At 48.6% G+C, this 70,074-nt stretch overlaps 2 protein-coding genes and 1 pseudogene across 4 annotated transcripts; 2 read left to right on the top strand and 1 right to left on the bottom strand.

Annotated features, from left to right (window-relative positions):
* The window catches only part of LOC102121758 (probable ATP-dependent RNA helicase DDX23 pseudogene), a 3,504-nt pseudogene extending 845 nt beyond the window's left edge, over positions 1 to 2,659 (bottom strand).
* Positions 2,660 to 17,594: 14,935 nt separating this feature from the next.
* LOC102121355 (keratin, type II cytoskeletal 2 oral-like) lies at positions 17,595 to 26,712 on the top strand. Its single transcript, XM_074007697.1, is given in 11 exon segments — positions 17,595 to 17,623; positions 19,009 to 19,069; positions 19,777 to 19,871; positions 20,209 to 20,361; positions 21,061 to 21,112; positions 21,625 to 21,748; positions 22,409 to 22,631; positions 23,315 to 23,349; positions 23,634 to 24,038; positions 25,031 to 25,123; positions 26,705 to 26,712. Coding segments are annotated over 11 exon segments (1,278 nt in total).
* Positions 26,713 to 33,799: 7,087 nt separating this feature from the next.
* KRT1 (keratin 1) lies at positions 33,800 to 62,794 on the top strand. Of its 3 annotated transcripts, XM_065524236.2 has the most exons (17): positions 33,800 to 34,447; positions 39,320 to 39,534; positions 40,776 to 40,836; positions 41,361 to 41,456; positions 42,708 to 42,872; positions 44,633 to 44,758; positions 44,872 to 45,092; positions 45,527 to 45,561; positions 46,074 to 46,090; positions 58,799 to 59,013; positions 59,332 to 59,392; positions 59,812 to 59,907; positions 60,077 to 60,241; positions 60,373 to 60,498; positions 61,051 to 61,271; positions 61,803 to 61,837; positions 61,930 to 62,794. In XM_065524236.2, exons 1-17 carry the CDS (start codon positions 33,890 to 33,892, stop codon positions 62,334 to 62,336), a joined length of 2,820 nt encoding a protein of 939 aa, XP_065380308.1. In that variant the 5' UTR covers positions 33,800 to 33,889; the 3' UTR covers positions 62,337 to 62,794. The 3 variants fall into 3 exon arrangements, with proteins under 3 accessions (XP_065380308.1, XP_073863034.1, XP_005570993.3); XM_074006933.1 differs by lacking the exons at positions 33,800 to 34,447; positions 39,320 to 39,534; positions 40,776 to 40,836; ... (2 more) ...; positions 44,633 to 44,758; positions 45,527 to 45,561 and having other exon boundaries at positions 44,889 to 45,092; XM_005570936.5 differs by lacking the exons at positions 33,800 to 34,447; positions 39,320 to 39,534; positions 40,776 to 40,836; ... (4 more) ...; positions 45,527 to 45,561; positions 46,074 to 46,090 and adding an exon at positions 57,132 to 57,799.
* The last annotated feature ends 7,280 nt before the right edge of the window (positions 62,795 to 70,074 follow it).

Here is a 70,074-nt window from a genome sequence, read left to right as displayed (position 1 = left end):
TTTGGCCAACGCGTCGCAGTCCTTCTGGCTGACGAAAATAATGATGGGTGGATCAAAGCCTTGCTCCAAGATTGCCAGCAGCTTTTTCTTCTTTTCTGACACTGACATGAGGAAGACCTTCTGTTCCACACACTCATGGGGCTTGCCTGAGGAGCCAATGTACACCACAGCAAGTCGCCGAAGATAGCTCCTGTCCAGACGCTCCACCGCTGGGGGCACGGTAGCTGTGAACACGACTGTTTGGTGGTACTTACGTTTTCCCGACTCAAAGTTGGCCAGCATCTTCTCAGGGTTGTCAGCCTCATCTGTGTCTGGCTTCTGGTTGCTGACAGGCATGTGCTCCAGGATCTTCTGGACATCTGGCTCAAAGCCCATGTCAATCATCCTATCTGCCTCATCCAGAATCACATAGGTACAGCGGCTCAGCACCAGGGAGCAGTTCTCCAGAACATCAATCAAACGCCCAGGGGTAGCGATCACAATCTCACAACCCATGCGCAGCCTGAAGCCCTGGTCTCTGAAGATGCCACCAGTGACAGCCACAGTGCGGATATCTAGGGGCTTTCAAAACTTGACAGTCTCTTCCTCAATCTGTTGAGCCAACTCATGGGTGGGAGCCAGGATGATGGCATAAGGGCCTTGGTCTGACTCTTCCATCCTGTCATTTTTGAGAAGTGTGGTGATCCAGATCAGCAGTGGGATGGGGAAGGCTGCTGTTTGCCACTGCCAGTCTCAGCCACACCAATGATGTCATGATTCTGTAGCCCAGTGGGAATTGCCTGACGCTGGATAGGTGTTGGTTCCTTGTAGCCACACTTATCAAAGACCTCCAAGATGTGTGGGGGCAGAGAAGAGTCTTTCCAGGATGGGATGGGATTGGGGATCATGCCACCTTTGGTGGTTATGCTGTAGTCCTCACAGAAGATCCGCCAGTCCCTGTCCGTCATCTCATCTAACTTTTTCTGAGACCAATGACGATCATCCCAGAGCTGCTTGGCTTCCTTCTTACGAAGTTTGCAGAGTCTTGCCTCCTCCTGCTCCTTTTCTTGCAGGGTTCGCCTCTTCTCCATTAGGTCTCCATAGAAATGTGACTGCTCTCATTTCTGCTGCTTGAGGTCAGTGTCTGCAATGAAGCCTCGCCCTAACAACTGCACCCGGCGCCGTTCTTTGTACAGGGGGTTGTAGTCAATGGATATGTCCTCAGATGCATCCCACTCAAAAACAAACTTTCGGTCATTGAAATGTCTCATTCGGTGCCGCTTTTTGATGCCACCCCAAGTAATGCTCTTTAATGGCATGCGGTTCCTTGCTCTTATCCTTCTCTTCCCAGATCTTCTGCCGCCCTTGCTCATCCTCATTTCCACTGGTCTCTTGCTCCATCTTCCCCCTGCATTCCTGACATTCCCATTCCTGAGGATCTTCCAACATCTTCCTGCCCAAGTCTTGGAATTGTTTTCTTTTCTTTCTCTCTTCTTCAAACATCCTCTGCTGCTCTTCCACTGCCTGCTGCCGTCACTTTAGAGCTTCAGCCTCTCGTTCTGCTTTGGAGAGGAACGTGGGCTTAGCCTCAGCTGCTTCTTCAGCCTTTTTCTTGGCCAGAAGTTCCTCCAGGGATAATGGCTGGGCCTTAGGCTTCTTATCACCATGTTCATCCTCTTCATCCTTCTTAGAGTCTCTGTCCTTCCGAAATTTAAAGTCTTTTCCTTGGCCAGGAGATAAACTGAATCATTTCTGGTCCTTGTCCTGTCTGTGCCAGTCCTTGTCTCGATCTTGGTCCTTCTTATTATATTCTCGCTCCTTATCTAGTTCTCATTCTTTGTGCCATCGTTCTCTTTCTGCAGATTTGGAACGGGAATGAGAGTGAGAATGGCTGCCTCCTTGATGTCTATCCCTTGAACGATGCTGTTTCCTATCTTTAGATGGGGAAGACTTCCGGTCCCGGTCTCTATCCCACTCTCCGTCAGGAGTCCGTGATCGCTTCCTTTCCACTTTGGAAGGTGATGCATCATGGTCCTTTTTGTCAGCCAGCTCTCCTGCTATCACCCTGAGTCTGAACTGCCCAACGTGGCCTCAATGTCACGGAGCTGTCACCATCTTCAAGTCACTCTTAACCTAAGTTTAATGACCAGGGTAAAAGTGGTTTCCATTTCGCTTCATAACAATTATGGACAAGTACAGGCTTTAAGCAAATGAAAATATGCCAGTCACTGGTCTGGTGATCTCCTTCCCCACATGGCCAAAGTGGACCTGGAGGTGAAAGTGGAGAGCCTGATGGATGAGATCAACTTCCTGCAGCCCCTCTCTGAGGCTATAAGGCCCCCTTCCTTCCCAATATATGTTTAAGACATGATTGATTCTCTTAAGCCTTAATTTTTTCATTCAGTGCTTTTTACCTTCACATCTATTACCACAACATCTACTCAGATTCTGAGACCTTTGAAACTATTTATCTATCAAATATTTTAACTCCCTTTCTTTTTTCTTTCTCCTTTTCTGTGTCCCCCACATCTATGATTGCCAGTGCCTATGGATAACATTCTTAGAGTCTCCTCCCCCATCCAAGGTACCTGGACAAATAGACCCATGCACCTCTGCAGCAGGATTGGAGGACAGACACCTTTTCATTCTTTAGCCTGCTGGCTGAGATTTTGGCCTGCATCTTGGTCTTCGTGTTTTTTAGTGGCATCACTATAAAGCTAACTTTAGGGGTTTGTGGTAGGGGCCTGTCCATTAGACGTGAGCAGAATTGGCTTTGTGTCTGCAGGAGTATAGCCAGCTACTGTCGCAATCAAATGACATGTCCATCATCCTCTCCCTCGACAACAACCGGCACCTGGACCTGGAGAGCATCATCACTGAGGTCCACTCCCAGTACGAGGAGATCGCCTTGGAGAGTAAGGCTGAGGCTGAGGCCCTGTACCAGACCAAGGTGGGTGAATCAGGAACTTAGAGGAATCAGCTTCCTCTTGGGCCCTTCATTCCTGCCCAACTTTGTCACCTAGGCACGAAACCCCTATATTGTCCTCCAGCAGAGCTGCGACCCTCTGAAAACTGGCTCACAGAGACACAGGCTTCCCATAGCCTCCAGGACCCTGGGAGGGTTGATGTGCCAGATAATGTGATTAAGCATTTGGGTGATCAGTAAGAGCCTGACATTGGGGTGTTGCATAAGCTGATTACCCTGATTTGATCATTGCATGATCTATACATGTATTAAAACATCACACTGTACCTCATAAACATGTATTACTATATGTGTCAATTAAAAAAGAGCTAAACAAAGGGTTTGACAAATCATAGCTGTTGTTACCGTCATCATGGTCAATACCATAGGGGCCAGAGTGAGCCCATAGAATGCTTTTGTGCGAGTTAGAAAAAGTGCCACTCTGGGCAGATGCAGCAATGTGGGCCATGGTGTGGCAAGCACAGTGTGGGTTGGGCTTTAGCTGCCACCTGCTTCCTTGGTCAAAAGTGGAAGCCCTGCTCACCGCCACCATTACTATCTGATGATGGTACTACCATCATCAGCACCACCACCACTGCCCTCCTCACCTTCATCATCATCATCAGCTGAACAAGTTGATCAACGAAGCAAACCCAGCAGGACAGGCAGCAGTCTTTCCCATCCCTTTGGTTAGGAGAAACTTCTCAAACTGAGCCCAGGTGTCCCCCTTCCATGGTATGTTCTGGAGGTGCTCCAGCCTTTGAACATACACCAAAGCTTGTCCCCTGGGGTCAGACCTCATATTTCCCCCTCTTCATGGTTGACAATTTCCTCTTCCTCCCTCCTCTCAGCTTGGGGAGCTGGAGACCATGGCCAGCAGGCACAGCAATGACTTGAGGAACACTAAGAGTGAGATTGCTGAGCTTGCCAGGATGATCCAGAGGCTGCGGGCAGGGATAGAGAGCGCCAAGAAGCAGGAACCCTGTAACAAAGGAACAGGGCAGCCCAGGGGTCCCCGGGACGGGCCATACTCTGAAGAATGCTCCCTTCAACTCAGGCTTGCTACCTGAGATTCTGGTGGGAATGCACGAGGCGCCGTCAGGAGGTCAGGCCAGAACCCTATCATTTCCTGACCCTCCACCCACACAGGTGCACGAGGGCCTTACATCACACCCTTCCTCCAACTCAGACGGGCCCCAGGTCTCTGGGTGACAACCTGGAAGGCCCAGGTGAGCCTGTCATTCTTAGGCTCGGTTGCACTGCACTGCCCACTAGCTTTTAACCCCCATTTCAATACTCCCAATGCAACTGGAATGTCCTTTCTCATCCTCTTTAGCAGTCTCCCAAACTTCCTTTTTCTTCGAGAATGGGCCAAACATCTTTTCCTCTTTGAACCCCCTCCTCCTGTGAAGCCATCATCCTTCCCTCCTCAGCATCTCTCCTCTGAGTTCCATGGTGCCCTGTGCTTTTCCACATCATAGCCCGGCCTCCTGCTACCTTAAATGCCTACTCTTCTGTTTTTCCTCCTTAACGGTGAGAGCATTGGGTGCAGGGGCTGTGTCTTGTTCATTGCTGTCTCCTGGCACCCAGCTGTGAAGGACAGAGGGCAGGGATTAGGGAGAAAGTGAGTGAGTGGTTCAGACACTGAGGGTGACTCCTCTGATCTCACCACTCATTGCTGCTTGCCTCAGACAGAGACTCTGAGTTCTTTTCCCCCAAACTGAGACTACTTGAAACCTCCCTCAAAGTTACTTTCCAAAGAGATGCTCCTCTCCAGCCTCAGTGGGGTTGGGGAGTCCTGGGGAGGGACAGACAGATGGGGACCTGTGCTCACCCAGCATATGGCCAGGTGAGTCCAGAGGTCCAGCACACTTCCCTTCCCTCCTCCTGCCCCAGAGCAATAAATAACCTGCAGATGGCCATCACCGATGCTGAGCAGAGGGGTGAGTTGGTTCTCAGGGATGCCCAGGCAAAGCTGGCAGAGCTCAGGGAGGTCTCGCAGCAGACCAAGGACAACCTGGCCCGGTGCTCTGTGAGTACCAGCAACTCATAAGCCTGAAGCTGGCCCTGGACATGGAGATTGCTGCCTCCCATAAGATGCTGGGCGAGGAGTGCATGTGGGTAGGGGACCATGGCTGTGGCAGAGAACCTGCCTTGAGAAGCAGGCTCATCAGAACTTTATGTCCCTGGTTAGATCCATAGTGATTTTGAGCCTAACTGAACTGGCCCATGTCTTCCCTCTCATATTCCCAGTGGCCCCCACAGCATAGGAGGGGACAAAGGAGGGCCTCAACAAATGTTTGTTAAACTGCTGTCACTGCTCAGCACACTCCCCTTCTCCTAGCTCCTTTAAGGCTCGGGGTTGCAAACTTGTTTTAAATTTCCAGCAGTAGATAAATGTTTTACTTGAAATGGGCATGCAGTGGATCCCAGGGGTAAATGCCAATCAAGTTTGCATGTTCAGTCGCTGAGGTCATGGGATCACGGGGAGCATCTCACTGATTCCCTGTCACCTCCCACCGAGATATCATGAAGTCCACCCCACCCTGTCTCACCACTCTCCTCTGATGCCCTATCTTAGTTTTTCATTATTGCTTAGGAAGTTCCTCCTGAGATCTGACTTCAGCTCAGCTGCTGCAATTCACATTTGTGTTTTCTGGATAGTCTCTGAAGGAGCCAGGGAAACAGCACTGGCTTGAGAGACCTTCCCACTACTGGGTGATCATTTGGGGTTTACCTGTATTCACTGTGCGACCTCAGACAGATTCCATCCCCACTTTGAGCCTCATGTTTCTCATCCTTAAAAAGAGAGCATTGGACTAATCTTTGAAGTGTTCCCTAACGCTCACATTTAGAGTGGCAAGTGGCTCTATGTTTCTAAAATTTATTTTTTTCTTTTTCTTTCTACAACAGGATGGCTGGGGGGTGTCAAAGCTGGGTGTGCATTTGTAAGTGTGCATACTATTTCCCTTGAGGTTGGGTCATACCATTGCTAGTGGGATACATAACTACTCCCCTCAGGATGGAGTGGCAGGAAAATAGACAGGAAAATGGGTCTTTATAAACAAAGAGATTTCTAAGTTTTCCACATTCCCATCCCTTGGAGCTGGAGAAAAAGAAAAGTGCATTCACTGTTGTTCCTTATGTCTGACTGCCACAGCTGAGCTCACCTGCTTACCACGTACTGTGGCCACCTTGCCTTCTAATATTCCTGTGCCTCTCACTCCCTGTCTCTTAGCCCTGGGCACCTCCACCTTCTCTGCATCCTTGTCTAATTCCTTACCACCTTCCAGCACCTCATGGGGCAGAGGGGTGACTGGCCATCTCCTTGCAGCTGTGGTTCACAACACCAGCACCACTGGTTTGAGGGTGGCCAGCTGCAAAGGCAGAGGCAGTGGCTCCAGCATCTCCAGCCATGGAAGCCAGAGTGTGGCCAGGGTCAGAGTGTAGGTGGGGGCCTGAGCATCCAGTCCACCAGCAGATAAGTCCCTGGGGCCAGCACTGGGGAGCCAGCGGTACCTCCTTTTCCTCAGCCAGGATCATCCAGAATAACACCAGTAGCAGCCAGCATGCCTACACCAAATTCTGAGCTGATGCCTCCCCACTTCAGCAGATGGCCCAGCCATCCCAGCTCCCACCTGCTTAGTACTCTGTCTGCATCACTGGGTTCCTCAGTTCCTAGGCCCCAGACACCTCAGGCTCAGGACAGATCTTCTTTCCCCTCCTGTGTGTGTGGAGCCTCTATCAGAAGGTACCTCACTGGTTACAGCCTCTCTGCTCCCACTTCTGCCCTCAGCTTGCTTTGCAATTTGCCCTCACTTTCTCCCTCTGCAAGGTCTCCATTCATTCCTCTCTAATAAATTGCTGTGTGTTTCTCTGCATTTTCTTTGACAGTTAGTGGGTTTTATTGATTGTCACTTTGCAGGGTTGGTGGGGTAGAGAGGCAGGGGAAGGAAAAGAGTGGGGAAGAGAAAGAAACTGTGTCCTCAGAGAGCAACCTGTTGGGAGCAGAGGGCATCATAAGGCACAGACAAAGAGGGGTGAGGGAGGAGGAGCCTGTGGCACCTGTCAGGGTGGAGGAGGAGCCAGCTCACCTACCACTCCTGGAGCCCTGCTCTCTGCCCTGGTTTCTGATATCTCATCTGGCCTCTTCATTTTGGTGATCTGCTCCGACATTCCTGCCCTGGCTAATGGGCTGAGCATTCCCAGGCCCCTTTGGCTCCCCGCTCTGCGGCCTGTCTCATTCCTGCACACCCTACAGCCACCTGAGCATCGCTTTGCTACTGCAGGCTTTGTGCCACAAACCTGCACTGGCCCAGTGGTGTCCTGGCCTTCAGTCTCTTCTAACTCACTGCCGAACCCTCAAACCCATAATCCCTCCAGCTGAGCCAGTCCTTGCACCCCCATCGGAAGAGGGGGTCCAGGGCCTCTGGGTTTCCACACCCTCTTGGCCCATAGCATGCTCCCATGTCCCCCTACCCCCAGTCACTTTGCTTCTCAAGTCTGGCTCAGATGTGCAGAGAAGGGACTCGGGGATCCATGGGCTGTGGCCTGGCCCTCTCTCCTGGACACTCTGCAGCCTCCAGGGTCTGTGTCTGCCGGCCCCTGAGGGCAGCAGACATCTCTAGGAGTTGTTGGTCTGTTTGACTCAGGGCAGGGGGCACCAGGGCTCCCGGTGCTTCTGTGATTCTTCTCACTTCTCCTAGGGAGGAGCCAGAAGGCTCAAGTTGGACCAGCATGCCCCACTCGCCCTGCCCTCTGCCACTGGGATCCTGCTCACTCCCTCCACCGATGGCTGAACTAAAGTCTCCAGGGGCTTCCTCGGTGTCCATGTGGTGGCCTGGTTTTGGTCATTTTCTTAGTTCTTTGAGGCCTCTGATGCTGTCACCCACCCCCTTTCTCCTGTTTTCTCTCTCCTCTCTTGCCCTGTCTTCCCAGGTCTTTCTGTTGCCTCCCTTCTTCTGTCCACAAATTGAATGATGGAGTTCTGCAACGTTTTAAAAATTTTTTATTGAACTACAATATATAGACCCAAAGAGCACAGAGCTCACGTGTTCAGCTTGATGAATTTTCTCAAACTGAACCCACCCACATAACCAACACCCAGATCAAGGATCAGGCATTCCCGTCACCCCAGAAGCCCCTGCCCTGAGTTCCCTTCCAGTCCCTCCCCCGACACATTCCCTGGAAACCCTTATTCTGACTTCTAACAGCTTAAGTGAGTTTTGTATGTTTTTGTACTTCATATAGATGGAATCATACAGCTTGTGGCTGGCTTCTTTGCTCAACATAAAGTTAGTGAGATTTATCCATATTGTTGCAAGAAGTTGTAGGTCATTCATTCTTACTAGTATTTCACTGCGTGACTAAACCCTGATTTATTTATTTATCTGCTCTACTACTGATGGACGTTGGAATCTAAATTCCAGCTTTAGTCTATTAGGAACAAAGCTGCTCTGAGCATTCGCGTACATGGCCCTTGGGGAATCACATATGCACTCTGTGTCTTTGTGTGTACCTAGCAGTGGTGTTGCCGTTCATAGGGTATGCATGTGGTCAGCTTTAGTAATACTCCAGACAGTTCCCAAAGTAGCTCCAGGAAGGCAGGAAAGTTCTTACCAACACTAGCTATTTTCTTTCTTTTGTATTTTAACTTTTCTGCGTGGGGACTGTTAAGTATCTTTGTGGTTTTAATCTGCATGTCCCATAGTGGCTAATGACGTAGAGCTCATTTTCACATGTGTATTGGCCGTTTGGATACCTCTTTGGTCCCGTCTTTTGAACATTTTTCTATCGGTGGGGTTGCCTGTCTTTTTCTTATTAATTTATAGCGATTCTTTATATGTTCTGGATATGAGTCGTTTGTCAGATATGTAAATTATGAATATCTTCTCCCACACTGGGGGTGGTTTTTGCACTCTCTTAATTAAACTACTTGACAAGCAGAATGACTTATTCAAAATTTACTTCTTCTAATTCATCATATTTTTCTTTTGTGTGGTGTTTTTGTGTCCTGTTTAAGAACCCTGCTCTATACTCTCAAGGCCATGGAGACATTCTCTGATTTCTTCTAAATGCTCTACTGTTTGGCCTTTCACACTGGGGGTTTCATAACGTTTCATTTAAGATAGGAAAAGACATATCAATCTACTTAATCTTGTTGGTGAACATACAGGTGTTTGCTCTATTGTTTTCAGTATGATTGAAATATTCTATAGTTAAAATGAAAAATATTAAAAAATATATGTTTCCCTGGGTTCTTTCTTTCTTGTTCTGTTCTTTTCATGTTGCATATTGTTTCCGGGTGAGTCTGCACACTCTAGTTTCACTCATACATTTATTCAAATTTCTTTTTTTCTTTTAATTTTTTATTATACTTTAAGTCCTAGGGTACATGTGCACAATGTGCAGGTTTGTTACATATGTATATGTGTGCCATGTTGGTGTGCTGCACCCATTAACTCATCATTTACATTAGGTATATCTCCTAATGCTATCCTTCCACCCTCCCCCCACCCCAGACATGCCCTGGTGTGTGATGTTCCCCACCCTATGTCTAAGTGTTCTCATTGTTCAATTCTCACCTATGAGTGAGAACATGCGGTGTTTGGTTTTCTGTTCTTGCGATAGTTTGCTGAGAATGATGGTTTCCAGCTGCATCCATGTCCCTACAAAGGACATGAACTCATCCTTTTTTATGGCTGCACATGAAAATCAAAACCACAATGAGATGCCATCTCACACCAGTTAGAATGGTGATCATTAAAAAGTCAGGGAACAACAGGTGCTGGAGAGGATGTGGAGAAACATTTATTCAAATTTCATCTAGCACCAATCTGGTCCATGTACCATGGGGGCGGTGGCCACAGAAATGACTATAACATGGATGCCCCCTTAAGGGACTTACAGTCTAGTGTATATTGGGACACACAAATGCAGGACATATAAATCCTATTCCCAGGAACAGCTATTCCCAAGAACAGCTCAGAGCTCATGCTGTCTTGAACATGAGTATCCTGTCCTTCCTGTCTCCTCTTCCTGCTCCCTTTTAAAAAACTTCATTGAGGCACAATTTGTATACAGTAACAATGCACCCATTTTCAGAGTACAGTTCCATGAGTTTTGACAAATGTAAATCCCTGTGTGACCCAGCCACAACCAAAATACAGAATATCTTCCAAAACGCTCTTCATGCCCCTTTGCAGTCAATCCCCTGCCAATCCCCAGCACTAGGCTGAGGCTTGCTTTATGTCACTATAGGTTAGTTTTGCTGTGTTTAGGGCTTCATAGAAATGCAATCATGTAGAATGTATTCCTTTGTGTCTGGTTTCCCTGGCTCATCGTAATCTTTCTGAGACCCTTCAGGCATATGTGTTGCAAATATAAGTGTTGTCCCAGTCTGCGGTTTGCCTTTTCATGTTCTTAATGGGCTCCAAAGCTCCCTGCGCTTCCCAATCAGCAGCATTTGTACTCATATCTAGAGCTGAGTGCTTGGCTCAGCCCTTGGATTAGATCCAACTCTGTGTCTCATGTGAAGACAAGTGACTCTCTCTTACCTTTCCCCTAGCCTTTTATAAAAATGGGGACATTTTCTCCTTTAGCAAAGTTGCTTACATTCTGGGAATCAGTCTATCAGAATTAAAGCAAACTGGAGCTTTAAAAACATCCAGGTGCCCGGGCCATGCTCCCGATTCTGATTCAGGAGACGAGAAGTAGGGCTTGAGGATCTGGATTTTTAAAAGCTGCCCAGTGGTCCTGATGTGTAGCTGCCCATAGAGCAAAGTCCCAAATCTGCAGCATAGCACAGAGAGACCTTTGCAATCAGTTTCAACCTACACCTTCAGCTCCTTCCCCATAATCTCTCCGCCTCCGTTATGACGCCTATCCTGAACATGTGGGATCCCTTACCAACACTTCCCCCACCACATCACATTAGATTCCCCTCTCTACCAGTGGTGTCTTTTTTGAATTGTCCACCCACTGGGCCCACTCTGACTTGTCCCTCAGTACTGCACTCAAAACTACCTCCTCTGTGATGCCTTCAATAGCCTTTCTTCCTCTCACATCTTAGTACTTTGATCTACTGTCAATAACGCTGACTCCAATGTGCTCTAAGGTGTTATTTACATGCCTGGTACTTCCTTCAAGAAAACTGTAGGCTTCTCCAGACCATGAACTGTATTTTGTGTGTCGTTGTCTTCTATTGGAAAACCTGCTGCCTGACACAAACAAGTGATCCACGAATCATTGCTGAGTGATTGCATAAATGTTTTGAGAGATGACTAAATGGATGCTGGTCAATGCTGCATCTCTTGGAGGGAATGAAGTTCAAGGGGAAACCCTTATGGACACTCCTTGCTGGATTCTCTGAACAGAGGGCAGGAGCACCCATTATGCCTGACTCTAGATCCCTGCTCCAATTTTCATGCTTCTTGGCAGAAACCAGAGCCAGTGATTAGGTTGAGATGGCTTCTACTTTCTGACTGCATCAGTTTTAAACTGATTTCATGCTTAATGCTTTTGTCATTTTCATTTGGGGCTACACGTTGTATGAAAGTATTTTGTCTGTGAGTCACAGCGGGTGTGTGTCTGTGTGTGGCATGTTTGCCCATTGGTCTGTCAGGGCAGATAAATGAAAGGACTTTAACAAGTTCAAGACACTCCACAAATGCCAGAGACAATTAAGTGTCATGTACGCTTATGAGGCCATGGCTTGGCTTTTTTAGGAGCCAAGAGCTTTCCGAATTGTTTAAGGTTGACTGGGAGCTGAGTGGGTGTATGCCCTGGGTATGGGGCCTGCCCTCCCAGGGCTTCTACACTGGTTAAGGAGAAGTAAGATATTTTTGTTTGACTTATAGACACCGTAGGGACAATGAGTGTCCCAGGAGCTTGAGGCCAGGAGAGCTCAGGGGCCAGGCTGGTCATATAAGGCATCATGGTGGGGCTGGGACTTTGGCTGGTTCCTAAATGAGTTGGTTTAGGGTGGAAGGGAAAGGGTTTTAGGTATAGACTGTGGTCCTTTCCTGGCCTGTCAGCTTGCAAAATCACGCCCTTGATCCTGCTGAGGAAGGAGCAAGCTGGGGCAACATCCCCTTTGCTGGGAAAACCATGCAAAGTGCCCTTCTAAGGACTATGCTTAGAGAAGCATGGAGTCCTATTTGTGCCTTTTCTATCAATTCCACACCACTTTGCAAACATGATCAAATACAAGTCATTTGCTTAGAGTCAGGGCTTGTTCTGTAACCTGAGAACTTACAGACACAGAAGGAAGGAATAGACACAGAACATCCTGCCAGTGCCTGCACAAGGAGCCTTTCCAGAGCTCTGAGTGGTATATGTCTCAGTCCATAGCATGTGCTCCAGGCTGGGACAGAAACTGAACTGCAGGCCTGGCTCTGCCACTTATTGGCTATAGGCCCCTGGAAAAGTTGTTTAACTCCTGAGCCCCAGTTTCCCTCATCAGTAAAAAAAAAGAGCTAGAGGGTTGCCATGAAGGTTGAAAAAGTCTGTAAGTGTCAATTTAGAGCCTGCTTCCTGGCCAGCATTCTATGGCCTGACTCCCTGCTGCCGTCGTGATCCCTCAGTTCCCACGGCGCTCTGGCTTTCTAGTTCATAAGGCCCTTGTTGTACTTCACTCCTCTGGCCCTCGATGGGCTCAGGAGTAGAGGCTCAACAGGCAGAGCAGAGGTTTATCAGCTCTACTTTACGATGGTCTAAAAGGAGGCCCAGAGGAGCCTGGAGACTGGAACTTGGGGCTCTTGCCTCTGTCCAGCGTGCTTTCCTTGGCACTGCTCTGCTGGCCTCCTAGGGTGGGTAGGTCTGGGCATGTTGAAGAGGCTGCCTCACTCCCTGGGCCCTCTCCTTCTGGGCTGGGCCAAGTTTCGAGCTGCAGCTGCCTGGCCCAAGACCTTCTTTCCTAAATTTCAGATGCCATGAGGCTGGCCCTCTTCCGTGAGACTCAGCTCAGAGCTCACCTGGTATTGAAGAACAGTTTCTGGGCAGGCCCAGTGGCTCACACCTCTAATCCCAGCACTTTGGGAGGCCAAGGCAGGTGGATCACCTGAGGTCGGGAGTTTGAGACTAGCCTGGCCAACATGGCAAAATCCCATCTCTACAAAATTACAAAAATTAGTCAGGCATGGTGGCGGCTGCCTGTAGTCCCAGTTACTCGGGAGGCTGAGGCAAGAGAATCACTTGAACCCAGGAGGCGGAGGTTGTAGTGAGTGGAGATCACACCACTGCCCTCTAGCCTGGATGATAGAGCGAGACTCCATTTAAACAAAACAAAACAAAAACGATTTCTTATGGAACAGATTCCCCTTTGACTGCAGGGCACAGAGCAGGACAGTCTGCCCAGGGAACCAGAGCTGAGCTCCTCCTAGCTCATGCCCAACCTGCCCCAGGGCCCCATCCATGTGCTCCCCTTGAAGCCTCCCATACACAGTTCTGCCCCAACTCTGCTCTCCCCACCTTCCCTTCCCAGCCCAGCATCATCTGCCAGCTTCCATGCCATGTACTGTTAAGCTCTGGCCTCAGCCCTGGGTGCTGCATTTGAGGCCCCCATTTCCCTGAGAAGCTGGGACTGCCTCAGGCAGGTGCGATTGTTCCTCTGCCCTTGGACTCCACCGGTGAGGGCACTGCTGCCCCAGAGCAGACGGGCCTCGGTCGGGTGCCAGCCTGGGAGGCACAGCCATGGCCATGGAGAGGAGAGAGTGTAGGGCGCAGTGTCTTTCCTGGGGCCTCTGTGTCCTTAACCCCAGGAAAGGCCCATCTGGGCTGATTCTAGGGTTGGTGGCTCCCTGGCTAGCAGTGCACTCTAATTTTTTTTGAAGAGGCAAAAGAAGACAATAGCTGGACTTTTCTAGTTTGCAGGTGTGGGAAATTGGTGGGATTTACCACTGCTAATAAAGAGATTTGGGATGGGTCCTCATTAGAGCCCCAACTTCCACCCTAATCTCTTTGGGATTTGTTCTTGATGTTAAAATGCAAACCGATGTCTTTGTGTATTCAGACTGGGCCAGGTCATTGGCAGCGTTCAAGGGGTGGAAACCAGTGAACTGTTCTGCAGAGTTCTCCTTCAATAGCAAGGATTTAAAAATGGCAAGTAGGGGACAGAAGGATGGTGGGAGACCTTTCCTCATTTGCTCCTGGGGCCTCTCTTGACAAAAGCATAGACCACACTTGGAAACCAAAACACGACTTGGATTTTGGAGTCAAGATCAGCCCCACAGGTGAGCAAAGACAAGGTTTTATGTTATGTTGCTGACCCCCACCATCAGCACGGGCAGTGAACCAGATGGCAATGGGCCCAGGAGTTTCCAAATTGTTTTTAAACAGTAGAGTCTTTTGCTTAAGAGATCAGCGTGGAGGTGTCAGGATGGCAGTGGTGATGTGACCAGAACACTGCCCACTGCACCCCTTTCTCCCACTCATACCTCCCTTGAACCCTGGGGCTTCACTAGGTCCAATGTGAATCCTCCACTCAAGTCTGAAGCCCTCATTGTGCAGAGGAGGAAACTGAGGCCTGGCAAAGGGAAGAATCAGTGGCTGAGTTGAGTTGGGACCTGAGTCTCCTCTCAGTCTGTGCTCCTATTTGGATCTAGCTGCCGTATCTTGGTTTCTTAGGTCAGCAAGGAGTTTTGGGCAAGAATCAGGGCCCTGGGGGATGGAGTAGGCACCAACGTTTTGAAGGTGGTGAGGAGGACGATGCCTACCTGTGGCACAACAGGCTGCATGGGGAAGAGTGCCCTGGGCAGGGAATTGTGATGAGCATGTGCATCCTTGCGGGTGTGCCTGTGGTTCTGTGATAAGTCTGTTTTGTGTGTGTGTGTTGGTGTGAATTTATGGTGTGTTTTGCTTCTCTCTTTCTCCACTCAGTTCATTCTCTTCCATTTTACTTGAGGGTCTCTGTGACTTGGTGGAGAGGAACAGGAGCTGCCCTGATGTTTGGCAGGTCACTGGTTTGAACTTGCCCTTCCTTCAGTGAGCTGGCAAGGGAAGAAGGAGGTGCTGAGCGGTTAGGAAGTCAGACCTGAGCAAAGGGGAGAAGGTGAGATCAATGAGGGAAGGGTTCTTCTATGAGAATGGATCAGAGGGAATTGGAGGCCAGATTAGAAAAGGAAAAGGCAAGGGTCGTTTTAAAAGGGGCTGGCATCTGCAGAGGCTCATTTTCCAGCCTTGGTTTGTGCTGTCAGGATTGGTGTCATCAAAGGTAGTCTTTGCTGCCAAAGATAAGTAGAGGTAAATGTTACAAAAGTGAGTAACATTTCATGTCACACAGAACTTCTTCCAAATATTATGCCCCTAACAGCCTTAAGAAGAAGCCCTTGTTGTTCTTAAATTTTACTGGTGAAGATCTGAGCTTCCTAGGTGGCGGGGTTGGTGCCTCACGTGAGCTGAGGGAAGGGGGCCTTGGGAATCCTGGATTCATTTTGTTGTACAAGCTTGGAAGAGGAAAAACTGATGGTCTTTCTGGCCTGGACCAAGTGGTCCATCCCCTCCACCCTGCCCAGGCTGGCCTCAGCCCCTCTCTCTCTCTGCTCACCCTCTCCTAGGACACTTGGTAGTGACCTTGACTTCTCCAGCCATGCTCATTCCTGTCCTCGTCAGACTGACTCCTCTCTCCTACCTTGCAGCTCTCCCTCCAAGGCCCCTTAGACCCCAGTTCTGGGTGCCCCTGTGGCTGAGAACTTGCTCTTTTTGCATTCGTATGTGCACCTCCTCCCTGAAGGGTGAGGTCCCAGAGGCAGCTGCTGTGCATTCTCGAACTTCTGTTGCACCTTCCTCCTTGTCAGCCATGACACCACCTTCATAGCCCTCCCCCTTCCTCTCCCTTCTTCCTTGGAGTCCTTGCCTGGGTCCCTGACCCCACTGGGGCTCTGCACCCACCCTGGGAACCTCCTGAGGCTGGCTGGTCTGGCTGAGTGGCTGAGAGGCAGGGAAGTGCTGACCTGTCACTCTCAGCATGGGGTCACAGGTCTCTTGGGGATTAGGGGTTGTGTCCAGCCCTGCAGGATGGTCCCTCTCCCAATTTAAGGTTATTTCGGGTGAGTAACCTGGGAAAACAAAGCCATTTCGAAATTTGGAGGGATTATCAAGGTGTATTGTGTGTTTTGAACGTGACATCTTGCTGCCAGGCAAACCAAAGCTGCTAATACTTCAGTTAGGTGGCTGGCAACATCAGCCAGCCAAGCTCCCAGGCTGTACATAAGGGCCATCCCCATCCAGAACTTCAAAAGGCTTCTGAGTTTCCTCCAGCCTTCGGAGCCCACCCTTCCTTTGGAAGACCTTGCTGTCTGCCATGAGTCACCAGATAGGCTACAGCCAGCAGCCCTGCATGTCTTCTGGTGGGGCCTACTGCCAGGGCTTCAACGGCCGCACAGCCGTGGTGTCGGGTCACAGCTGGATCAGCTCCATCATGTCCTCCTTTGCCTCCAGCTCAGGAAGGGCTGGTGGTAGGTGGGTCTGCTGCCTGTGCCATGATGGCCTTGGGGGGAAGAAGATGATCCCTATCAGTGAGGCTGGAGGTGGCACCTGGGCTGGTGGGTTCAGGGGAGCTGGTGGGTTTGGGGGGTCTGGTGGGGGATGATTTGGAAGCAGTGGTTTTGGAGGTGGTGGAAGAGGGATGGGTGGAAGCTTTGGTGGAAGAGCTGGGGGCTTTGGTGGAGGAACTGGAGGATTCAGAGGAGCAGCCAGGGGTTTCTGCAGAGAAGCGGGTGGCTTTGGTGGCCCTAGTGGCTTTGGTGGCTCTGGAAGCTTTGGTGATCCTGGCAGCTTTGGTGACCTCAGTGACCTCAATGATCTAGGTGGCTTTCTGGGTGGAATCCAGGAAGTGACTGTCAACCGGAGCCTTCTGCAGCCCCTCCACGTGGAGTCTTACTTAAGTTTGGGCAAGTAAAGGCCCAGATGTGGGAGCAGATCAAGACTCTCAACCACGTTTGCCTTCTTCGTCGACAGGTGAGCCCATCTCAAGCCAGCTAGACAGTGAGGAAATCTGGCTCAACTGTATTGGTCTTTTTCTCCCCTCTTCTCCTTATGAGTCTGAGGAAGTTGTGGGTTCACCCAATATGTCAAGCCCTCTGTGGTATCTCAGCAGTGGTGGGCCTGCTTAGTACAGCAGCAGGTGAGGAAAACACTGCAGCCCTCCCTGGATGGAGGCGCTGTCCCTCTGTGTGCCCCGTCCCGCGGCTCCTCAGAGGGGCTGCTGAGGCTGCTGCTCCAGGGACTGCTGGCTGCCATCATTGAGGTCTCCTAACCATCGCCTTCTGAAACTCAAACACAGAACTCCCCCTCCATCTCGGAAGACTTGCAAGCTGCTCGTCTTTGAAAGAGAGGCCTACTCTGCCGAAGCTGAATTTGTGTTTGAGGGATGAGTCGACCTGCCATCAGCTTTGCGATGTGAGATGAGGGTGAAGGGGCACCTCCTCCTAGGTGCTTCTCATAGGAAGATTTTAGTGTGAGGAGCTGCAAATGTTGAAGGCATGTGAGGCTTGTTTGCATGTATACATGCAAGGGCCTGGCTGAATGAATGGTCTATGTGTCTGCGTTCTGGATATTCCACGCAAGGGAAAACATGGCAATGACAGTGGTGACTGTGTGGTGTCTGGGCTTGGTTAGCTGCTGAGAGTGTCATCAGTACTCTTGGGGTACGATGTGTGGAGATCTCTTTGTGACCCTGGGGTAATAGGAGGCCTCACAGAAAGGGCTTGTAGTGATTCTTTGCGGGGTCCCATTTCCCTATGTGTCCTGGGGGAAGCTGAAGAAGTTAGTCTTACCATTGGAACATCACACCTTTTTAGAGGTGAAGCTCTTGAAAATTAAGTGACCTTCTAGAGGTACCTAGCTGGTTCCCAGCAGACATCTCAGTGTCTGGATAAATTTATTTACGGAGGCTGGGTGCGGTGGTTCACGCCCGTAATCCTAGCACTTTGGGAGTCTGAGGCAGGTGGATTGCTTGAGTCCAGGGGTTTGAGACCAGCCTGGGCAACATAGTGAGACCCTGTTTCTACAAAAACTACAAAAATTAGCCAGGCATGGTGGTGCACACCTGTAGTCTTAGCTACTTGGGGGGCTGAGGAGGGAGAAACACCTGAGCCCAAGAGGCAGAGGTTGCAGTGAGCCAAGATCACGCCACTGCACTCCAGCCTGGGCAACAGAGTGAGACCCTGTCTCAAAAAAAATTATTTACAGAAAAACAGAAAGTGATGCTGAAAATGCAGCTCCTCCACAGCAAGTGGGTTTGGCTGCCCAAGGTCTCAGTAGTAACCCTTATCATCCTTAAAGGGGGCTTCTGAGATTTTGGAATCCCAAGTGTCTAGCATAAGGCCTGACATGTGCTTGGTGCTCTGCAAATGTTTGTTGAATGACCAGTTGATTGATATTTACTCCCCTGCTTATATGGTTAGCTTTGAACTTTTGTGCAGAAATGTCTCATAGCAGATAAAAGTTTGAGACATCTTTAGCTAGTGGTTAAGTTTAAATGCAGGACTCAGGTGCATCTAGGATCTTTCTTGGGCAAAGGTCTGCTTGAGAGACATTTCTCTGTGGTTTTCTCTAATTCCCACCTGAGTGCAGTGTACCCAGGATTGTAAACATCTTCCTGGAGACTGCGTCTGCTGTAGAATGCTCACTAAGTACCTATGGAGAGCCCATGGTGCTACTGTACTTGCTGTACACAGAGCTGGCACCAGAAAATTCCCTTGAAAGCTCTTGGCAGCTCAGCCATCTCCCTCTGGTACCATAAATAGTTGAAAAAAATAAAAATTTCTCCAGAAAGCCTTCTAGGATCAATCACAATAGAATCCCACAAGGAAGGGATATCTACTTCACTGTCCAATCATTATCATTATTATTAAGTGGTGCCTGGCACATACAAAGTGCTAGTAAATGCCTGTAGAATGAACTGGGTCTTACCTGAACCCAGAAGGCAATGCATTGGAAAGATGCAGGCCTTGGGCTAAACTGGTAGGACAACAAGCCCTGAGTCCATGTGATTCATGGGATGTGCTCTGGGGCCATGGGGATGACTGAGAGAAGGCAGACCACAGGTGACCTTTTTCTCACAGGTATGAAGATGAGATTAACAAGTACACAGCTGCAGAGAATGACTTTGTGGTCCTGAAGAAGGTGAGGGGCCCCTTCCCAGCTTCCAACCCCAAAGCCCTGCTAACCTGAGTGGTTTGAGGGTGGAGGAGAGGCAGAAGCTTAGTGCTGTTGATCTGAGGACTTCTTGTAGGCCCTGCAAGTGAGGGCCAGAAAGAGGGAGGAGGCCAGACAGGGTTCAGGCCCCGGTGGCTCCCTGCCCACCCCTGCTGAAGGGTGTGAAGGTCCCAGCAGACTTTTGCCAAGTCCTTTCCTGATGGGTATGTAGGGTTTATGGATCTGATTAGGCCTTGAGTTGTGATTACAAAATGGACCAAGGGAAGAAATAATTTCTTTCTTTTTTCTATTAGGAGTGCATTCCCAGGAGTTACTTAAAGAAAGAGACATTGAGTGTGGCAAATTTAAATTGTCCCTCAGACCCCCTTCCTCACATATTCTTCTCCCCTTGTCTCAGGGTAAGGGCCCCAGCCCCAGACGTCATTCTTCCTCTCGCCTTACAGTCTCTTTGTGCCCTTCCCTGGTGTGCGTTCACCAGCCCAGCCTGCAGAGTACTTGGTTTAGCAATGTTAGGGGTGCAGCTGCCTGTGCCTGGATGGGGTCTCCTTTCCTCTGAGTGGGAGCTCCCAGGGGCAGGGCCCTGTGGCCCCTTCTTCCTGCCCCTTTCCATAATATGCAGGACTAGACAGAGCCACAGGTTGTCTAGTCTTGACAGTGACTGAATTATCTCCCAGGACGTCGATGCTGCCCACATGACCAAAGTGGAGCTGGAGGCCAAGGTGGAGAGGATGACAGGTTAGATCAACTTCCTGACAGCCCTCTATGATGCTGGAAGTCTCCCTCATTGCCGTTCCTCAGGACTCACCTGCCCTGCCTCCTAGAGGAGGGCATTTAGAAGTCCAGCAGGACTGTGGGTCTGTCTGTCCTGACCAGAGAGACACCGGCCCACCCTTGTGGGTAGTTCTGCTCTCTGCCTGGACCATTCAAACCTCTGCCTCCTCACCTTCTTTCCTCTGTTGTAGAAGTGGCCATTGCCTTCCAGAAAAGCCTCTAGTGGTGGTTCCTCAGTCCTGAGCACCCCTTTCCTGAGCTGGTGGCTTCCCGTGCTCTGCTGGGCAGCCCGGTGTGGGTCTGCTCAGGAGATGGCACGTTTGCTTGGCCCTGTGGGAGCTGTCCCAGATGCAGTCAGACACCAGCAACATGTCTGTGGTTCTTTCCATGGACAACCACCACTGCCTGGACCTGGGCAACATCATTGCCAAGGTCCGCACCCAGTACGATGAGATTGCCCAGAGGAGCAAGGCTGAGGCCAAGGCATTGTGCTAGACCAAGACGGGTGACAGCATCATGTAGCTTTGGAGAATATTGCTCCCCCATCAATCTACCTAGACAGTCCAGCATATCACCCAGGAAGTCTTAGTGTATGTGAGTGTGGGGCGTGATTTCACTTTGTGTAGGTGCTAGGCCTGAGTGTCATGATGGAAGCATAAGCCCACAGCCCTGGTCATGTTCTTGTCCTCCTCATCCACATCTGCTTCTTGATGCTCTCGATCTCTACCCACAACCTGTGGATCATCCTGTTGAGCAGACCCTGCCTCCAAGCCATTCTTCCCACATCTCCATATGGCAGTTACCTCATCTTCCCACTGATCTGGTCTTATTAACAGAAAGCTTTCTTCCCAGTCAGAAAGCTCTGACTTTTCTCTAACCCAGTGCTTCTCAACAGAGGGTGGGGAAGGTACGATTTTCCCCCATGGGACATTTGGAAATATCTGCAGGCATTTTTGACTGTCATACCTAAAAATGGGGAGGGGGTACTAACTGGCATCTAGTGGGTAGAGGCCAGGGATGCTGTAAACATCTTACAATGCATAGGATGCCAGCCTCTGCAAAAAGAACTGTTGTGCCCAAAATGTCAATAGCACCAAGGCTGACAAATTCTCAACCTAAATCTTTCTTGCTGCATCCCCTTTATTGTTATTTTGTGTTAGAAACTCTTCCATTTCTCCTCCACAAAGGCTCTGCATCTACGTGCGCTTCTGGTTTGATCACACCGAGGTGTTGAAGCCAGTATCTGGAACAGCCAAGGGAGGGGGATGGACAAAGTCTAACTCCACAGGCCCAGGGAATTCTGTACATTCCCTCCCATTCCCCAAATCTGAATGAGACAGAAGTGGTCCATATACATCTGACTCTTCCCCGGATTTTCTGCTGGTTAAGAAAGAAGCTGGCTCCATCATCTGGGATGTTTGCATTCAAGTGCCCACACTGTCACTCCATAGCTGGATGACTTTGGTCATGGAACTCAGGCAATCTGAGTCTCAGCTTTCCTTTTGTATAAGATGGGGATAATAATGCCTTTCTCATCAAGTTGTTGTGAGGACGAATGAGATAAAACAGAGGGTGGTGTGACTGCTCAACAAACAGTAGCTACTGTTCTGGAAGACAGGACTTCTGATGCAGGGAGAGAGCACAGGGTCTGCATACGCCTGTGCTCTGATTTTTCCATTTGTGGTATGAAGGTGTTGAAGCAGATGACCTATAAGACCCCTTTTCTGGAAATGTGACTTTTCTGGACATAGCTCGGGGAGCTTCAGACCATGGCCAGCAGGCATGGGGATGACCTGAGGAACACCAAGAGTGAGATCATGGAGCTCAACAGGATGATCCAAAGGCTGTGGGTGGAGATTGAGAGCATCGAGAAGCAGATGGGGATGAGGAGGACAAGAACATGACCAGGGCTGTGGGCTTATGCTTCCATCATGACACTCAGGCCTAGCACCTACACGAAGTGAAATCACGCCCCACACTCACGTACACTAAGATTTCCTGGGTGATATGCTGGGCTAGCGCTGAACTAAGATTGTTATGTGGATTTAGTTTCTGCTTCCCTGGGACTTGAAGGTTGATATGGGATAGAAACTGAATACAGATATCATTAGATGGTTGGAGAAAGAAGTTGACTGTTGAAGACTGAATTGGGGAAGTAGCCAAGGAAGCCCACATCTAGATGGGCTAAGGCAGAGGGAAGGTTTCTCTGATAATTCATGAAGACTTCCTGGAGGAGGGAAATTTTCAGAAGATGCTCAGTTTTTTCCCACAAAAAAGGAGAGAGGCACAGGAAGGGTCTGGCTCCTCCTGAGTTGGTACAGCCCCTTGAAGCCAGGTGTTTCTAATCCCATTCCCTGGTGAGCTAGGACCTAGATCCAAGCCCAGGCTTCTCTGCTGACCAGCTGTGTAGCCTTTAACCCTAGTGCCTGGGGTTTCCTCACTTATCCAACATCAGGTAACACAGGGCAAGCACACAGGATGGGCCATCAGTGAATGACACTCGAATCTAAACTGGACTCCTGGCTCCCCACACTAAGAACGCCAAGTTGCAGATGACCATCGCTGAGGCAGAGCAGTGCCGGGAGGTGGCCCTTAAGGACGCTAATGCCAGGCTTCAGGATATCAAGTATGGACTGCAGCAGGCCAAAGAGGACCTGGCCTTGCTGCTTTGCACGTACCAGGTGCTGATGAATGTCAAGCTGGCCCTGAACGTGGAGACCACCACCTACTGGACCCTCCTGGAGGACAAGGAGTGCAGGTGAGAGTCCGTCTGGTTCCCAGGAGGCCCGAAGCCTGGGGCTTTCCTGCTTGAGCATGCTGCCAGGTGTGGGAGCTATGCGTGCTGTCGGAGGTGGCGGTGGCCATTGGCAGGCACAGCCTCTTATTCAGGGCTGGGAGATGCTGTCACACCAAGAAAGCTGTGTTTCCTATGCCATATGAACACATTAGCGCCTTACCTGGGGTAGTGTCCTATGTTTTAGCTATACAATGTATGTCTGCAAAGATGAAGGGTCATAGACATAAATGTTACTTCTAGGCCATTTCTTTATTACTGCCTTAATTGTAAGTTTTTGAAGAGTGGGTTCCCGTACACTGGCACATGGGTATAGGGCTCTGTCCCATGTGGGTTCAAATAGCCTTTGCTAAATGAAGAGTATCCTGAGGAGGTGGAGAGGATGGGTGGGTCCAGAAATGTTCTGTGTCCTCTGGTCTGTATCTCCTTGGGAGATGTCAGTGGAAAGAGTAACACTTTAACCTTACCCAAGAGAAAGAACAATGTGTTTTATGATTTTCTGAGCACTCGTCCAGCTTATTTCTCACTCTCTACATCAATCAGGAGGGAATGGGAGTGGGATGACCAAGGCTCTCCTTGCTGTTGACCTAAGGAAGGCCATTTAGGGAGAGGGAGGAACTGAGCGAACTGTCTGATCTTCCCCACAGGGTGTCTGGGAGGTACCAGAGTTCGGTGAGCCTCGGTGAGTATTGGGTTATTTCTCTGGGAAGGGGCTGGAGGCCTCCGAATGCAGTTTCTCAAGCCATGTGCCAGCGCTGGTGCGGGGCCATCCAGCCTGCAGGCTGGAAGAGCTGTTGGTGGCGCTTTTGGAGACCTCCCCTCCCCTCCCTGAAGCCTGTCCTCCCCACGCCTTGCCGGATCTCCGCGGGGCGTCACCCTGGGGAAGACCTGCGGCCTGGGACTGTGGGAGGGGCTGGCGTGCGGAGCAGACACTGCCAGGCTCCCTGACCCCGACTCTCTTTGCAGAGATAGGTGCGGCGGCTGCGCCCTGGGAGGAGGAGCCGGAGCTGGGGCCCGCGGAGGTAGCGTGGGCCGCAGTGGCTGGGACTTGGGCGGGAGCTCCGCGGGGCGGTGAGGCTTCTCTGGTTCCGGTACTTCTGCGCCGCCAGCCGGGGTGGCGGCGGCGGCAGCAGCAGCGCGGCCAGCATCTCACAAAACTCCTCCCAGAGCCGGCGGTCCCGCCACAAATTCTGAACCCGGCGCCAGAGGCGTCCTTGGACCAGCCTCCTTCGCCCTCCGGCGGGCCCCGCTCTGAGCTCCCCCGCACCCCCGCGGGGCCCCTTCCCTCCGCTGCTTCTGACCTGTGCCCCGGAGCCCCGCATTCCCAGACGGCTGGCATCGCAGCAACCCGAAAGTTGCCGGGATGGATGAGTAGGCATAAACCCTCCTCTGCCGGACTCGGCGGCTCATGCCTGTAATCCCAGCACTTTGGCAGGCCGAGGCGGGAGGATCACTTGAGCCCAGGAGTTTGAGGCTGCATTGAGCTAGCATGGTACCACTGCACTCCAGCCTGGACAACTGAGCGAGACCCTGTCTTTAAACAAACAAACAAAATCTGAAAAAACATCCACCCACACAAGGCAGTGCCCACGTTCTGAGCCATGTCACCGCTTGTGCCCTGAAAGTGCCCCCACCCCAGCCAATGTCCCACTGCCTTATGGGACAGTTCCAACCGGCCCATTCCTCTCCCTGTAGGCAGGGCCTCCCCGGTCCCCACTTCCTGCTGGTGCTTTGATTTCCCAAGACTGGCACTTGTCCCATCTTGGCTTCAAGAAAGGAATTCTCTGTTCTGTACAATCTTCAATAAAGTGCGTTGTTTCAGACATCATGGTAGAGTTTTCATTCTGGATTCCAAGTCATTAAGACTTTCTTTGTGGCCAGTGGGTCGTTCACAGTCCCTTTCACACACACAGCTCTGGTCTGAGCTGGGAGGGGGATCCTGGGGAGGAAGTACTGAGAGTTCCCAGGCTGGAGGGGCAGGGCCTTTTCACCCAGGAGATACTATGGATGACATACATCCACCGTCCTAATTGTTCAGATTTGAATTCACAAACATTTCATTATATTTGAAAAAAGTTGTAGGTTAGATTTCCTTGTTTTTCTAGTAATTCGAAATACATCTGAAATTCTCCAGGAATCACAGCTAATTATAATCAAAGGAGTTGCTGGTAGTCAAACATTTTCAAAAGCAATTATAAAAATTCAAATGTTTTATGGCAAAAGTTATATATGCCGAGGATGTATGTTAACATGTTTGATATGATGTGGGGCGGAGCCTTCAAATATTGAGAGTTATGAGAACAAAGAACTTCAAATGGTCTGGTAACAGGTCACCCCCACCCTCATCCCTACCCCTACCGCAGATGAGAGTACAGAATCCAGGCAGATCCAGGAATACTTGGATAGAACAGAGGTTTGGTGCTGGGTATGGGGCATGCGAGTGGGAGAAGTAAAAGGTGAGCAAACATGCAAAGGCGTACATGCACGACAGCCTTCCTCGTAAAATACTAACCAGTGTGGGGGACTGAGGAAGGTTGTCAGAGACAGCGAGAAAGAGATAGTATTCCTTGATAACAGATCACAGAAACTCTTAGCTAAGTACACAAAAAGCTGAGAGAGATAGCCAAAGGCTCACCACACTAGAAAAACAGCACACAACTACAGCTTCAACAGAGAATGTTCCAGTTCTAAGGTGAAACATTTATCTGGGATAGTCTAAATCAGAGAGGAGGAAGCCTGGGAACTGTCCACTGCAGCTTGCACTGGGAGGGGCTATGGCTTCACCTCTCAAAAACAAGCACACTGTCCAAAGATTCTCTTTTCTCCATGCCCTCATTCTTATCCTTTATCTTTTTGATATAGCCATCCTAACAGGTGTGAAGTAATGTCTCATTGTGGTTTTGATTTGCATTTCTCTGATGGTTAGTGATGTTGAACACTTGTACACTGTGGGTGGGAAGGTAAATTGGTATAGTACGGCCATGATGGAAAACAGTATGGAGGTTCCTCAAAACATTAAAAATGGAACTACCATATGACCCAGCAACACCACATCTGAATATATATCCAAGAGAAATTAAATCACTATCTTGAAGAGACATCTGCACCTCCATGTTCACTGCAGCTTTATCCACAATAGCCAAGATACGAATTCAACCCAAGTGTCCACTGATGGATAAATGGACAAAGAAAATGTAGAATATATACACAATGGGATTTTAGTTAGCCATACAAAGGAAGAAATCTTGTCAGTTGCAACAACATAGACAAACGGAGGACATGATGCTAAGTGAAATAAGCCACACTTTGAAAGACAAATATTTTAGCTGGGCGTGGTGGCACATGCCTGTGATCCCACCTACTTGGGAGGCTGAGGCATGAGAATCACTTGAACCTGGGAGGTGGAGGTTGCAGTGAATATTTCAGCCTGGGTGACAGAGCAAAACCCTGCCCTATCTCAAAAACAAAACAAAACAAAACAAAAACCACAAAACCTTAGAATCTCACTACATGTGGAATCTAAGACAGTCAAACTCATAGAAATGGAGTGAAGGGTGATTGCCAGGGGTTGGAAGTAGGGGTGGGAGAAATGGGGAGATGTTGGTTAAAGGGTATGAAATTTCAGTTATGATGAAATTTTCTCTATGGTGAACAAGTTCTCTAAATGAACAAGAAAAAGCGAGCCCACATGTGCCTCTTAAGCAGTGAATGCAGCTTGGAGAGATTGTCCTTTAGCTTAATGACAGAGGAGATAATTTTGGCTTGTTTCAAACTCATCAATAATTGCCATGTTCCTTTAAATAGATGATTAAAGAAAAGCTTGTCTGCATCTTTTATATGATTTACAATATATTACGGGGTCAGAGTTTCCTGCTTATGGCAACATTCTAATTTAAGGGAAGCTGGATGGAAAATGCAGTTTGGTTAATAGAAATTTGCTTTTGTCATAATATAATAATCGCTAAAGTGGATGATCTCTTGTTACTTGCCTGACATGTGCTGAGCTTTATCTGAATTAACCCATCTAATCTTCACAGCCCTGTGAGGTAGTCAGTGTTATGGCCTCTGCTTCACAAAAGAGGAAATGAAAGCACAGAGAGATGAATGAACTCGTCCAGGGTCACATAACTAGAAGGGATGGCACCAGGATTCAAACTCCAGCAGGCCTAACCTGAAGCCCTCCTAAATTGCCCCATAAAGCAGAAGATAAGATAGTACAGCAAGAAACTCTCAGGCTTTGGAACCCAGCTGCCAGGTGTAATCTGGGCCCACTCCTTACCAGGAGTGTGTGACCTTGAACAGGCTGCTTGGCCATCCTCCTGACCCCTCACACAAAAGTCATCAGTAAAATGCAGTTGTGTGGATGGAATCATGTCATCTGTTTAATTCTTAGCACATTGTAAGAGCTCAATAAAGGGTCATCACTGATTATGGCCAACATTTCGGGAACCTGTCTATTCTTTAAATGAAGAGAATAACACACTGCAAATTCCTTACGGTTATAAAGCACTGTAATCTCTCCCACCATGGTCAAGTGAGACATGAACCTGGAATTGATGGCAGGTCTCATATTACCCTCAGGGACTTGGGATGCTGGTCCCACCCCACCACTAACTAGCCCTGTAACCTTGAGACTGGCCCATCCTCTTTGATCCAACATATAGAAGCATTCTTTGCCCAGACAGCGCCATTCCTCTGCTGGGACCTCACTGTTTCTTTTGGAATTCAATCCAAGTCTAACCTGTAGCCTTATTTTCCTTTGGGGCCACACCTGCCTAGCTGCTCCCTTTGCTTCAGAGACAAGAGAGTTGCCAGGCTGAGGCACAAAAATCACTTGAACCCGGGAGGTGGAGGTTGCAGTGAGCATTTCAGCCTGGGCGAATTATAAACAAATAAATGGTTGTATAAATAAATAAATAAATGGTTGTATAAATAGTCATGACTTCCAGCATGTTGGATGGAAGAGCTTTGGCATGCTTGGCACAATATTGTCTCTGGATCTTTGCCATGGGAATTTGCAAGCTGCCCTTAGTGAGGCCTCTAGACAATATCCAGGCCCAAGAGCACCTATTGGGTTTACCGAGAAGGAAGGAGACTGCCCGATTCTTATGTTCTAGGCAGACTCTGAGATTCTAGTTAAACGGATGTCAAAGTGGCATCCAGGCTAGTTTTGGGCGTCAGGAGGAGCTTAAGGCCCTAGTTGTTGCCCCAAACACACACCCTAACCCAGAAATCAGAGGATTCACCAGAGATGTTCCTGTGTGCCTGGCACCACATTCCCACCCCTGCATTCAGGCTTGTTAGAGATTGAAGGTGGAACACCCCATACATCTATCTCTCCCAGGCTGCAGGAGAACAGAGGCACCTGGGAATTTCCCACAGGACTCCTTATTCTTTCTGAATTCAGAGGGAGGGGAAGGTAGCCAAGCTCTAGTTCTATCTGCACCACCAACTTTTTTGGGTAACTTTGGCCATGTCCTTGTCTTTGTACCCATTTCTTCCTTGTAAAATGAAGGACTGGGCTGATACTGTCCATCATATGTTTGGCTGTGATGCTCTTATGCAGGAAGAAGAGTGGGCCAAGGGTGGGCAAGCCAAGGCTAGGAGATTCTATTCAGTCACAAGAGGTTTCTCTCCCTGATATGTGTCACATCACTGCCTCCACTGTGCTGACGACAGGTCAAAATGCTCTCATTTCAAGGAGATTAAAGGCCACTATTCCTAGACCAGGGTTGCAGCTGTCCACTCTCTCCTTGGTGGGGACTGGTGAGTGAGAGTCTCCCTCCCTTCCTTTTTCCAGCCCCACGCCCCTGACACACCTCTGTGATATCCACTTCCAGACTCTGGGAAATGTAGGGTGAGGTGGGGGATAGAACTTTGGTAGCTGCTCCTGCTGGTCACACCAGCAGCTCTTCTGAACCCTGCTTCCAGCTGCTGTCTGGAACTGTGATCCAGGTGGCTGATAGTTTGCTCTGGGCCTCATCCTCTTGGCAGCCCTGGGTTTCAGTAACTGGGAGATTTACTGGGCTGGGGGAGCTGGAGCCTTCAACTAATTCCCCATTTTCTTTTAAGGTGGCAGGTGGGGAGAGGAGGAAGCGGGCACATCTTTCTCCAAGGACCCCATCTCTTCTGCAATACATGTAAGTTCCAAAGTGGGAATGCCTGGGTTCAAATCTCCATTCCTCTATTTTCATTAGTGTATTCTTGGACAAGATTCTTGTTCCAAGTCTCGCTTTGTCCATTTGCAAAATGAACATAGTAAGAATATCTTCCTTATGATGTTGGTATTTAGATTTCATGAGACCTTCCACGTTATAGACTCAGCACAGTGCATGGTCCATGGAAAGCACCTGGTGAAGTTCACTATTATGATAATGATCATTACTCCTATCTGTGTCCTTAGACTGAATGGAATCTCAAGAGGCCATTTCATTTCTCCTTCTGTTTCCTCCAGGCCAGTGGTCCCCAAACTTGCTGCACATTAAAACCACCTTTTAAAAATTCTAAAGTTCAGACTATAGCCCCAGACCAATTAAACTCCACCCCTTAGGTGTGGGCCCAGGCACCAGTGATTTTGAAGCTTTCTAGCTGATTCCAATGTGAGCCAGTTTGGAAACCGCTGCTGTCTGCAGTCTAACCAGCTGAGGAGTTTCTTTTAGGGGTAGTGATTCGTCCTAGGAACATTATTTACCCACTAATATTGATTTGAGTTGAAACACTTCCTTTGAGACAAGCAAAATCTCTCATGTTTCACTTTAAGTCATTTTTTTCTCTTCTGAGGAAGTAGAGAATAGCTATCACCCTCCACCAAAAGCTTGGTTAGTGAGTGTATTCCCTCTCCCCTCCCAAGCCCTTCAAGGGATGACAGCGGCCCAGCAGGGGCCATCAGCTGATGGGAGGTAGATGAGGATGTTGGCATTGGATGCTGAAAGCTGATCATAGACAGAGATCAAAGAAGCTTCCTAAACTCTGCTGTCTGGGACTTCCTTTTTTATTTTATCACAATGGAATACTTTCACATTCAGCATGAGAGTATATAGAAACCAGGTGAGTGCTGAACAAATTCTACTCAAAGACATTGCTGGAACCCTCTGTGACCCAAGCCAAACTCAGGCCTCAGGGTTTCCCAGTTGCTCCCTCGAGGCAAGGGGGCCTCTTCCTGGCTCCCCCATCCCACCCCTTCACATGCCCATTCCTTCCTCTAGGCCTTGGCACAAGCAGTTTCTCTGGTCCTTTCCAGTCCCAGTCCCTACTGTAGAGCACCCTCCCTACTGGCCTACAGTACATCCTTCAAGGTTAGCTTGAGCTTACCTTTGCTTCTGTGAAGCCTTCTCCAGCTGCTTCTCTTTCTAAAAACTCTCATCGCACTCATAGGTCTCAATGCTGTAGCCATAGCCACACAATAACACCACTCGTAAGAGCAAGCCTTTCAAAATATTTGTTGTCTTCAAGTGCTCTACTTAAGGGTCAGATGAACAGGGCTCAGGGAACTCAGTGATTAGTTCAATCATAAAACTGGTACATGGGGGAGCTGGGCTTTAACTTCAGGGGCACTTAATTGTGGGCCCCAAGCTCTTGGTTATCCAAGCTGTCCACGTGTCTTCACTTTAACTCAGTCAGGTAGGCCTTTGTTATTGGCCCACTCTGCCCAGCAGTTGCGAGAGGAAAGCTGATCCTGGTCCATGAAGTTTTTTCCCAAAAGCAAGGAGCTTCCTATCTGTTTAGGTGGCAGTAGAGACAGATGTGAAGGGGTTAATTATGTGCATTCTTCATGAGGGGGAGGTGGGGTTGAAAGTGAGTGGTGCAGCCGGAGAGAGACAGGAGGGTTCACAAGGAGGGGTTGGGGGAAGGAACCCCACTTGTGTGACTCCTTGGGGCTTACAAAGTGCTCTTCCATATTTGTTCTTAGCTATTCATTACAATCACTCTGCGAAGCTGTATGTGTGTGTGTGTGTGTGTGTGTGTGTATATATATATATAGAGAGAGAGAGAGAGAGAGAGGGAGAGAGAGAGAGAGAGAGAGACAGACAGACAGACAGAGTCTCTCCCTCTTTTGCCCAGGCTGGAGTGCAGTGGCGCCATCTCGGCTCACTGCAACCTCCACCTCCCAGGTTCAAGTGATTCTCCTGCCTCAGCCTCCCAAGTAGCTGGGATTATATATTTTTGTATTTTTAGTAGAGACAGGGTTTCACTATGTTGGCCAGGCTGGTCTCAAAACTCCTGACCTCAGGTGAGCCACCCACCTCTGCCTCCAAAAGTGCTAGGATTATTGTTGTGAGCCACTGCGCCCGGCTGGCTACTATTTTCTTTATTTTAGAGGTTAGGAAACTGAGGTTCAAGGAGTCAAGTGTCCTAGCCATGGGGCTAGGAGGGGGAGGAGCTAGGAGTCAGAGCTGGGTTTCAAGATGCCCAATTCAAGGATCTGTTCTCCATACCCCTGCTGTTTTCTGTCTGGGACCTACTATCCCTTCTCCATAACCGCCCCCATTTTCTCCGCCAGACCCCTGCTTCTTCCCCCTACTCTGTTCTCTCTGCCTCTTCTCTGATACCTGACTCAGAATCCTGGTCTTTAGGCAGCTTTCTCACACGAACCCACCCCATTCCCTAGCTTCACCTCCCTTTCCTTCCTCTGCTTCTACTGGTTCTCTCCTTGTCACTCTGTGCTGGAGGCTAGGCCCTCACTTCCCTCTTCTGCCTTAGGGTTAGGAGTATGGCTGTGTGGACCATAGGTGCCTAGGACTACGGTGAGCAACAGTTCTGATTTGCCCAGGTATATCTTGGTTTAAGTACTGAAAATCTCAGGCAAAGTAGGACAGCTGTCATCCCACCAGGATCTGTGAGCAGCTATTTCTGCCTGTTTAGTGATTCCAGTGCTCTTTGCTTTTTTCCTCCCCACATGACTTACAGCTTTGAATTCTGAGAAGTAGACACTTTGGTTCCTGAAGTGTCTGAGGCTCTAGAGTAGGCAGTTTGCCTAAGATGACACAGCCAGCCAGCAGCAGGGCTTCTGCCTATACATTTCAGGCTCACTGCCTCCTCTATCCCACAGTGTCTCCTGGATGACCCACTGAACAGATAACATGCACGGAATGCAGAGGTTCATGAGAAGAGGGCGTGGAAGCTTGGAATTGTCCTTGGAGCCTTTCCCTGCCCCAGGATGGCTTCTCACTCTGGCTCCCCCACACTGCTCTTGTTTTTACCACCTGTTCTTCCCCACGTCTATTGGGATTTCTGCCACAACTTTCTTTTCTTTTCTTTCTTTCTTTCTTTTTTTTTTTTTTCTTGAGGTAGAGTTTCACTCTTGTTGCCCAGGCTAGAGTGCAATGGCGCGATCTCGGCTTACCGCAACCTCCACCTCCTGGGTTCAAGCGATTCTCCTGCCTCAGCCTCCCGAGTAGCTGGGATTACAGGCATGTGCCACCACACCTAGCTAATTTTTTGTATTTTTAGTAGAGACAGGATTTCACTGTGTTAGCCAGAATGGTCTCGATCTCCTGACCTCTGCATTTTTTTTTTTTTTTGTGAGAGTGCAGGCTGGAGTGCAGTGGCATGATCAGGGTTCACTGCAGCCTTGACCTCCCAGGCTCAATTAATCCTCCTACCTCAGCCCCCCTGACCCCTGGGAGCTGGGACTACAGGCGTGTGCTTGTAGCAAAAAATTAAAGCCTGGTTAATTTTTTGTATTTTTAGTAGAGACGGGGTTTCGCCATATTGGGCAGGCTGGTCTTGAACTCCTGGGCTCAAGTGATCTGCTCGCCTTGACCTCCCACAGTGCTGGGATTACAGGAGTGAGCTATCACACCTGGCCTTCTGCATTCTTAATTCTTATGAGTTCACAGCACAGACTCCATCATGTAGTTTGCCTTTTCCCTTTAATATGGTACAAGTCATTTCTGGTTCTGCTGCAGCGTCTCCAACAAGATGATTTAAAATAATTGTATCCAACTGGGCAAGCCATCACAGCCATTTTTCTAAGGCTGGAGATTTTTTCCCCAAGTTAAAAAAATTATCATTACATTTTGGATGAAAGCCACAGCTATTTGAGTCCAGAGGGAAAACACACATTTTTTTGTTAGCGTACACTGATGATCACTGAATGAGCTTCTCCTCAGGATGCTGTCTGGGACGTGCTTCTCAGAGTGTGAGCACAGATCAGTGCTGGTCTACAGCGCTTTGTTATTGCCTTGTGGTAAGCACAGAATTTGAGAGTAGCCTTTTAGAAAATTATTATTATTGTTGCTATTTTTAGCAGTTAAACAATGTTTTGCTTGCTGAATCTAAAAATCAAAAAAATTGGGGCTTGCATTTCGTATATCTCTTAAAAATTATCTTTAAGAGGTAATTCATTTAATTCTATTTTACAAAAGTATTGTCTATAAAGAACCAGAAATGATAAAACAGAAAGAGAAATAGGGATGGTTTGTCTTCTGGTCTAGAAGACAATATTAGGTACTGGTAGATGCTCAACAAATCTTGAACCACTGATTTTTGGTGCTGAAGTACCTTGTGTGGTTTTGTGTTTGAGGAGTCTGAGGCTTATCAAGCAACACACAACGTGAATGACCTTGGGTAGAATCTGTGGGCCTACACTTGTACTCAGTGACCGCAATATTGCACTTCCATGTGATAAAATTTTGGGTGCTCATGGTGATAACTTCAGGGAGCAGAAGCAGTGCGTGGGGAGATGGGAACAAAACTTTTGCCCCACCAGGACAATGCTATGACAGAAAGTATTTCCACCTCTGTCCCAGCTGTTGTCCTGAGGTCTCCAGACACTATCTAACTTTGCCCCAGATCTCCCAGGTACACCCCAGAAACAAACAGCTCAGTGGTGGAGTTTCTTAGGAAGAGATGAACTGACGATTTGGGGGGAATCTGTATAGGAGTTTCCAGCAATGAGGTCCTGAGAGATTATTGCACTCTGATCTCTAAATGGCAAGAGATGAATGATAAATGATCGAGTTGGGGAAGTTTGTCTGCAGTCTGATTTCTGCAACTCATAGGTATGAGGTTTTAAACAGATGTTGCTGGCAGGCAAACTAAACATTAATACTCCCCTTTCAGGATTGTAAAGATGCCCAGCCCAGCAATGTGTGTGTGTCTATATATAGAGACGGAGCCAGATCCCTTCCAAAGGAGTCAGAGCTCCTTTCCTCTCTGGTCTCTGCCTCCTTCCTGCCAGGCTGTTTCTCTTGCCTGCTTATCTGGATGCTCCAGCAACCATGAGCCGCCAATATAGTTCTCAGTCCGCGTTTAGCTCAAGGAGCCGGCAGGTTTATCGCACCAGCTTTTCTGCAGGCTCTGGTGGTGGGAGTCGGGCTGTGGGTTCTGTGTGTTATACTCGAGGGAGGTGTGGTGGTGGTGGATATGGGATCCGTGGAAGGGGGTTTGGCTCTAGGAGCCTGTATAATCTGGGTGGCAGTAGAAGCATCTCCTTTAGTCTAGTGGGGAGGAGTGCCAGTGGTTTCTGTCAGGGTGGGGGAGTAGGGGGATTTGGAGGGGTCAGGAGCTTTGGGATTGGCAGCATTGGTGCTGGTGGCTTTGGAGGTGGTAGCTTTGGAGGAGGTGGTTTTGGGGGTGCTGGATTTGGGGCTAGCAATTTTGGGCTTGGGGGTTTTGGTCCTTCTTGTCCTCCTGGGGGTATCCAAGAGGTGACCATTAACCAGAGCCTCCTAGAGCCACTTCACCTGGAGGTGGACCCTGAAATTCAGAGGATCAAGACCCAGGAGCGGGAGCAGATTATGGTTCTCAACAACAAGTTTGCCTCCTTCATTGACAAGGTGAGCACCTCAGGGGCAGGGAGGGTCATTGGTCACTGACCAAATGACTGAGAGAGATTACACCCTGCCACCTCTCAGCACATCGTGCAGTTTCAGCTTGGTGGTGATACCTGGGACCTTAGGAAATCATTTACCCCATTTGGGCTTCAATTTGTCTTCTTGTGGGGATTTAATTCTATCTTTTCCTTTTGGCAGGAAAGGAGGTAAGCAGTGTGAAAATACTCAACAGATACATGGTGTAGTACCCTCATTCTCTTTCACAATTATTCACTTTCCATCCACCCATCCACCCATGCACCCATCCATCCATCCATCCATCTATCCATCTATCCTCATCCACACAATCCATTTATATACACACACACACATGTTCATCCGTTCATTCACTCATCCATCAAGCCACTCAACTATCTACCCATGCATCCATCCACCCATTCAGCCCACAAATATTTTCTAAGCATCTATGATAGGGCAGACACTGTGCCAGATGCTACAGGTGACTAGGACACAGGGACTGACGTCTAAAGGGAAGAGAATTACGACAATGCGTGTGAAGTGTGTCAATAGGGGAAGTACTCTCTGGGACATGGTAGCTCAAAGGAGGGTGTGATGAGCTCTGCCTGCTGAGTCTGGAAGACGGATAAAAAGTTAAATGGGTTCTAATTTTAGTATATGTGCTGCCGGAGCGAGCACAAGTTAAATGGGTTCTTAGGGCAGAGGGGGTTTTCAGGCAGAAGGACCAGGAGGCATGAAAGTGTGACACCTTTCAAACGGTTGGTCCCTTTCACACACGATAGGGAATTTCAAACGGTTACAATTCCTGGAGAAAATGGGATACCAGGGGGTGGATGAGAGAAGCAGAGATGAAGCCACAGAGCCAGGGCAGGAGAAGCAGGCAGGGCATGGTGAATGCCCTGGTGGTGGGTATCTCTTGGGGCTAAAGTCAACAGCATGCAATGTAGGGTTCTGTCTGAGTTCCCCCTTTTGGCTCATCAAGGGCCAAGGATGGGCCAGATGGAGACACAGAAGCCCCTGTCCCTAGTTCCCTATTGAAACTTCAGATTAGGTCCAAAGCAGCAACAGAGGCTGGTGAACTCACCATGGTGAAGACCTCCTTCCAGCATCTCCTTTTGTCTGGAGGTCAAGGTACAGCGGCCACTAGCACCTCTCCAGGAGGAATTTTGCCTTCAGGGATGCAGTGGGAAGCCCCACAGAGCACCAAGGCCACTTGCACAGTCAGTGACTTTCCCTCAGTCACCACAGGAGTTCAGTGCTGAGGCCAGAGCTTGACCTGTGGCCTGACTGTAGGGTAGCTGTGGCCAGAGGCCATGCTGGGTGGCAGGGCAGGCCTCTGATATCTGGGCAGATGCTGGGGATGGGACAGTGTGTGAGCAGGTGGAGGAGGGTGAGGCTGCCGAAGAGGAGCGCAACACAGCAGAGTGCTCCTGTGGCTTCTGATCACGCTGCGTGGGAAATGTGGCTGAGTACCACCATGCTTCAGGCACAGGTGGGGGTTAGAGGGTTTCACTGGAGCAAGGAGTCGCTACTGGGAGCTCACGACTGGGCCAAGAGAGGAGCAGGGAGGAGAGAGGGCTGGGAAATAACCACAGGCCGCTGGCAACTGACCTCTTGAGGCTCATCCAATTGTGGCCTCTGCCATGAACAGGGTGTCTGTCCAGTTGCATGGCATGGGGCAGGGGGCAGAGGCTAAGGTGCAAGAGACCTGGGTCTCCTGTCCTTTGAAGGGCATGGCCTGTGATGACTATGAGGAGAGGCTCCTCAGCCAGGTGGGTTGTGGCCTGACTGGAAGGTAGAAAGCTTCTATGACAGGTGACTTCTGACTCTGCTTTCCAAACTTGTCTTCCTGCTTTCACCCTTGACCCTTGTATAGCCTATGCTTGACACCACAGCAGAGCCATCCTTTAAAAGCATGTCACACCACTCTTCCATTTGAATCCTCCAGTGGCTTCTTGTCTCAACTGAAGGAAAAGCCCAAGTCCTATAAGGCCCTATATTATTTGCCCTTTACCCTGCGGCTGCTGCTAAGCCCACACTTACATTTGTGGAATCAGGCCACATTGCCCTCCCTGGGTGGGACAGTTTTCAGGATACAACTGCTAGTGAGCAGATTGAGGCCTGGAAAATAGCCTCCAGGCTTCCAACTCATTGTTGTCTCCAGTGTCCTGTGCCCCTCTTCCTCCTCAGCTGCTCTTCTCTTGCTCACCAGCATCCAAGGCTCAGTTCTGTCTCAAGGTCTTTGCACCTGCCATTCCCTCTGCTTGGAACTCTTCCCCCCAAAGAGAGGCCCACCTTCCTCCCTTACCTTCTGTGGGTCTTTGCTCAGATGCCACAGTTTCAGTGGGGACTTCCCTGACCACCACTTCAGCGTTCCTATGCCCCGGCCCTGTGTGACTCCATAGTCCCTGCAGCTGTCTGAGGCACTGTATTTTTTTACATGATTGTTTCTTTATAGTTATCTCTCTAAATAGAATGCAAACTCCTAGAAAGCAGGGATTTTGCCTGTTTTGCTTATTACCAAATCCCTAGCACCCAGAATAGTTCCTGACACATGAGAGTTGCTCAGTAAATAGAAGCTGGATGACAAATTGGGTCAGCCCCTCGGGTCAGTGCTGGATGCTCAGAGAGTGGAAATGGAGCCAAAGGCTTTCTAGAACCAATGACGAGGGGATAGGGCCTCAGGAAGGAAAGGAGGGGTCCAGCTCTTCCCCCTGGGACACTGGGCTGGCCTTGTTCAGCTGATCCTTAGACCTCTATGCCAGGGGTGGCGAGTGGTCTGGATAGCCCACACCAGCAGGCAATTTTAAAACCTTTTGCACTTCATGAGTACATGACACTTTTTGTCTTCTCTGTGTTGGGCGTTGTGTGTCCATGGGTCCACTGTGTCCCCTGGAGAACAAAGTAGATATAGGCCTGCCCTCAGGGGGTCCAGTGCAGCCCGGGAGAGAGATGCTCGCACACTGCTGCATGACTGCAAGTCTCAACAGATTTAGAAAGGCAAGGAACAAGGGGCTGCAAAGGGGACACACTGGTGGGATGCCACCTCAGGTGAGGTCTAAAGGGTGAGTAGGAGTTTACTGGGCAAAGAGTTGAGGAGACCTGGAGTGCTGAGGGCACTGGGAGGTCCCTGTGCAGGGGAGGGGCACTGAAGCAGAGGGTGGGCGAGAAGGTCGCTCAGCAGCATGCCTCATTCCATCTGTGGTAGCTGAGCTGCCTTTGAGTTTTGCTGGTAGGACACAGACCAGGAGTGTTTTGGGGAACCTGGGGAAAAACACAGTGGCTTTCACCGATTGTTCTAGTGGTTAAGGCACTCCCTGCAGCCAGACTCTGCCTTTGCAGTTTGGGTGGCCTGATGAGAACCACAGTGTCTTCTATGAGCTCCTGGGATATTGCGGGTGGGTACCTGGGCTAAAGCCAGAACACCCAGAGTTGTGTCACTGCTCCCTCGTTGTTTTATGTGGAGACTCTCCATGGGACCACAGGATTCTTTCTTTTGGTCCCACAATGCCACTGCCACTGAGCGCAGTGAATGAGTGCTGAATTGATTTCTTCACTCCCTGGGAGTGCCACCACAGAGTAAAAATAGAGAGTGGCAGGAATTTCTCACGGTGTTGTGAGCTGTGCTGACAAGCCTGGGAGAGCTGCTTGCCTAATCTCTTGCTTTGATAAGGCCAGCAAAAATGAGCCATGGGAGGTGGTGCTGTCTGCAAACATTTTCCAGCCTAGAGTCAGAATCCAAAGGGAGCTAACCAGGGTTGGCCCCTCAGACGGGCAGATTCTCAAGGGCCAGGGGATTTGGGGGACCCTCACTAGTGTCACGTGGTAAGGGAGTGTCTTCAGAGTTCCGTTCCGACCACGCAAAGCAGTGGGTTTGCCCCTTTACACAGTGCCCGGAGGAGGAAGCTGGATTCCGGAGGGTGTGTGTTTTTGCGCGTGCGCGCCCGCATGCGGCCGAGCAAACTCTGGAGGCAGCACCACTGCTTCTATCAGGGCACTAGAGTGGAGGCTCCACAGTGTGTAGCTGGCTGAGGAAAGGTGGAGGCTGGTCACTACCATGCCAAGGACGAGCCACACACTTTGCACAGCCAGCTGCCTTACTGGGCCCCTTATCTTACCTTCATATCCACAGTTCTGGGAGAAGAGGTGGTGAAAATATTAGGTGATGTCCACTCTCCATTTCCCGGGAAATAGCAAGTGGGTAGTTCTCAAACACCTGACAACCCAAGTCCTCACTTTGGGGCACTTGACTGCATTAGACTTTTAAAAGAATGAGAACATTTGCCTTAAAAATTCTGTCTGCGTTATAAAAGCATTTAAATGAGTTACTTTCCTGACAAACATCCTGGCAGACAGCAGAGGTGGTAGTGACTGCAAGGCAGGGGCACCCGAGCAAGTGTGCTCAGGAATTAGTTTAATGTTCTAAGCCAAATTGATCCTTCTCGCTTTTTCTTTCTTCCTCTCCTCTATCACATAATGCATTTTGACCACAAAGAGAAAGGAGCCTTGGGGTCATCAGTGTCTCAGATGCTCCGAAACACCATTTCCTTACGTTGGCATGGATAAATTGAGTTTGGAGGGCGAGTGCTCTATGATGTAAATGAAGGAGGTGATTTACCTTCAAAACCAGCGTGAGCTTAGTGTCAATTTTAGACAAGTTGACTGTACAGCCATTGGCCGTCAGAAACCACATTGCCCTCTGTGTGTCTCAATCCCAGAGAAAAGGCTCTCTGACCCTTGGAGGAACCATCCTGATTCTCTGAGGTCTGGATGTGTTGAGGGGCTATGGATCCCCCTACTCATGGGGGTGCTGCTCTGATCCATGGCCTGGGGTGGGCTGGGGTCTCTTGCTCTTAGGTGCGATTCCTGGAGCAGCAGAACCAGGTGCTACAAACAAAATGGGAGTTGCTGCAGCAGGTGAACACCTCAACTGGAACCAACAACCTGGAGCCCCTCTTGGAGAACTATATCGGTGACCTGCGGAAGCAGGTGGATTTGCTCAATGCGGAGCAGATGCGCCAGAACACAGAGGTCAGGAGCATGCAGGATGTCGTGGAGGACTACAAGAGCAAGTGAGACTCCAGGCAGGGCAAAACAGGGGAGAAGCATGGCCGGAAACTCGTCACAGGGGCAAGACATTCTGCTGTAGTGTTTATGTGTAAGGGTAGGGGAGCGGGACATGCAGACTCTGCACTGCACAACTGCAGGAGGCGCTGTTTTGTATGTGGCAACCCAGGTAGATGATATTGGCAGCCAGCTGTCAATCGCATTGGGTGGGGAGGGGCAGGATAGCTTCATGGATGTTGAAGCCAAGTAAGCCTGATTTCCAGTGTGGGCTCTTCCACTTACTAGCTGCCTACAAATTCATCTTTTTAAGCCTCTGGTGTTCATGTTAATAATGTGGGAAGAGCAAGAACCTCCCTTGTTGGATTGTTGTGGGTAGATCTGTGGTTCTCAGACTTGAGCATGCATCAGTTTGCTGGAATCAGATTGCTGGGCTCTGCCCCCCAAGTTTTGGATTCAGCAGATACAGGAGAGTGTTTGTACTTCTGACATGTTTCCAAGTGATGCTGATGTTCGTGGATTGGGGACCACGCTTTGAGAACTGCCGGTTTTGAATGAAATGATGCTTAATAAGTTCTTAGTACTGTGCCTGCACACCCCTACAGTCAGTAAACCCTAGCTATTATGACCACAAACAGTAGGGGTGACAGGAGTTGTCGAATTCCAGATCAGCTGCTCCTGAGCTGTGCAGGCAGCCGAGCCTCTCCCTTCCTCTTCTTCCCCATTTGGGGTTCAGGGTGCTTCTCTCCCATCACCTTGGCATGCTTACTGTGCCGTGCCAGTAGAGATCCAAGTGTGTGTGAGTCAACGAGGGAAAAATGAAATCCACACTGGAGGTGCTGGTGGGGGATGGGGCACAGAATTGTAGGTTAAATTTTTTCTCTTCAAAAATATTTAGTAAAAGTGGTTGGTATTTCATGTTCTCAATTTTAAGGAATGAATGAATTTGACACATTTACAAAGGTAAAACATCAAAATAAAAATAGATGTTCCAGGGACCTTCTCTGTGGCTCTGGGTTTCCATGTTGGCCTGGGCTCCCCTCTGTTGGCTCACAGACCCAGGAGTTGGCACTGCCCTCATCCATGAGAGCGCCAGCCTCCTGGAATGGACAGCCAGCACCTTGAGCAGGGTTCTCTGAGCTCAGGACAGCAAATGTTTGGGGAATTCCAAGCTTTCTGCTGTGAGGAGGAACCTCAGAGAGCCAAGGTCAGCCTGTAGCCTTTCTGTGCTCCTTGCCTCGCCTGACAGGTATGAGGACGAAATCAACAAGAGGACTGGCAGCGAGAATGACTTTGTCGTCCTGAAGAAGGTGAGGGAAAGGGGAGTCCCAAGGGTGGCTGTGGACCAAGGAGGCTTCGGGGAGTAAGGAATCCCTATGGGATGCTCTGTGGCAATGGCAGGGTGACCTCTGTGGCAATGGCAGGGTGGCCTCTGTGGCCGGCTTGCTGTGTGTGATGCCTAAATGTGGGGCCCTTACACTAGAACTGACACTGATAATGACTCTTTAGGAAGCCTCCAGTTTGTATCTGTCTGGGGTCCTGAAAGTGAAATGAAGTGAAATGACAGCTTTTGAATGTCAGTTATGTGTAGCCTTGGGACCCGGGGAAGGACCTGGGTGTTGGGTGTGACTGACTGAGATGTGGAGGTTGGTGTCACATCTCCTTCTGGCCAGGAAAGCCAGGACATGTAGATCCCTTATTGGAGTGAGGTGTTGAATTTTTGAAGTAAGGAAATAAACCCAGAGTGGCTCTGCCACTTGCCTGAGCCACCCAGTGAGCTGGAGGCAGGCAATGCCTGGGCAATAAAGTCAAACTGTTTCTGCCTGCTATTCAGGATGTGGACGCTGCTTACGCGAGCAAAGTGGACCTGGAGTCCAGGGTGGACACTCTGACTGGGGAGGTCAATTTCTTGAAGTATTTATTTTTGACGGTGAGTTAAGCGTTTATAAGAACGCCCTTTCGCACTTTGGGAGGCCGAGACGGGCGGATCACAAGGTCAGGAGATCGAGACCATCCTGGCTAACATGGTGAAACCCCGTCTCTACTAAAAATACAAAAAACTAGCCGGGTGAGGTGGTGGGCGCCTGTAGTCCCAGCTGCTCGGGAGGCTGAGGCAGGAGAATGGCAGGAACCTGGGAGGCGGAGCTTGCAGTGAGCTGAGATCCGGCCACTGCACTCCAGCCTGGGCAACAGAGTGAGACTCTGTCTCAAAAAAAAAAAAAAAAAAAGAAGGCCCTTTCTTTTCTCACATCTCACAAGGAGTATGGGCTATAAGAGGCGAGGTCTGAAACCCAACGCTACCCACTAGGGACTCATCTCCCCAGGTACCCCAACTCTGTGGGCCTGGAGTCAGCCATCCTCTCCACCCCAATCCTCAGAATCCCCAGGTTGGGGTAATGGAGATGGAAGGCTGGGAGAATCCTGAGTTAGGTGGAGGCGAACGTGTCCCTGGTTCATGGCTTCCAATCTGTCTGGGAAATCACCCAGACATATAAGGGGCAAAACCAACCAGAAATCTTCATTAATTCTGGGGAGTTGATGGAGCTGTTAGGAAACTCTGTGGGAGGTGACAGTGTGAGTCTCAAAGGGAGTGACCTTAGTGGTGGGGGATCAAACACTCTGTCACCCAGCCCTCTTTTGCCTGTGTCTAATTTGGGGGTACTTGCTCTGGGCCAGATGCTGTGTTAGAAATTTATGTTATGGGCATCTCCATTCTACACATGGGAAAACTGAGGCACTGAAGGGTTAAATTACTTGCTTGGTTACCTTGCTAGTCAATGGTAGAGCCAACACTCAAAAGTGAGTCCAAGTGGCTCTGCAACTGGAGTCCATTCTACTGCCTCAGAGAGCTCATGTGATTTCAAGGAACAGGCATGCCTGCCAAGGAGCCCAGCTAACTATGGTGGCCAAGTCAGAGCAAGGCAGAATGGCAGTTGCAGAAGAGGTGTGATGGGGAGATGGTATCTGAAGGGCTCCAGGTTTAGGCTCCTTCCTTCTCCCTGGAGGCAGTTAAGACTCTCCCTATTATCTCTCATTGCACACAACAATTCCAAGAGTTTTCCCCCAAGACTACCTGGCCCAGGCTTCTGGCTTCCCCCGAGAGCCTTGAGGGAGCAGCAGAGGAAAACTGAGGCCCCCAGAGGAGAATGGAAGGAGTCAGCCTGTGCGCCATGCCTCGCAGGAGCTGTCTCAGATGCAGACTCACATCAGCGACACCAACGTCATCCTGTCCATGGACAATAATCGCTCCCTGGACCTGGACAGCATCATTGATGCAGTGCGAACCCAGTACGAGCTGATTGCACAGAGGAGCAAGGACGAGGCCGAAGCCCTGTACCAGACCAAGGTGGGTACGGCCCCCAGATCTGGTGCCCAGAAAAACAGATTCTTCCCAGAAATGTCTTTCTCTTATTGCATTGTCTTTCTTATTTCTGAAGTAAAATGTGTTTGTTATACAAATTCTAGAAATTACATGTAAAGATTACCAATCTCTCACTACCTCTATTAATATGTTAATATCTCTTCTGCCAGTTCTTTGTAGCTATTAAGCTAGTGCAAAAGTAATTGTGGTTCTTGCCATTAAAAGTAATGATAAGAACCGCAATTACTTTTGCACCAACCCAATAATGTTTATTGAGAACTCATATGTCTTAGACACTGCACAAAGTGCTTTACATAATATATATATTATTTCATTCAATCCTTACAACAACCAATGAGGTAAGAATTTCATTATCACAATTTTATAATAGATAATAGTGCATGAGATTACTTAATTTCTCTAAGGCCTTGTAGCTAGTAAATGGCAGAGCCACAGCTTAATTAAACTCGGGTTTGTGTCTACAAACTCATTCCCCTCACCACTAGAATGATTTTTATTCTTTTTTTCATAATGGTATCTATTAAAATGTACTTTTTTTAACTTTCTTTCTTTTTTTTTTTTTTGTTTGAGATGGAAACTCGCTCTGTCTCCCAGGCTGGAGTGCAGTGGCGTGATCTCAGTTCACTACAAACTCCACCTCCTGGGTTCAAGCGATTCTCCTGCCTCAGCCTCCTCAGTAGCTGGGATTACAGGTGCACACCACCACACCAAGCTAATTTTTGTATTTTTAGTAGTGACAGGATTTTGCCATGTTGGCCAGGCTGTACTTTCTCTTTTACTTATCGCATATAGATACCTTTCTGTGACACTAAATAATCTGCCGCATTTTTAACAGCCTGGTATTATATTGTAAGACTACACCCTCCCTTATTAGATCAACGTCTTTGTGGCTAAGTTGTTGGGCACATCTTTGGTTACTTCTTTACCATAAACTGACCTGGATCTTTTTGGATGGTGAATCCTCTGGTTGAAAGGGCATGGCTGACAGTCCAGTCACTAAATTCTGAACAACTAGCATTGATGATTGGCTTTGAGGATGATCTGTGGCCAACTCCAATCCTGGCTGACCTCTGTCCCACTGTCCTGCAGACAGTGTTCTGGGGTGGAATGGATTTCGACCTTAGACTGGGAGGCAGAAGGCCAACAGTGAAAACAGCAGAATGCAGATTCCCTCAAGTTGACGCTTCTCCCACCCACTTCAAAACCCTGTCCTGGGGGTGGAGTTCTGACTGATGGGGCAATACAGAGACAGAAACAGAGATGGAGGGGAAATGAGACTGAACGTGGAGCAGGTGGAGGGCCTCTGGGACATAAGGTCCTGCCTGATTGCTAGGGAGATCATCCTGGAAAAGGGTGGGAAGCTATATGGTAGGCGGAAAGAGTGAGGGGGTCTCAGTGCGGGTAAGGACCAACGTGAAGGCTTAGATGTGTGAAAAAGTGTTAGAAAGGGCATCACGAAGCAGGTTTGTCTGGCTGGGATGAGAGTCTGCCCAGAGATAGGTGGGAATGCAGGAGGCTTGGTATGGTGTGAGCGTGTGCATGTATACATGTGTTTGCAGCCCGGGTGAGGGAGGTTTGGTATAGCTGTGAGTGTGTATGTAGGGGCGACCACAGCACAAGATGGGTGAGAATCTCCCAGGGGAGAGCAACCCAGACCTACTCCCTCCTGGAGGGGCTTGTGGTGGGCAGCACATGCTGACCATGATGCTGCCTTTGGCCCCTAGTACCAGGAGCTCCAGATCACAGCAGGCAGACATGGAGACGACTTGAAGAACAGCAAGATGGAGATTGCAGAGCTCAACCGCAGCGTCCAGAGGCTGCAGGCAGAGATCAGCAATGTGAAGAAGCAGGTGGGATGGGTGCTCAGGGAGGGCTGACTAAGCCCTGCACCTCCCACAATGCCCTGCCAGATCGAGGTCTGGAAGCTTAACCCTAAAATGGTCTCTGACTGTCTCTGGAACAGATTGAACAGATGCAGTCACTCATTTCGGATGCCGAGGAGAGAGGCGAACAGGCCCTCCAGGATGCGCGGCAGAAGCTGCAGGACCTGGAGGAGGCCCTGCAGCAGTCCAAGGAGGAGCTGGCCCGGCTGCTGCGTGACTACCAGGCCATGCTAGGGGCCAAGCTGTCCCTGGATGTGGAGATCGCCACCTACCGCCAGCTGCTGGAGGGCGAGGAGAGCAGGTGGGTCCGGCAGCTGTGTTTCTGGGGCTAAGGCTTGATATGTACCCATGAAACTGTGGGACTGGCTATTTGGAGAAAAGATAAGCCCCACCTTTTTGGGAAGATTGGTAGCCCAGGGTGAGCAGAAACATTCCAGTTAGAGGCAGACGCTGTGTGAGTTGGCAAGGTAGGGAGAAGTCATTGTTATCATTCCTCTGCCTCCAAGTAGAATGTCCTTATACCCCAACCCAAGTCACTGCAGCTGGGTATTCACCCCCAATGCTAAAAGTCTTCATGAAAACGCTGAAAATTCTCTCGGCTCCACTGGCTTCCTGCTGTCATGCACACAAATTTCCCTAAGGCTTGGGGACACCTCTGATCTGGATGTCTGTGGGCCACCGCCTTCCCTCCTCAGGCCCTGTGGGTCTGGCTGACCCTGTGCTTTGGTTTTACAGGATGTCAGGAGAGCTGCAGAGCCATGTGAGCATCTGTAAGTAGCAGAGCCCACGGACAGAGAGAGGCTGGTGGTTCTGGGTGGAGGGAGGGCCGGGAGGTGGCCAGCAGAGAACTGAAAGTCTGGCATTTTAGCTTCCAGTCTTGTACAACAGACATCAAAGTAAGCAAGTGTAATGGCAAAGTCTGGAAGAATTCATTTGAAATAAATGGTTGTGATTTCAGGTCTACTTATCTTAATCGTTAGGATGCCTTTTTTAAAATTAAAAAAAAATTTTTTTTAAATGATGCCTAGGAATCAGCAGTGGCTAGAACTCTTTAGGGTATATGTTCAATAAACAATGAGTGTGTTGCTGAGAGGACCCTGGCATTCCTTTGTAGTATGAAGAATAATTTTCAAGTGGGAACACTTTCAGTTTTCAATGTATCGGTTTGCAAGTCGATGCCACGGGTGATCGAGGATGGAGGAGGCTGCAGGTGCAGGGATGGGTGCAGGTGGGGGCCCTGCCCGGTCCCTCTGACCCCCTGTGCACTGTCCCCTCCCCACAGCGGTGCAGAACAGCCAGGTGAGCATCAGCGGCGGCGCGGGAGGTGGCGGCAGCTACGTCTCTGGAGGCTACGGCGGCGGCAGCGGTGGGGGCTACGGCGGTGGAAGAAGTTACCGCGGAGGCGGCGCACGAGGGGGCAGTGGAGGCGGTTATGGCAGCGGCGGCGGGAGCTACGCAGGGAGCGGCAGAAGCAGCCGCGGATCCTCGCGCGTGCAGATCATCCAGACCTCCACCAACACCTCCCACAGGCGGATCCTGGAGTAGAGGCCTCGCTTCTGCCATACCTCAAGCCTGCACCCGCACCGCCCTCTCCTCAAACTCCTCCCCTCCACGCCCTTCCTGACTCCCTGTCGTTCACTTTTCTTGATGGGTCTCAGCAATTTTGCCAATAAATTAGAGTCTAATGGGGGGAAGCAGGGTGGATAAGCCCAAACAGCAGATCTCTTTGGAGGGCACTGGCTTGCAGTCAGAGTAACAGCTAAGCACATTCTCACTCAGACTCCGTTCAGCTGGCCCTGCTGCTGTTCCTGCTCCCACCTTTTTGGGAAGATCTGTAGCCCAGGGTGAGCAGAAACATTCCAGTTAGAGGCAGAGGCTGTGTGAGTTGGCAGGTTAGGGAGAAGTCATGGCTATCATTCCTCTGCCTCCAAATAGAATGCCCTTATGCCCCAACTCAAACCACTGCAGCTAAGTATTGATCCACAATGCTAAAAGACACCAGGCATCTAGTTTAGCAATGGAGAGAAATAGCCTGTAAAGCATCGACAAGGCACATAATGGAGAGTTGGTATCTCAGCCCCAGGCTCCTTTTGCTGCACCTGGGCTGCTCTGTGAACAAGAATCCACACCCCCTGCCCTTCTGGGGGCCACAAGATGATCCCTTTGGGGGAAGTTGCTGATTGCAGGACAAGCTAGCTTGGTAAGGAAAACCTCTGCACCACCCGCCTATTCCTGCCTCTTGGTCCACAGCCTCACGCACTCATGTTGATGGAAAGTATAGATTTGCTGCCCACATCAGGTATCTGTAAGGCATCACTGTCCTGATTCTGAACCTCCATCTCAGGAAGCATTCTCCCCTGTGTAAACAACTCAAGGTGGGAGTATTTCAGAGGGCATGGGGTCACGAATCCTCACCCAGAGGGAAGCCTGTTTTAGCAGTGGATGCGGGAGTTGATGAACAGACAAGCAAGTTCTGCTTCTGTCCTGTTTCCTCCTGACAGCTCCATTCCTTGAAAGTCTGATTCTTCCTAAGCTCTGCTTCATAACCACTCTGAGAATTGTCCCGTGGGGTGGGCACGCGAAGCCCAGCTCTGTTCTATCCAGGTGCCTTGGGCCTGAGGAGTCTGAGGATCTGACTTGGGTCTTGGAAGGGTTCCAACCCCAAGTCAGTCAGGAAGCTGCCCGTTTTTTGTTGTTGTTGTTGCAAGGCAGTTTAATGCCCTTTCTCAGACCTCTCTAGTCCCTCCCGCCCTCTGTTCTCTGTGGCTGTGAGCACTTTGTGAGAATTTGACTCTTAATTTTGAATCTTATGTAAGAGGCTTGAGATGTGCTGGAGAGGGCAGGAAGAGGAAAGTTATCAGCCAACTAACAGGTCTTGAGAGAGAGAATGTAGCTTTGCTTTTAAGATCTGGAGTCACCTTCACTTGCTAGCTGAGTCCTAACACAACTTCCAAGTCCATGATTCTCTTGGGGCATTGGATGGGCTCAGTGTGGGTCTCTTAGGCAGTGCTTGTGACTTCATCATTTCCTGGTTCAAAATTGTACTGTCAAGGGGCAGCATTTCTGGTATTTCTATAATAAATTTTTCTGTGATCTCAAACTGCTGTTTGGTCAGGAGATGCATTATTTCTTCTTCTCCTTCCCCTTCTTCTTCTCCTTCCCCTTCTTATCCTTCACCTTCCTCCTCTTCTCCCTCCTCCTCCTCCCTGCTCGTCCTCCTCCCTCCTCCTCCTCTTCCCCCTCTTCCCCCTCCTCCTCCTCTTTCTTCTTCTTCTTCTTCTTCTGCCTCTTCTTCTTCTTCTTCTGCCTCTTCTTCTTCTTCTTCTCCCTCCTCCCCCTTCCCCCCTCCTCCTCCTTCTCCTCCCTCCTCTCCCTCCTCCTCCTTCTCCTCCCTCCTCCCCCTCCTCCTCCTCCTTCTTCTTCTTCTTCTTCTTCATCTTCATCTTCTCCTCTTTTTCTTCTTTCTCCTAAATAAAGATGGGGTCTCACTATGTTGCCAAGGCTGGTCTTGAACTCCTGGGCTCAGTCAATCCTCCCACCTTGGCCTCCCACAGTGCTGGGATTACAGGTGTGAGCCACGGTACCTGGGCCATTTCTTTTAAAATGTCTGCAGACCTGAAATTATTCATATTTGGGAAGTTAAAATTTCTTCTTCTTATTTTTTATTGTATAAGTAATACACAGCCTTGAAGAATCTTGCAGACATAATCTTATTAATCCTTAAAGTGGCTGATCATTCAAAAGTCAATTATACATTTGTTCAATAAGCACTTATGAAGCTCCTACTGTGTGGCAGGCAGTGGCTTAGGCACTGGGAATGCAATGTTGAATGAACATGTTTCTGAATCTTAAGTTGCTCACAACTAAATGACATATTATGGGGGAGGGAAAATACAGAGAGAAGAGAAATCTGAATGTGCTTTTAAGGACCTCCTAGCCTGAGAGTGGAAGCAAGGCCTATTCTGAGGACACAGGCAGACCCCCCAAAACAGGAACAGTGGGACTTACGACAGGTGCCAGTGCTGGGGAAGGGATGTTTGGTTCCAACAGACTCCTGGAGGACTGGGATATGGAACAGGGCCGAGGAAGGGGGGTGTGGGTGGGGAGGTGAGGGAAGGGCCTTCCAAACAGGGGAACAGTCCCCTCAGAGACTCAAAATAAGAGTGAGTGTGGGGGTGAGAGGGAGCAGCTGGACGGGAGAAGCTGAGCTGGGGAGGGAAGGGGCTGAGGCCCATAAACTGAGTGGGCTCATGGGCAGAGACATCTACAATCGATGACTTGAGGGAAGCAGAGATGCAGAAATTCCAGAATGGAGCAAGTTAAGCCACCACCTCATCCTCTGTGGTAGTTCTGAGTCCATGTAAAAGAGTCACATAAAAAGATGTGATCTACTTTCTAATTCCCTGGAGGGACTTTGATGAAATTTGGATACGGGATTCATTCGAATATGACTAGAACCCATATTGATAAGACACTGTGTTCCCAGGCACACCCCTCCATTTTCTCTGAGAAGTTTCTCCCCATCTCACCTGTCCTGGCAGCAGGCTTGTCAGGGGATGGGTAGGAAAGGCAGAGATGGGCAGAGAGGCTGTCCGAAGGGAAGGAGAGAGGGAGCAGACAGATGCAGTGTACCACACTTGCAGCCAAGAGCCAAGATCACAAGGACTAGGAAGACATGGATGGAGAGCAGTGGGCATAAATATGACTTCGAGTGTCCAGCTGGCAGGTGAGGAGACGTGAGTCAGAAGGTGTGGCAGCTGCTGGAGGCAGCCGTGGGAATCAGGAAGAGAGTCACGTCTAGATCTTGTTTAGGCTCTTCTGGAGGCAGATCACTCTGGGGACTCTGAGCTCCAAGGACAGTAATAAACAGCCTACTCAGAGGAGGGTGACCAGGACAGTGATGGTGGGGAATCAAAGCCTGGTCACAGGAGTACCGGTGAAAGGCCCAGGAGAGCAGACTCTGAGGGAGATGTGGCAGCTAACTGCAAAGATTTGAAAGGCTTCTGTGGGACCGCAGGAAGGGTGGCTGACTCTAGCCGATGACCTAGATTAGGCAGTGTCTTTGCAGTTAGTTGCCACATGTCCCCTGAAAGGTGGGCTTCTCCTCCACATGTGGGCAGACTGTCTGCCCACCTTTCCCTTTTCTGCCTGTCCCCTGACAGGCCTGCTGCCAGGATAGGTGAAATGGGGAGAAACTTCTCAGAGAGAATACAGGGGTGTGCTTGGGAACAGAGTGTCTTATCACTACGGGTTGATACGATGTTTGCAGTTAGCTGCCACATCCCCCACAAAGACTTCTGGAGGGGCGTGCCTGGGAACACAATGTTTTATTCATATGGGTTGCTGTCTTATTCCAATGAATCCCATATCCAAATTCCATCAATATTGCTTTAGGAAGCTACAACAAATTTGGCTCAATATAAGAAGCACCTTTCTATTGATCCTAACATGGGAGAGACTACCTGGGGAGTGATCAAATTTCAAGCAGAGATTGTCTAACCGTTTGGCAAGAGGTTGAGGGCGGGAGTGGAGATGGGTGGGGATATGTGTATGAAGGTGTCTCACATCTTTGCTGTACTGAGTTCACGTGGTGGAGCCTGAGAAAAAAAATTCTACTCTCCGTGTTATATGGGAAGAATAAGGTCAGGTGCCAGCGAAAGCTAAAGTCACAGAGAGGCCAAGGGCCCTAGCCAGGATTGTAAAATGAAGCTAAGTTTTCTGGCAGCACAGGGTCTATTACAGGGTGTGAGTTTGATTATCCCTGGGGTCATGCGTGTTTGATACTCTAAGGGGATCCAGGTTGGCTCTGATAAAAAGCGCAAAGGTAAAGCCAACCACAGCTCACCTTTCTCATCCTCTCCTGAGAACAAGTTGGGATTGTCCCAGAAAATGTGGCCCTGACTTTTCTCTTCAGAATTCCTGATTTTGTCCAGTCATGGAGGCCTGGGGGACAGATGGAGGGAATCGTGTGCCTGAATCTGAAGAATATTGGAATAGAGATTCCACAAGGCAGGGGCAGGAGAAATAAAGGACAGAGAGGAGAGGAGTTGGTCAAAGAAGTTATCTCAATGTCTAAATGAGTAGTCTTAATTTGAAGTTCAGGGCAAGAGGGAGTAACTCTAGGGACCTAAACAAGGAAGGCTAGCACTAAGACACGGAGGCGATTTCCTGAAACAGATAATATTTCCATCAGAGACAATAAGAAATCCCATTAGGAGAAAATGTCTCTCACTTTCAGCTCACCCCGGTGAAAACAACAAGCAATTCTATAAACCATGTAGGAAATGCCCACACGTGCAATATCTCACCTGAGTCCCACCGTACCTGGGAGTGGGGAGACCAGGTGTGGGGGTCTGAAGTCCTTCCAGGGACCACAGAGTTCTCCATCCCTGCCCGTGATCAATGCTATTCCCACAAGGCAGATACTTAGAGGGAGAGCCAAGCAGGTGCATTCATCAATCAAACCAAGAGGCTGGCAGGAGGGAGCAAGCACCTGGGTTCGTGAGAGTCCCAGGGAAAGGCCGCCAGCTACTCTTCGCTCTGAGAGGCAGGGTGGCAGGGTGGGGCACTCTGGAAATATAAATTTAATTCCACCAGCTTCTCATCCACAGAGATTTTGATCTGAGGACGTGGTGAACTGGAGGAGCAATCATTGACTCAGTAAAATTGTAACTCCATCTGACCTTGGACAAGGTGCGCGTTTCTGGGCTGGGAAAGTTCCTGGTCTAAGGAAGAGTCTCTTGAGAATGTCATCTCTTTTCAATTACCCAGCCCTTTGGCCCAGGATGCATCTTCAAATTAATGAGCCATTTGCTCATTAATTGGTCCCAGGGAAACAAGTCCAACAAATTACTGGGCATTACCCTGAACTTGAAGGTCCCTCTTCAAGGTTTCCCTGGTTGTATCAGCTTTCCGATCAGTCTGGGAAATGGATGTCTTCAGGTTGATCAATGCTGTGTTGCAGGGCTGGCTAGGAATTTGGGGTATTGGGAGGTTTTCTAGCGTGGAGGACCGGATCCGAGTGGCCCAATCCCAAGCCTGGAAGGGTTTCCAAGGGGCTCTAAGTGTGCATTCTGGCCTCCACGCCTGTCCCTGTGTGCTCAGCCCTCAGTGTTTGTGCCCCCCCTGCAGAGCAATCACTCTGCAGCGAGGGCAAAGGCTCCTCACATCTGGCCCCAGCTCCCTCCAGCCTCAGGTGTGCCCAGCATCCCTTCTTCCACATGATGGCCCCTAGCTTTCCTAGGGCAGGTCCGTGGACTCCTTAAGGCTTTCTCTCACAAGATGAGGAATGGGCCCATCTCAAGAGCTTAAATGTCCTGTTCCAGCCTTTTCACTGTTTCCAGTAAAGCAGGGGCTTGTTCTAAAGTTGTTTTTTTTTTTTTTTTTTTTTTTTTTTTTTTTTGTCTGATTATTATATCAGCTTCTGGGTTCTCTCAAATGCAAGAGTGAGGGAAAAATCTTTCCTTTTTTCCTTTTTTGAGATGGAGTCTCTCTGTGTTGCCCAGGCTGGAGTGCAGTGGCATGATCTTGGCTCACTGCAAGCTCTGCCTCCTGGATTCACGCCATTCTCCTGCCTCAGCCTCCAGAGTAGCTGGGACTACAGGCACCTGCCACCACACTGGGCTAATTTTTTTGTATTTTTAGTAGAGACTGGGTTTCACCATGTTAGCCAGGATGGTCTCGATCTCCTGGCCTTGTGATCTGCCCACCTCAGCCTCCCAAAGTGCTGGGATTACAGGCGTGAGCCACCACGCCCGGCTCCTTTTTTCTTTATCTATCCTCTACTATGCTTCAGTTTCCCTGGAAGGTACAAAGAGCCCCCTTTTTACAGAGGAAGGAAACTTAGGCTCAGAGATGGTCAGTGACCTGCCTAGAGAAGTGCAGAAGCAGGAGTGGAGCAGAGCCCAGGCCTGGTGGCCTCCATGGCACGGAGTAAGATGGGCCCCACCGCCTCTCTCCTCCACGCTCATCTTTGTTTTCCTCCTTCCTGGCTTCTGCTCTGCTCCAGCCTTGCTAGTGAGTGACTCCTGGGGACCTCCTTCTTTGCCGTCTGTCCTAAATAAGGCTGCCCCTCTGTCTGCACCTCTCCCTCCTATGTAAGAAGGCTTGGCCCCTCCTCTGCTGCCTGGCTGCTTTCAACATCTCACCCTACCTCCCCATTGTCTGTGATTTCTCTGCACTCCGCCCAGGCCTCAGCTTTCCCCACTCCCCTGGGATTTCCCTGTCCCACGTCCCTGGTGGAGTCCCTCAGGGCTGGGTGGCTTGTCATTGCATGTCTCTCTTCACTCTTTTCTTGGTCCCATCCCACAAAAAGCTCTCAAAACATCACCACACCTGCTCCTGCCTATGCCCCACAGCGAGCCCCTGGCAGCCTCATCTCAATGATCAGTTCTGGGTTGTGTGTGTGAGTCCTTGGGTGGGGGTGTTTTGGTACTCTGTAATCCAGCACCGCTGGGGTAACTCTCAAGTATAAGGGGACATGTGGGATGCTGGGAGGGCATCAAAAGACACAGGGGACTCAGTCTTGCTTTCAAAAGGCTTACAGAGCGATTGAAGGGCCAGGAAACACACAGCACATGCATGAAAATGAGCCAAGCAATGCATCAATATGTACTGAGTCTGGCAGCAGCCGAGCTTGGAAAAAGAGACCAACAGAGCACTTGCCTGATGTGGATTGAGGAAAACTTCCTGTAGGAGATGGCATTTACCTGCAAGGCCTGATGGACCAAAAACAGATTCAGGACCAAATGTTCAGGAATTGAGATCTTTGGTGGCCCAGAGCTTGACTAAGGGTAGGGTTTTGTGGCAAGTTGCCGAGGCAATCAGAAGACTTTTCAGAGAAGAGAAGAGTAGAACTGGGCTTGGAAGACAGAGAGGAACAGGGATGGAAAGGGAAGAAGAGGATTGAACAGTCTGGGCAAAGCATGAGAGTGAAGTGGTCAAGGCGTGAGGCTGGGGGAGTGGGTGAGCAGGGCAAGATGTAGGAGGTGCGGGTGGTGTGAGCAGGCCGATGACAGAAGGAGCCCATGCGATGCAGCGGGCTTGGACTCTGGAGTGAGGCAAGCGTGGCTTGTCAGTTACCTGCTGGATGACCTTGGGCACATATTTCAACCTCTGTAAACCTAAGATGCCTTTTCTTTAAAATGGGGCTAAAAGCTCCCACCACACAGACTTTGTGTGGTATTCAAATGCAATGTGGTTCCTAACAACATAGTTGCTGCCTGTAGATGTTAGTGTCTCTTTCTCTCTCATTTTATCTTTATTTCATAAATGCACAGTACATAAGTAAGCCAGGAGAGAGTGTGTGGCTCACACCTTTCCTGCATGTGGTTTTTCATATCCCACACACCCACCCTGATCCTGGGGACATCACAGGAGATGACGGGCCTGGTCTGGCAGCACTGCAGCTCCAGCTCTGTTGGGCTGCCTTGAAAATGGGCAGTGGAAAAAGAATAGGAGTTTGATTCAGTTCTCAGGAACTGACTTATGACTTAGACTTTTTTTTTTTTTTTTTTTTTTTTTTTTTTTTTTTACTTTTTTGGGCCTGTGCTCTCACTTCTCTGTGAGGCAGGTTAGATGGTGTGACCTTTGCGGCTCCATGGATGGGAGCATTCTGTAATTCTCTGTGTACTCGTTTACAGGGCCCAGTTCCACTTGCCTGTCTTTGAGCCTCTTCCCAGTTTAGGAGGAATATCACTTGAATTGAAATCAGAAAACCCAGGTTCTGGTCCCAGATGTGTCTTTTCCTAGCTGGAGTGTCTAGAGGAAGCCACTTAGTCTCTGAGCATCAGTTTTCTGTTTCATGAAATGGGTTGAGAACAGCTAGACTGCCCAGTTCTCAGGGCTCTTGTGGGATGCTCTTTGTATATGTGTTTGGTGGGGTGAGCTGTGCAAATGTAAGCTATGGTGAGGTTTACGGCACTTATTCCTTCTAGTCCTGCATTTCTCCCTTCTCACAGGAGCACCTGGAGTACGTTTTGCAGCTAAGTTGTCTACCAATTCCCTGACCATCCAAATCTTTGATTTTTCTGTGTGTCAGTTTCTTAGTTCAAAGATGGGAGTGTGGATCACTGCCAGGATCTGTTTTTGGCTGGCACACACATGCACACAAACATGTGTACACACACATACTCACACCCCTCCAAAATGCTAGAAGGAATCGATGGCGCAGAACAATATGTCTCATGAGGGAGTATGCTGAACTAAAATAATTTTGATTGCCTGTCAGAAAATGATTAGGCAATAGTCATTACCATGTCAAGACTGTCCCAGTCTCCATTGTTCCTAACAAGACCTGAATTACTCATTCCCTAAAGAGATGGTTGGTTTAGCAGCCGAAGGATTTTAGTGCTAGGACAGAGTCCCAGATAGCAATGCCATGGAGATGGCGAGGGAGCGGGGTAGCGGGGGAGTGGTGAGGGGCACTTTCTGGAGGAGGGTATAAGGCAAAAACTGTGGGAGGAGAAGAGGGACAAGGCTCAATGTGAAGAGTGCAATGGAGAGGACAAACACAGCCAGCCCGATTCAGAGTCACAGAGCAATGGGATCAGATGATCTTCACAGACTCTCTCTCCCATAGATCTTGCACACCATAGTGGAGACTTCCCACGTACATCTATGGTTTGCCACTTACAGAATTGCTTGGAGCCAGCTGAAGTTAGAGCTGGTTTCTTCCCTTTGAGTCTTCAATTCTGTGTTTATGTGCAGGCCTGGAGACCACGCCAGGCTTCTAAGAAGTCTTCAAATGAAAGTCTGCGTGGGGTTCTGGTCTGTCCAGATCTCAGTGCCACTATTATCCACTGACATTGATCAAGTGCTGCTCTCCAGGAAGGCCCCTGAGGTTTCCTGGTCCATTGCAATGCATGCCGGGGGCTCTTGCACTTGGGTGGAAGTAAAATCTCCTCACTAAACTCTGCACCACCAAAATCCCCTTCTCAGAATGAATTGAAGAAACATTTTCCAAGTGCTTGCATGTGCGAGGAGCCAAGGATTCAGAGTGATAAAACAGGCCTTCTGCCCTCAGAACTCTCTGTGGTGGGGTACTTCCTGTGCTGTCTGGCTTTACACACAGCAGGCAGAATGACTTGAATTCGGCTGCTGTGCTGTCGTACAACATGCTGTTTAGGATCTTACACACGATAGCTAGGTATCCTTGCTTCAAATCCCAGCCACCCCACTTACCAACTGTGTAGACTTGGTCAGGTTGTTCAACCCCGTGTCTCAGTTTTCTCATTCTACAAATGGGGAGAAAAATACCATCTATCTCAAAGTTGTGAAAATTAAGCAAGTTAATACATATGTGCTACGTAGAACAGTGCCTGGTACATGGTCAGTTTTTGATACTGTTAGGTGTTATCATTATCATTATTATTACCTCCAGAAACAATTTAAACTTCTCAGATCAGGCTCTCCAGATACCTCTCATTGTCCTCCTTTCCAAATCTGCATTTATTTCTCCCTCTTTACAGTCCAGTGTGAGGCTTAAATCACCCGTCAAGCCTCACCTCTACCCCTGTGCTTTACAAAATGTCCTAGAGCTTCTGTCTACTCATCTCACTGCTCTGTGGGCTTTTTCACTCATGGGTGTTTGCATGCTATCCGTTGCCACCTGTTTTCTGTTGCTGGTGTCTGTCTCCTGCTCCATCTTTGAAGAAAAGGAACAAGAAAAGTAACAACTGAGAAACAGAGACAAAACATTGTCTCTCCCTTCTGGTTCCTCCAGACCACCCACTCATCCATCTTGTTCAATGACAGCTTCTCTTCCTTTAATTAATCAACGTGGTATATTTGTAAAGATCTTTATATTTATAAAAGATCTTTAAATTTTTTAGTTATTAAAGCCCTTACTCTTTGTCAGGGTGTAACTGAGTGAGCTCTGGAGTTTGGAAGGCAGATCTTAGAAGTGGGCCAGAGAGCTCCTTCTGAGATCCAAGCATAGGGAATTGCACCTGCTGTGCATGGTAAGACAGTGTGCTTGGTAGCTCACAAGGGCAAGGTGAGAATGGAAACTTTCATACCTTTGTGATGGGGGTTATGAAATCCTACCAAGAAACACCAGGTATCAGATGTGGGGTCCTGTTTTCCCAAAGCCACAAACGCTTGAAGGAAGATCTTGTGTGATAAAATAATTACCGCATGAACCAATTTTGCATGCACAGCAATTCTGAGAGCCCATCCTGGGAGCTAGGTGTGTAGTGTTTATCGTATTGTTGAGGCTCGTAAAAATCTTGTATGGCTGCAGGCAAGCCAAACCCTTGAGAGGCACTGCATCTCCGCTGACTCTGGAGGACCAAGCCCAATTGCTTCCCTGTATATAAGGGGAAGTGTCTATGCTTGGGGTAGAGGAGTGTTTAGCTCCTTCCCTTACTCTACCTTGCTCCTACTTTTCTCTAAGTCAACATGAGTCGGCAGTTTAGTTCCAGGTCTGGGTACCGAAGTGGAGGGGGCTTCAGCTCCGGCTCTGCTGGGATAGTCAACTACCAGCGCAGGACCACCAGCAGCTCCACACGCCGCAGTGGAGGAGGTGGTGGGAGATTTTCAAGCTGTGGTGGTGGTGGTGGTGGTGGTAGCTTTGGTGCTGGTGGTGGATTTGGAAGTCGGAGTCTTGTTAACCTTGGTGGCAGTAAAAGCATCTCCATAAGTGTGGCTAGAGGAGGTGGACGTAGTGGCTTTGGTGGTGGTTATGGTGGTGGTGGCTTTGGTGGCGGTGGCTTTGGTGGTGGTGGTTTTGGTGGTGGTGGCTTTGGGGGTGGTGGCATTGGGGGTGGTGGCTTTGGTGGTTTTGGCAGTGGTGGTGGTGGTTTTGGTGGAGGTGGCTTTGGGGGTGGTGGATATGGGGGTGGTTATGGGCCTGTCTGCCCCCCTGGTGGCATACAAGAAGTCACTATCAACCAGAGCCTTCTTCAGCCCCTCAATGTGGAGATTGACCCTGAGATCCAAAAAGTGAAGTCTCGAGAAAGGGAGCAAATCAAGTCACTCAACAACCAATTTGCCTCCTTCATTGACAAGGTGAGTTTCTCTGCTCAGTGCACTGGTAGGGCTGCTGCTGGTCCACTTGGGACTGGTGCAGTCAAAATACATGTAGGTTTGAACCTCAAGTTTCCATGTTTACATGGTTAAAAGGATGTTTTGTGGAATGGTCTCCTGGGAGATATGTTAGAAGCATGCTTGTGAATGGTGCTAATGACTCTCTCTTGGACAAAGGGTTCTGTGGTCTACCTAAAGATGGATCAGTGTGACATTAACATTTAAGTGTTTTTTTATTCAGCTCTTGAGCTGAATTGGGACTCATATCTGTTGAATGAAGATAATAGAAATGGGGCTAACTGAACTTTCCAGGGTGCAAGTGAGAACCCTGGAAAGGTCTTCCTAACCATGGAAAGGGAGCTAAGTGTGAACATAGTATAGAGTATTATTGTAGCAGAAAATATGTAGTAAGTCAGTGCCAAACATCTTTTGCTGTCAGAGGGGAGCTCTGCCTTGTAATAATTTTACATTGGTACTGGATGAGGCTAGAGCTTTTTTACACTAATATCTCCAAAAATCAGTTCTAAAAAAACCCAGATAAACCATTTTTTAACTTTTTGCTTAATCATTAATAGTGCCAATCCAAGCTTATCCACAACAAATTTCAAATCCAATTTTGAATTTTCCTGATATGCTTTTGAAATGTGTGTGTGTCCTGGGGATGTAAACCAATTTTTATGGTAATATACCTCACAAAATTTTGGAAGGCAAATCTCTTAAATACCATGCACCTATTTCGAAACATAATTGCAATAATTCTGTATGTACTTTGCTATTGGTATTTGTTTAGTTACTCCCTTCCAAGCCCTCTCTGAATTAACGAGTTGGGTTTTGTTATGCAGATGATGCTAACTTGATCATCTTCTTCCTATTTATCTGTCATGGTCAGAAGATAGGAACTGAAGTTCTTTTCCAAATGAGGCCTCCATGGCTATGGGACCCCTTTTCTGTATCAGGAGTAATGGGGTCTTGTGTTTTTAGGTGAGGTTCCTGGAGCAGCAGAACCAGGTACTGCAAACAAAATGGGAGCTGCTGCAGCAGGTAGATACCTCCACTAGAACCCATAATTTAGAGCCCTACTTTGAGTCATTCATCAACAATCTCAGAAGGAGAGTGGACCAACTGAAGAGCGATCAATCTCGGTTGGATTCAGAACTGAAGAACATGCAGGACATGGTGGAGGATTACCGGAACAAGTAAGGGACCCTGTCTGGGCCATTCTTAATTCTTGCTCCAAAAGAGTTCCAGAAAGTGATAAGCTAAGATCATGAAGCAGTATGTAGCTATGTCTTTTCTTAGGTTAGAGGCACATCAATTTGGCATTTTCAGAAATCTTCATTTTCTCAGGAGATGGAAATAGTTTAGTGGTTTTATTGCTCAGTAGAAAGGAGTGGCCAATATGTCCCAGGTTCATAATAGAAAGGCAGTGATAGGCAATGCCACCTTTAGTCTAGAATGCTGGACTTCAGGTCTTACCCCCTCTGAATCTCCTAATTATTTCTGCTTTCCTGCAGGTATGAGGATGAAATCAACAAGCGGACAAATGCAGAGAATGAATTTGTGACCATCAAGAAGGTGAGCAAATTCTGTACAATGGAACTCACATTTGAAATAAATAATGGAAGAGAGTCTCCAATTACTAAGCAGAAAGCAACCATGATATGGAGAGCCAGGGAGTAGACCTGAGGAGTATCTGGAGTGGGGCTGTATTTTCACATCATCATGGACCTAGACTGATCCAGACACTTGGCTTCTCCGTGTTTCTCAGCACCTTACATAGTAGGTGGACAGGCAGGTTCTCAGCAAGCCAGGCGCACTCCCTTGATGGTGGTGCTATCTGGGGGTGGGGCAGTCAGGGAACTGTGATCTACCTGGGGTAAAAAGGAGTGGAGTAGACCCAAAGCTCCTTTTTTGCTTGGAGAATCCCCTTACAGGTAATGAGAGGGAGCTGCCCTGGAGAGAATGTGCCTTCATGATGCCCTTTGTTCCTCTAGGATGTGGATAGTGCTTATATGACCAAGGTGGACCTTCAGGCCAAACTTGACAACTTGCAGCAGGAAATTGATTTCCTTACAGCACTCTACCAAGCAGTAAGTCTTCCAGTTTCAACCAAGTTTTTCTAAATGGAGAGTTTTTAAGTCTGACTCCACCACGATTCAGAAGAATAGATATTTATCTTTTATCTTCTGACTGCTTTCTCTGTCTAAGTTGTTTTTTGTTTCAGTGTTGTAAGAGTCACTAACCTATTATGTCTTGCAGGAGTTGTCTCAGATGCAGACTCAAATCAGTGAAACTAATGTCATCCTCTCTATGGACAACAACCGCAGTCTCGACCTGGACAGCATCATTGCTGAGGTCAAGGCCCAGTATGAGGAGATTGCCCAGAAGAGCAAAGCTGAGGCTGAGTCCTTGTACCAGAGCAAGGTGAGTGGGCTGAAGGCCTAGCCAGTTTCCCTGAAATGGCTTGTCTTGCTATCCTGTGTTATCTCATGTATGTGTATCTGCGTCATGCTGAGTTCTGCCCACATTTAACAAATGCTATCTACCATCTTTAGTATGAAGAGCTGCAGATCACTGCTGGCAGACATGGTGATAGTGTGAAAAATTCAAAGATAGAAATTTCCGAGCTGAATCGTGTGATCCAGAGACTTAGATCTGAAATCGACAATGTCAAGAAGCAGGTATGTGCTTCCTCCTTCTAGCACGCAGCTGCATGGAATGGGGGTAACCCTCAGGTAAACGGCGAGTGCTTTCTTAGTTTTGAATCTTGAAATTCATACCGAGGCTACATTATTATCCCTGGTTCCTTTTGTGACTATACTAGTTTCCAGAATGCAGCCATCATGCTGGGTTCTCTTTAAGGAAATCTGTGAGAATGGCCTAATAGAGAAAGATGGAATGGTCAATGTGAGCGATCTAGCCTATGACCCAAAGTGGACTTAAGAGTTGGGGAGTGACAGGAAGCACAGCCAGGAGGTTTTAGAGTAGGTGTTTAGAAGAATGTCAAGTCTGTAAGGATTGTAGGAGCCTTATTCAGGGCCAAGAGAGGCTGTTGAGTTACCCCTAAGGTCTTTTAAGGAAGTCAACATGGTGATGCATTATCCCGTGTGATATGACTTAAGGCCAAGTGGTTCTGTTGGACTCATTATTGGCCTCACTGGAGTGGGGAGACCTGGGATGAGGAGGCCACGGGGGGAATGCATGTTATGAGAGGATGTCACATTCTTTTTCAGATCGCCAACTTGCAGCAGTCCATCAGTGATGCAGAGCAGCGTGGCGAGAGTGCCCTCAAGGATGCCAAGAACAAGCTGAACGACCTGGAGGATGCCCTGCAGCAGGCCAAGGAAGACCTGGCCCGCCTGCTGCGCGACTACCAGGAGCTGATGAACACCAAGCTGGCCCTGGATCTGGAGATTGCCACCTACAGGACCCTCCTGGAGGGAGAGGAAAGCAGGTGAGGAAGGGATGCTGGGAGTCGAACCTCTTCTCATGGTCTTCCTTCCTTGCAAGCTGACTGTTGTTGAAGACGCAACCATCTGACTGCAGCTTGTCCTGGGTATGGGGAAATGAAAAGTACACGGAGCAGGGGGAAAGACCTAGTTTTACTTTGGGAGCTGGAGTTCCAAGCTGTTTATTTTTTTTCTTCTAGGGCTGTAACATATCTAGAAAGAGCTTTGAGGTGGAGCAAATTATTCCATATCTGGGCTGCCTCAGATGGCAGCTGGCCTAAAGTCAGCACCTGTAGAGGGGGCCTTCATTGGCTGCAAGGCTCTTGTCTCATTTATATGAGAATTTCTCCCTGTTTGGCCCTTGCTGAGAAAAATGACAGGTTTGGGAGGCCTGAGGGAACTGGGTTAAGTTTCAGATCAGGTGCACTGGAGCAGCCCCAGACAGGGAGAGTCTTCAAGGTGGCGGAGCAGGGGGAATGGGGAAGGGGTTTGTGAAGCTGGAGTGTCCTGAGGAATTTTCTTCTTTTCTCCTACAGGATGTCTGGAGAATGTGCCCCGAACGTGAGCGTGTGTAAGTCCAAGCGGATTTCTTAGGGGCATGTGCAAGCTTTGTTGGGTTGGAAAGGGAGTTGAAGTTGAAAATAACTGAGCTTCCTCTTGCAGCTGTGAGCACAAGCCACACCACCATCAGTGGAGGTGGCGGCCGAGGAGGTGGCGGCGGGGGCTACGGCTCTGGAGGTGGCAGCTATGGCTCCGGAGGTGGCAGCTATGGTTCTGGAGGTGGCGGCGGCGGCGGCGGCCGTGGCAGCTATGGCTCCGGAGGTGGCAGCTACGGCTCCGGAGGCGGCGGCGGCGGCCATGGCAGCTACGGCTCCGGAAGCAGCAGTGGGGGCTACAGAGGCGGCTCTGGAGGAGGCGGCGGCGGCAGCTCCGGCGGCCGGGGCTCTGGCGGCGGGAGCTCCGGAGGCTCCATAGGCGGCCGGGGATCCAGCTCTGGGGGTGTCAAGTCCTCTGGTGGCAGTTCCAGCGTGAAGTTTGTTTCTACCACTTACTCCGGAGTAACCAGATAAAGAGATACCCTCTGTTTCGTTAGCTCTAGTTCTCCCCAGCATCACTAACAAATATGCTTGGCAAGACCAAGGTCAATTTGTCCCAGCCTTACTGGAGAAAAGAGCTATGGTTAGTTACACTAGCTCATCCTATTCCCCCAGCTCTTTCTTTTCTGCTGTCTCCCAATGAAGTTTTCAGATCAGTGGCAGTCTCAGTCCCCTGGCTATGACCCTGCTTTGTGCTTTCCCTGAGAAACAGTTCAGCAGTGACCACCACCCATGTGACATTTCAAAGCACCTTCTTAAGCCAGCCAGAGTAGGACCAGTTAGATCCAGGGTGTGGACAGCTCCTTAGCATCTTATCTCTGTGCTGTTTTGGTTTTGTACATAAGGTGTTAGCAAGTTGTTTTTCTTTTGTGGAGAGGTCTTAAACTCCCCGTTTCCTTGTTTTGCTGCAATAAACTGCATTTGAAATTCTCCATGTGTCTCAATCTCCCTTGTTTACGGCACTCTTTAACCTGGATGGGTGTTTTGTGAGGTAAAAGAAGATGCTAGAGCCACATGGCATATGGGAGAGTCATGCACACAAACATGAGAAAAATGCAGAGGTCAACCAGGCAACATTTCACCAGATTAGAATCACAGAGAGAGAGCAAGCACTTTCCCAGACGGTGGGGACGTCATGGAGAAATGGAGAGACTGGGTGGCAGATTTTATTCATTTGAGAAGGCTTTCTTGAAAAGGGCAGTGAGCAAGCAGGTTGGGAGGGAGAGGTGTGGCATTGAGAAGAAGGGAGAGTATGGCACGAAAAAGTAATTCTTCACGTGGAACAGCCAGTAAGGAGGGGCATGAGTAATATAGGGTCAGCAGTTACTGCAGCCAGAATACAGACTTTGGCTTGGGAAGTTCAAGAACTATAAGTGGTAATAGAGAGTTAGATTTTTCCATTTCCCTTCTCTTTTTGTGCCATCATTCAAAGCTCTGCCTAATCTAAGAAGTTCCCTTGTTGACACATATCTCATACTTGTAAAGTAGTACAAGAGAATAGCATAGTGGCCAGAAGCATGGACAGTTGAACTCAGATATGCTTGGGTTTGAATCTTACCGTCGCCATTTACTAGTTCTGTAATACAGTGCAAGTTACAGACATCTCCGCACCTCAGTTTTAGTATCTCTAAATTGGGGATGATAATGCCTTCCTTGTGGGAATAGTGTGAGGATTGAATAAGATGAATACACATAGCTGAGCACATAGTAAGCACTCAATAAGTGCCAGTTTCAATGATAATAGTGATGATGATGATGATGATGATGATGATGTAACATTGCTTGTTGGACTCCATACAGCTCAGTAGATGCTTGCTCAAACAAGTTACCATCAATTTTGTAATGATTCTATGACATGAAAAAAGCAGTCAACTTCTCTGAGGATCAATTTCCTTAGCCTCCAATTAGGAAAAGCCTTCTTAGCTCCAGAGTCCCACAGGGCTAACGGAATAAGGAGAGAATAGATCACACAAGTATTATGCGAACACAACTCAGGTGAGCTCTATTCTTCCTTCTCAGTTTTCCCTTCTGTAGGGACCTCAGTGTCCCCTGCTGTCTTTCTATGTCCTGACCGGGAAACACAGAGTGCCTTGGCTACTCCATCATTTGGCCAGCTGCATGCTTTCCTCTGCACACTTGAAGCAAAGCTGGGTCTCGGACATTCTCAGGCACTGACAAAGCTGTTTAGTTGTTGCTAGGAAACACTGGGAAAGAGCCCTTTTGTTGAACACATAGAAACTAGCTTTCGCCCTGAGCCAAATTTCTTAAACTCTTCTATAAAATTCCATAACCTGACTCCTTAACTGCAGGCATACCCAGCTAGAACATTCCTCATCTCCCTGTCCACTGTGAGAATGCTGCACTTCACTCTGAACGTTTGGTCCCCCTTTTAAATACTGCACACTGATCACCCTGGCGTTTAGTGCTTTGTTTTTTTGGAATCCCACCTGGCTCCATTTTGGGATGGTTTGGGGCACTTCCTCATGGAAATTCACCTGCTCTCACTGTCAAAGTGAGTCCAGCAGTGGGTTTGGCTGGATGAAACACCTTCACCACGTCCATTTCCATTCGGACTGATGTGAGAATTTGAAAAGCACTATGGTGGAGTAGAAAGAACAGGGAACTGTACTATTTAAAGGGCAGGTAAAGAAAAGGCATCTATAGCTTATAGGATGTGTGGATCTTTGGATGTGATTTGGCCATCCTGAGCCTAAGTTGTCTTGAGGGGAAATAGAGATGAGAATATTTGCCTCTAGACATCAAGAGGAAAAGAAATATAATGTGAAAACATTTGTGAATTGTGAATATGTTATATAAAGAAGTAGCTGAAATAATTAAAAGGGAGTGACAAAAAAGTAAAAGGCAGCTGGCTGCTCAGGGCCTCCATGGGGGGATGTATCTTGATGTGGTCACTGTGGCTCAGTGACAGCTCTGCAGGGACAGGAAATTGATTTGTTAGTGCGCCCAAAGTTGAATCTGCTCCTGAGTACTGATTTATGGGAACCAAACACACAAGAGATGATGGTTGTGTCAATCAGAAAGTCCATGCATTAGCTTGTGGGGAAACACATACTTTCAATGACTGAAATACCATCCTGTTATCAAGAGATCTGGGAAACTAAAGTAGTCACAAGTGCTGACTTGATCTGTGGATTTAGAACAATGAAAGTTAAGTGGCCTTGAGGGAGATGATTCACTCTCCTCCACAGAAGAGCTGACCTCTGGGGTCAACAGATATAACACCTCTCTCCCAGGGACGCTACTGAATGAACACTGACGTGTTCTTACACTTTGGCCCACATTTTCTAGATTTTTTCTTAAGTTACAACTTTGTTTAGTCACATTTCAGTACTGGGAATACTCCTGTTTATCCTGTTTGGACTCGAGTTTTTATGGTAAGGTCGTGAACCAGAGAAAAATACAATTTGCAGGCAAACTTACCAAGGCTTGTAAGGTTACAAGGATTAAATGAAAACCCTGTGTAAGTCAGTATATATTGAAGAAGTAAACTGAGTTAGACCAAACGCCAAAATGCACCCATATCAGAAAGACGATAAAGGAAGACTCTGGATTCAGTTCTGTTCAAACATTTTCTGCACAAATACTGTGTATGAGGAACTGGGCATTGGGGAGACAATCATGAGTGAGACGTGGTTCTTGCTTTCAGAGAGCCTAGAGACCTGGGTGGTAGCAATGGTAGAGATACATACAAGACACAGAAATAGATATGCAGGAGTATAGATGACGGAAAGTGATGCTTGGCAGGGCTTTAAAGAATGAATCAGAGTTTTTCAGGCAGACCAGGATATTCAAGGTAGAGGGAATCATATAGATAAGGATATGGAAGAGTGAAATTTCATGAAGTAGTTGAGCATCTGAAGAAGCATGGAATTAGTGACAGAAATGATGTGGAAAAGATATCCAGATCCAATCAAGAAGGGCCTTGTAGGCATCCTGTGGAGTCTGGACTTTGAATTCTGGGTCAGAGGTTCTCAGATGGGGTTTTCATACCTATTGACTTATTAGACCTACTATGTATGGGTCCATTGAAAGGGAATGGGGTTGTCTTACTGCTAGTGGAGTAGGAATTGAGTATGGACCACAGCTTGTCTTGTTTCCAAGTATCCCCTAAGAAATCTGGTCTGCTGATGGGAGATCTATTTATCGAAGTGTCTTTTTCCCTCAGGAATTTTATGTCTGAAACAGCTGTCATAGGTGAGGAGGAACTGGTAAAAGGACTTAATAAGAGAGTGTCATGGTTAGATTGGTGTTTTGGAAAAATCAGCCAGGGCAGATCGGAGAGGTCCATATTGGAGGCAGGAAGACTTAGGAGACTATTGCAAAGGAGAAGACAAAAGACGATAGGGACTTGCACTTTAATTCCAGGCGTTAGAGGTAGTAGAAGGTCAGAAATGACAATATGCATTATAGGGATAGTTAGCTGTCATATCATTAGGACTTGGTGACAGATTGGACGAGGATGCGGTGGGGTGAGGCAAGAGGAGAGTCCACATTCCTGGTCTGGGTAGTAACAAAGAATCCAGCAAGAGGGCTTGTGGGGAAAGATGCTGAGTTACGTAGCAAGTGCATCTGCTCTATCCATGTAATGAATGGGGCTAAAGGTGTAAACTGAAGAATTATCAGCATTTGGAGGGTAGAATAAATCATCAGATAACTCAGGAAGAAGGAGCAGAAGGAGAACTACTGATACTCCCTGGAAGGAAAACCAGAAGTAAATGGGAGAAACTTGCTCAAATGGACAAAGTTTAACAGACATGAAGCTGGTCAGAATTCCTCAGGGGCCATCCACCAAAGCTACTGAGATCCCCAGATCTAGTGATACCTCCCCAAACCTTAGACTGTACTCTTTCATCCCTAGGTAGTCTAGTGTGTGTTTGATGCTTGGTGCTTATCCTGGTAACAATACTCAGCAGGAGGGCAATCTACAAGGGCAAACGTGGGGTTAAAGTTCTCCTGTTCCCTGCCATGAGTTCCCTTTCTCTGTGGCAACCACTCCCCTCACTTTCTTGGGTGTCCTTCAAAAGGTATCTATGAACATGCAAGCAAAAATGTACATATATGTTAATTCTCTTTTTCCAGATATCTTGCTACTCTGGGCTTCCCACCACAGCCAACTTGATCATCTTCAACCGGATGGGATTTGAATTGCATATTCTTCAGCAGATAGGCCTTTTGGAGTCTGACTGTGGCTTCTGTCCATACATTACAACCTATGACTCAATTCCTGGATTTTTCTTTTCTTTTTTTCTTTTTTGAGACAAAGTCTCGCTCTTGTCACCTAGGCTGGAGTGCAATGGCGCGATCTCAGCTCACTGCAACCTCCGCCTCTTGGGTTCAAGTGATTCTCCTGCCTCAGCCTCCCAAGTAGCTAGGATCACAGGCACCTGCCACCATGCCTGGCTAATTTTTATATTTTTAGTAGAGGCAGGGTTTCGCCATATTGGTGAGGCTAGTCACAAACTCCTGACCTCAGGTGATCCACCCACCTCGGCCTCTCAAAGTGCTGGGATTACAGGGGTGAGCCCCCAGACCTGACCAGTTCCTGCATTTTGTCCTTACTTTAGGATATCTGCAGGCATCTCTTCTCCCTGGGTCTAGATCCATGTGCCTCCCCCATAGCAGCACAGTTAGAAGGACAGAATCTCACCTTCAGCTGGTTGGTCAATGGAGTCATGGGGCTCCCTCTGGGCCATACTTCTTTGTTGAATGGCCCCAACATTGTAGCCATCAATTCAGTGGCTAGGCTTCCTTCCATAACTGCTCAAAGTTGTTGTTTTTTTTTTTTTTTTTCCATAACTGTGTGGCTCTTACACAGCCGCATCTCTAACAGAGCTTGGGGATTCATCTAATTCTAGAGAGAACAGACTTCCCACCTTTTCTCATTCCCACACACTAACTGCCTTCTCTCCAACAACTCCAGGCCTAAGACAGCCACTGAGGGTCCGTGGAGAACAGCAGAATCCAGCAGTTCTCCCTGGACCCCTTGCCTCTCAGATCCTAATCCTAGTTCAGCCCGAATCTGCTATCCCAACTCCTTCCCATGGGAAATCTTCACTGGCCCCGGGGGCTGTTCTCTAGCACTTTGGGAGAGAGAATTCCAAATGATGGTCTTGAGCTGGAGCCTGTAGTATTCTTGGAATTTTAGGAGGTACAGGAAAGACTTCATTGGAATGGGGACCTTCTGTTTGTCCTTTGGAGGGACCACGAGGAAGTCTCACAAAACTGCCCAGTTCTATCAAAAACTGGTGTGAAAATTTTAACAGGGACTTTATGGATATTGATAAAACTTTCTTTTGAAAAGAATATTCTTTATTTAGATTAGCAGTTCTAAAGGTATCTCATTGTCTCTTGTCTTATAACAAAAATTAAAGTAACACTCTTTACTGTTAGGAAGAAAAAGAAAAGCATAATTATATTGTAATAACACATAATTTTTAAAAATCCCCACTGTAATATAAAGGAGACAGAAAAGGAAAAAAGGTATAATATCATATTATATTTCAACCTGTAAGATCTTAGGCGGAACTGCAATGGAAGACATAATGAAGCAGTCAGACGTTTGTGCCTATAGGTAAAATCACCATGCATTAAACCAGCTACAAATGCAGGTGGATGTAGGATGTCTGTGGACAACTTAAAAACTCTGGTAGTTTTGCCATTGATGACACAATTTTCCAAAAAAGGTAAAAAACAAAATAAAACCAAAACAAACAAACAAAAAACTCCTGTAAGCTTCTGATGAAAAGAAATATGATCTTCTCTCTATTTATACAGTAGTTGTAGTTCTCAACCACTCAGTGTACCTGAAAACTGTGCTGAAACTCTGCATCTGTATGTGATACAGAGTTAGGTTCTGGGTTCAACCATTATACATTATGGGGCACTCGAAAGCTGGGCAAGAGGCCTAGCATAAACTGGATTCTGATCATTAAATGCCAGTCACAGCTCCCCATGTCACAGCGACAAGCAACAACAACAACAACAACAACAACAACAACAAAAATGCATCCGCAGATTTCTGAAAGATTTCTAGACAATATTGCTGCTTTAGGAAATTTTTGTGGCTGGGGACATTTTTAGAGCATCCAGGGAGAATAGGTACCTATTTTCAACTGTACTTGTTTGTATATGTGTTTGTGTGTGTGTGCGTGTGTGTGTGTTGTGGGGAAGGGTTGTGGAAAGCATATGTTTCCACCTGAGAGTAGATTATGTGGACCCCTGAACTGTGTAACTAGTTCTCCATTAATTTCAGTTGTATTTGCCATCAAAGTAACTTATTCTCTCTCTTTTTTTTTTTTCTTAAAGAGAGATGGGGGCATCAGTAACAGAACGCAGGGACCATTGTGCCTAAGGATTAGACAATGAAAGGGCAATCAGTTGAGTCCAAAGGAGTCATCACTGAGGATGAGAGAAGTGAGAGAGCATGGTGTCTTGGAAACCAAGAGGCCAGCCCATTTCCATCAGCAGCCAGAAGGAGAAGTCAATGTGAGTCGTGGAGGAGCTGCAAGTTGAGACGAGTCTAGAAATAGGGACCAGATTTGGGTAGGTGACAGGGAGGAAGTGGCACTATAGGCCCCTTTCCTGGTGAAGGGGGCATGGATAATAGTCTGACTACAATTAGAGGCCAAAAACGTGGTCTCTAAAATTGCCCAGTGGGCTGGAGCCTTGTGCTGGGTGAAAGGGAGAGTAAAGATGCCCACAAGACGTCTGGGTGGTGCCAGCAAATTTATTTGTTTGTTGAAAGATTGGATCCTCACGATGCCCTGGGATGCTCTGTGTCACTGTGTTTGCCCCTCCCATATCTGCTGGAGGGAACCTGACACTCCCTGCCAATCCATTATCAGAAAAATGGTGCAGTGTTAGTCAACTTGCAACCTTCCCGAGCTCATTTGGGTTTATCCCCACCCCTCCCAGGTGCCCACGCCCGGTTTCCAATCTGTCAATAGGCCCTGCGTATTCTCTCTAGTCAGTATGGAGTGTCCTCTGCTGGTACAAAGGCTCCTCTACACACAATGATGGTACCTGTGATGGTCACCACAATATAGCCGCTCCCAGGGAGGGTGAGGATGAAGATTACATAATTCAGATATTTCAGAAAGCTTTCTGGGAATAATAGAAAAAAAAGACTTCTCTTGATTCTGTTCACAAGTTGTAAAGATGTAAGGAAGCAGCTAAATCCTTCCTGATACAA

Source organism: Macaca fascicularis, chromosome 11, assembly GCF_037993035.2.
Source record: "Macaca fascicularis isolate 582-1 chromosome 11, T2T-MFA8v1.1".
In the NCBI taxonomy this organism is placed as follows: domain Eukaryota; kingdom Metazoa; phylum Chordata; class Mammalia; order Primates; family Cercopithecidae; genus Macaca; species Macaca fascicularis.
Note: the sequence above shows the minus strand (reverse complement) of the source record. Positions and strands in the feature narration are given on the sequence as shown.

Bases quoted from the DNA above. Each gene is read 5' to 3' on its own strand.
- KRT1 (XM_065524236.2), top strand. From the start codon at position 33,890: ATGAGCCGCCAATATAGTTCTCAGTCCGCGTTTAGCTCAAGGAGCCGG. The intron at 34,448-39,319 runs GTGAGCACCTCA...TCTTGCTCTTAG, and splicing joins TTGCCTCCTTCATTGACAAG to GTGCGATTCCTGGAGCAGCA. The intron at 44,759-44,871 runs GTGGGATGGGTG...TCTCTGGAACAG, and splicing joins TCAGCAATGTGAAGAAGCAG to ATTGAACAGATGCAGTCACT.